The following is a 72089-nucleotide window of genomic DNA, read 5'->3' as shown; positions in this document are numbered from 1 at the left end:
AGTTCAGATGCAAAAGCCTCTAAGTGCCATTTTGAAATTTTCTTCTAGAATGATCATTTTTATAAAGCTTGTATATTTAAGTTCAGTAATTTCACTTAAATGACAATTAATAGGTAATTTGCATTGCCATTTAAGGGAAATTATTGAACTTAAAGGGACTGTGTGTAGGAATTTCTCCCATCTAGTGGTGAAATTGTATTTTGCATTCAAACGAATAATGCTCTCCAGCGCCTCACTTTTTCAAATGCGCGTTGCATCTACGGTAGCCGTTATGTACCAAAAAGCTATGACAGGATGTCTTATAATAGCACTTCGAGTTTTTCTTCGGGTGAACAGGTTTGTTAATTAAAACAAACTGAAACTTGAAACAACGAAAAAAAGAATGTTACAGTTATCAATTACTGACTGTGAAAAACATTAACTATAGTAATTAGTAGTAATGCCTTTTTTATTTGTTATATTTTTTACGTGTACGTGCATTGTTAGATATCATCATCATCAGAGCCTTCTCTAACGTTACTTTACTCAATAGCTGCTATTCATCAAAGAGCCTGTTTAACTTTTAACTATAAATGTTCTACTGTCTATATAATAAAGTACACAACCAAGCAATAAAAAAAAGCTTGTAATTAAGACCGTAACATTGACTTACCTGTCGAGAAGAAATCAGGCAACTTCACCGTCTCTTTTGAAAGCTTTCTCCTGCATTAGCTATCCCGACATTAACCCTTGTTTTTGTAATCTCCAGTCACGTTTCCTTTTACGGTCTATTTTGGACTTTTTCGACGACGAGGACTCCTTATCCTGTGACTCAGCATATGTATGAATGAACGGTGTATAAATAACCGTGCAGTGCATCCTTTTAAACTTGCCGGGGCAGTGACAAGCGCCTCTCTTTGCTCTGCTCCTCCGCTTCTGCTGGCTTCAGTCACGTGACGCTGGTTCTGAACGAAAACGCGTTGTGGAAACGCGTTGGCCAAGTACTTTTTGTTCCTCTCTGCTATTATAGTTTTTCAAGATGGCGGAACTACATGGAAGCCTCCGTGGACTTACCCGTCCCATGTATATAAAGATAATAAATTCTTTGTTTACGAGGATTAGTCTGATCATTGGCATAGGTATTTGTACACCATTGAGGGCATATTTATGAATAAAAATATTGATTTTAGATAATAAAATACCTAAAAAGCTACACATAGTCCCTTTAAATATACAAGCTTGATAAAAATTATCATTCTAGAAGAAAATTTCAGATGGCACTTAGAGGCTTTTGCATCTGAACTCTTCATATATATATATATATATATATATATATATATATATATATATATATATATATATATATATATATATATATATATACCCTTTTTGTCCCTGTTGTAGTTGAAGTTCATGGTAAGCAAAAAACATTTATGCTTATTTCTAAAAAAGTTTCAGTGTGTCTTACATATTGGTCACACCACATGGATTTGACATTAACTTTCATTGTATGGACAAAAAACATCTTTTCAAAATGTTCGTGTACTACTGAAGAAAGAAAGGTTTGGGATGACATGAGCGTAAGTAAATGATGACTCAAAGATCTTGTGAACTCTTCCTTTATAGATGGCTGCACTGGAATCTACATTCATATACATTCAAATAGAGCAATTTTACCATGCTTTTACCATGCTCAGCCAGCTGTCAAGGAGGTTTGGCATGCAACTGACGTACATACATGGCTCTCTCAGGTGGAACTGCTCTCATATCTGAATGAATGACAGGTGCATCTATCACAGAAACTGCAGTTTTGACAAGGAAAAAAAAATACATTTATATTTAATCATTTAGCAGACGCTTTTATTTAATCATTAAACAACTAACAAATGAAAATAACAATATAAAAGCAATCAAATTAACAAAAGGGCAACAATATAAGTGCTGTGACTAGTCCCCTTTTAGTCTAGCACAGTACATGTAGCAAGTTTTTTTGTTGTTGTTGTTGTTGTTTAAGTAATAAAAATAGATCGAATAGAATAGTAAAAGCCTGTTCACACCGGGACGAATTTCGCGCGCGATATTCGCCGACGTTTAACGCCTCGTGACTAAACAAAGGGCGCCAATGTGAGTGTGCACACCGGCGCGAAAACCGCAACGCGTAAAAGCGTCATTTTTAAAAAACGCCTCGGGTTAGTTTTTTTGGTTTGACGCGCCGCGACAAAAACAATCAGACCAATGAGATTGGCGCTTTTGCTCACGTGTCTGGAGCTTCTGAAGTTACAGTAAAACACAACTTGGGGGCGCTCAAACACAAAACGGTCTTGCCGAGCACACATACGTAACGGCGAAGAAGATATACGCTGAGTAGCGTCTAAACACTGCCGGGAAGAAATAAGACGAGGAAGATGCAAGGCAAGATGAATGTAGAGCTGCTGGTCTCGTTGGTGTCGGAACATAAAGAACTATATGACAAATGCGACAGCGACTACAAAAATCTTGATAAAAGAGAACTGTTATGGAGTGGTTTCTGTTTTACATTAAGCGCCATCTAATGTCAGGGGATGAATTTGCATGTTCACTCGGCTCATCGTCAGCGAAAATCACTTGGGTGTGAACACAAAAAACGCGTTGAAAAACGCTGGCGAATAACGCGAGCCGATATTCGTCCCGGTGTGTACGGCCCTTAAGGCTACATTTACACTAGTGCGTTTTTGTTTCAAAACTCATCTAACTTTTACTAGGGTTACGCCTGGTGTGAGTTGCGTCCACACTACTCGAGTTTTTGACCCTCGAAAGACTTTAGGAAATGCTGCAGACCCTGTTTTAGTTTGAAAACTCTAGGGTTTCATTTCAATGTAGACGGACCAAAAGGTTGAGATCAACTACTGTCAAATCATCTGGCTGGAATGAGATGTAGAGTTGTGTGTCATCAGCATAGCAGTGAAAGGAAAAGCCATGTTTCTGAATGACAGATCCTAGTAATGACATGAAGATGGAGAAGAGAAGTGGTCCAAGCACTGAGCCCTGAGACACCCCAGTAGCTAAATGTTGCGACTTAGACACCTCACCCCTCCAAGACACCCTGAAGGAACTACCTGAGAGACTTGAACCACTGGAGTGCAGTTCCTGAGATGCTCATTGTCATGAGAGTTAACTGCATCAAAAGCAGCAGACAGATCCAGCAAGAGGAGTCTTTATGATTTTTTTAGCTGCTCTTGACAGTCTCAGAGCTTCAATACCCAAAAGCAAGGCAGTCTCAGTTGAGTGGCCACTTTTGAAGCCAGACTGGTTGTTGTCCAGGAAGATGTTCTGTGTGAGAAATGTAGAGACTTGGTTGAACAAGACTCTCTCAAGTGTGTTATTAATGTTGTTTTCTAAAAGTGCTGGATTTAGAGAGGGTTTCTTAGGCAGTGGGGTTATCAGAGCCTGATTAAATACTGTGGGAAAGTTACCAGTGTGCAGAGATGTGTTGATGATATGAGTGAGTGCAGGTACAAATAAAAAAAGAAATGGCTTCATAGAGATGAGTGGGGATAGGATCAAGAGGACAGGTCGTAGGGTGATTGGAATGCCTGAGTTTGGAGACTTCTGCCTCCGAGAACGGAGAGAAGGAGGGGAGAGTGTGTTTGTTTGCTGTTGAGATTTGTTTGTGTGGAGAATTGGCTGCTGATGGTTGTTGTTTTATTTATGAAGAATGTGGCAAAGTCATCCGCTGTTATATACACTGCCCAGCCAAATAAAAAAGTCGCTGTTTGGATTACAAATAGACAAATGCTTATGACTCTATGATTGGATCATTATTGCAGTGATTATATAGCATGTTATATGTTTGGCAACAGTTCTTCTAACCATAATTGATGGAGTGTGTAGCTTTCATTTCTTAAACAAGCATGTAGGAAGACACATCATGGCCATATTCCAGGATGACAACGTCAAGATTCATCAAGGTTCATATTGTGAAAGAATGGTTGGGAGGAGCATTAAAGGGTTAGTTCAGCCAAAAATGAAAATTCTGTCAGTAATTACTCACCCTCATGTTGTTCCAACCTCGTCCAAGCGACGAGAATACTTTTTGTGCGCAAAAACAAACAAAAATAACGACTTTATTCCACTTTTCATTTCCTTCTCTCTGGACCTCGAGTTTTTTTTACGTAGTGTAATAGCGCAGCGCGTCTGTGTTGCACGTCACCACGTATCACACATGACCAGAGTCGCCCAATAGTGAGCCTACGTGGTGACGTGCAACACAGACGCGCTACGCTTAAACACTACGTAAAAAGACTCGAGGTCCAGAGAGAAGGAAATGAAAAGTGGAATAAAGTCGTTATTTTTGTTTGTTTTTGCGCACAAAAAGTATTCTCGTCGCTTTAGAAACTTAAGATTGAGCCACTGGAATCACTTGGACTATATTAACAATGTCTTTAATACATTTTCTGGGCCAGCAAGTTAAGGTGTCCATAAGCCTGCAGGAGGAGTGATCCAGCTCTCAGATTTAATCAAAAATATCTTAATTTGTGTTCCGAAGATGAACGAAAGTCTTACGGGGTTGGAACAACATGAGGGTGAGTAATTACTGACAGAATTTTCATTTTTGGGTGAACTAACCCTTTAAGGATCATTTTCACACATGAATCGGCACCTCTGAATCCAGACCTTAAATTCATTGAAAGTCTTTGGGATGTGCTGGAGGAGACTTTACAGAGTGCTCGACAAGATCTTGACCAAAAATGACTGCACCCCTTGATGGAAATAAATGTTGTGATGTTATATAATATATAACAGAGAGATAAATGGTCGCTATCATGTTCTCACTGATATCACATGAGTACTGTTTTCACACCAGTTCAGTGATCCACTCTCAAAACAAAATGATGTCTGCTGCTGTGAATATCACATGTGTAACTTGTATTCAAGAGGGAAGCAAAGGCTCTTTTACAAATTTGTCTGGCCATAGAAGGAGAAAGAGACTTGGGAAATCAATATGAATGGCTTTCCAGGCGACCCACAGGAGCCTTTCACAGTCAGTTCAAGTTAGGCTCTTTGCTTGTTAGTTGTAGATCTTCTAAAGTCTAGATATCCATGAGAGTCATTTCTCCCACTGGATGGTCTCTTAATTACCCTTTAAATGCCCGAAACGATGTGGCAAGAAAAGTTTTGCTCTGTATGGCATCATATGTCCAGAGGGATTACAACATTAATTCAGTTATTAAAACACATGCCAAGTTCTTATATGGTTTTGACTTTTATGCTATTTTAATAATCACTTCTTTTAATAATCACTTCAATAACCAGTAAATTAATTACAGTAAATTACAGTAAAAGTAATTTTCATTACACCTATAATACATGTGAGTGTATCTTTTGTATCATTATTTTAAAAATCTATTCAAATGTTTACAATTATAAAGTTTTTAAAGAGTTTCCATCACATATTTTAAACCTTGCCATGTTGTAACAGTAAAATTATCTGATATTTTAAGTGACTTATTGACCTTGACACACAGGTTTCTACATCTTGATTGCATCACATTTTGCCAACAAAGGTGTGATAAAAATAAAATAAAAAGTGAAGCATTTTTTTAAATAAAAATATTATTTTTCTTTTTTTAATAAATAACAAAATATTCTACCAAACTACTTAATAAGGCTTTCTTTCTCAATATTTATTTTCTTTAAATCATTTTCAATATGATTTCTTCATTATGATATCAAGACAATTGTACCACCTTAACTTAATGACACCAAATACATTTTAATACACACATGATCCAAAACAAGTCATTGTATGTATGTGAATTGCATTTTAATACATTTTGAAATAAATTCATAGATAGAGGATAAAAAATTAGCATCACGTCATGACCCACAAACTGGACCTATAGTCTGTGAGTGAGAGCATAATCAAAACTAGAAGAAAAGGAAGCAGCATTTATCTCCCTTTACCGTATACTTATACGGAGCCCCTAATGGGACATAGTGAAGAAAAAAATATATGAGATGAGAGGAAAAATAAGTCAATGCTTTTCTTTCTCTCTCAAATGTTTTGCGTTCCACCAAGAAACTTTGCGTTCCCTCACAAAAACAAAAACTTTGCTTTCGCTCGCAAAGAGCTCAAAAGGTTTTGCGAGCGAACGCAAAGTTTCTCGAGGAAATGCAAAACATTTGCGAGAGAACGCATAGACTTATTTTTCAGCTCCATGTCCCTTTAGGAGTTAATCAGCCCAGGCTCAAAAACGTACCTGTGGCAACATTTTTGCAAACCATTTCGTGACTGTTTCAAAGTAAAATTTCCAGTGGGTGGCGCTAAAAGCGTGTTTAGTTTTTTCCGGAACAGATAAACTTGAATATGGCAACATTTTATTATGTATGTATTTACGTATCACCTATACTAAACCCTAAACCTACCCAATAGCGTGAACAAATTCAAATGTGGCATAAAAACTCAATTGTAATCATGCCATTTTAGCTTGTTGTTTGAACTCTTGTAGTTGAGCTCTTTTATCGCGACTCGTCTTTCACAGGATTTGTACCTGAGCTCTTTTATCGTGACTCGTCTTTCACAGGATTTGTACCTGAGCTCTTTTATCGTGACTCGTCTTTGAGCTTTCCGCATTGCAGGTACAATTCTGTACCAGTTGAGCTACCGAGCGTTTACAAATCATGCAAGAAGTGTTTTGCGGTCATAACATAATATTGTGCAAGGAGCCGCGTGAAAACAAGTCTTTATTAATCCATAATCTGCCCCGTAATCATAATTGTGTATAAAAACGATTAAAATTGCTTGCTGTTTTACTGCCTCTAGTGTTCATTTCTGTTGGAAACTGCAGTGATATGTACGTATTGGTACGTATTTTGCGTTTTGCAAAAATGTTGCCACTGGTAGCCTACGTTTTTCCAAGGAGCCTGTGTTATTTTTCTGTTTGGGGTGGGTGCAGAAACGCATCGCCTCAGTTTCAATTGATCTCCAGCACTGGCAGAGCATCATTAACCCGCACTGCAGGCAAGCAAATACTGAAGCATATGAAGCTCCAGCAGAAGGACTGCAGCTTAACGTACGCTTAATAAAATGCCAATGCATATCATAGGATCAAATCATAGAACAGTCTTAAAAATGAAAAATAGGATGTGCATTAATGGATTCATTTCCTATAATAATGTCTGTACATTATTTCTCAGTATCATGCCTACATACACTCTTGAAAATAAAGCTTCTTTATAGTGGACAGAAGATCCTTTAGATTATTAAAATGTTCTTTACACTAAGAAAAAAAGAAGAAGGTTATTTTAAGAACTTTTCACTGAGAGGTTATTTGGGGAACCCTCAATTCTATAAGAACTCTAGATAAGAATCTAGAACAAAAGTTCTATGGCATCAATGCAAAAACCTTTTGGAACCTTTATTTTTCAGAGTTTCTGAGTTTCTACACCCTGGTGATTCATTCTGCCTATATGTGCAGGGCAGCTGCAAAGCCTCTTGGGAATGAATGGATGAGTCCAGAGGCAATCAGACGAGGTGATGACAGGAGCACAGGGTCTTCCGGTCAATAAAGCTATTAAACACCCAGCCAGAGCACAATACACATTACACAATGCACATATCAGCTGCACAAGAGCAACAGTGTGAGTTATGCATTATATTTCAGATTTTGTAACAAGTCGCATCAATTATTTCACTTCAAATCTGTCTATGACCTACAAAATACAGCCTGGAGTGACATGCTATTAATAACTTCTTCTGAGCAGGCTAATGTACTTTTAAGTAAAGGATTCCACAACGTATCTGTCAAGGCATTAAATCTAATCCAGATATGAGCCTGCCAGGCAATAATGAAGTGAAAATGAGCTTTCGACAAATAATTGGTCATGTGCTAGCTTACTTTATGCTCCAATCCATCTACTATGTGGCAGCTTTGATGCACTGAATTACAATGGAAGACAGGAGAGGGGTGGGGTGGGGGGCATGCTGGAGGGTGAGAGATTTGGGAAATTTAGGCAAGCCCAAATCCATGGCGACAACATGCAAACACACTCCTACAATAAACCCTTACATTATTAGTGTTAGCATGTAGCTTCATGATCTGATACAAATGGGGCTTGTGATAATGTGATATTTGAGTTTGTCTTTATTCCTAACCCTCGTGATGGAGAATGTTCCAGATTTATTTGTTGCAAAATGCTAAACTAAATAACCACTGACACTATGCAGATTATATATTTTTTAAATGGAAGAATTTATTGCACCTTTAGACAAAGTAGCCTATTAAAAAAATCTAAAAAGTTTGTATATTGTTTTATGTTTTGTATCATATTTGATACATCACGGCTCATAGGCCCAGTATGATAGGGGAGAGTGGGGTGATTTGTGCCAGGGGGGGAAGTTGTTCCACCCTTGTTTCTGGAAAACCATAGAAGAAATTGGTCATGTGACCACATAATTTTGAAAAGCAATCACTTTTACTCGTCCTCCAAAGAAGAGAGACACATGGCATGAGAGTTAAGCATATTTTAGTGCAAAAAACTGTTTTTTCCCTTTCAAAGTAAAATTTCGATGATTAAGGTTTTTTGATTGTAGTGTCTGAACAATTATAGACAAGTTTGAAAACATTTCACACATGTTTTAGTGCTTTAGTAGGCTACACAATGGCCCTCATTTATCAAAAGTGCGTACACCAAATTTCCAGCGTACACCTGGCGTACACCCAAAACCACGGTGACTTTGAGATTTATCAATATGGACGTTGGCGTACGGCACGCTCAAATCCTACGCCAGCTCAGGAGGTGGTGTACGCACGTTTTGAGTGCGGGAATGCGCAGAAAAACAATTCCTAACACCACAAAACGCATTGACATACTAAAAGATATAATATATTATGACCCACTGTAAAAAACAACAACAACATAGTAATTATAAACTTCAGTGTTTATTTTTGTGCAACATGGACTAAAATGTTTAATTTGTGTGAATTTACCAAAGCATTTGAATTGTAGGCATATGTATTCCTTCAGTTGCGAGCCTGTGCGCTTTACCTGACGATTCAAGCCTTGTTTATACTTTCGCCTGGCTCCGCAGCGCGAGTCTCCGCAGAAGGCGCGCGCACCTCCCCAAACGGACGAGGCGTTTATACTCGACGCGCTCGCCGTTGTACTATTCTTTGAAACGATGGTTAGGCCAGGGTTAGGGCCGGCAGGTGTGCACGGACTGGGTTTAGTAATGAAAGGCCCAAAAAAATAATTCAGACTGACAAAATAATAAAAATGCCATTCTTCTTATTTTAAACAATAATAATAATAATAATACAAATAATAATAATAACGACATTCTTCTTCTAAATAACAATAAGCGTCATTAATAATAAATATTATAATAAAAAATAATAATAAAAATCTAGAAATCAATTTTGTTTCTTTCCACTTCCCTGGTTTCACTTTCTCTTTCTCAAAGAAGTTTCTCTTCTTTGCCGTCTTCCGTGTGTCCATGGCGTAAAATGAGGGCGTGGGGGGAGCGGAGACTTGAATATTTAGGGGCGTGTTATTCTACTGACGATCGATTTCAGCCGCGGCATTTATCAAGGGCAGGTATTGCGTACACCAGAATTTCAAACGTATGCACAGCTTCATAAATCAGGCGATGAGAAGAGTGTAAGCATAATCTTACGCCAATATATACGCCCGTTTCTACGCAAGATTGATAAATGAGGGCCAATGAGTCTATACAGTTAGCATAATGTTAGCTCTTAACTGCTGGATCATGCTAGTTTTTCAAACTTGTGGGTTCGGGGTGATTTGTGCCAAAGGGCCTGGGTTAAGCTGTGCCAGATCCAGACCACCTAGACCTACATACTCACAGGGGATAATCTTGAAAAGTGAGGAGATGGGCATGCCTTATCATTGTTTGACTTTTTGTTAATTTAGCTAACACTGATTTCAGTTTTGAGTTTGCACTATGTTATTAAAGAGAAGTTTTATTCAGTTTTTAAGTGGCCTAAGTCACAATAGGATGTTTAGAAATTAGCCTAGTCACTTTATTCTTATATGTTACATAATTGACAGACAGCGCTATGTCAACAGGCATCTAGTGCCAAAGCCTTTTTGCCTGAAATGATTCACAAATATCATATATTGTGTTGCTATGGTGTCTAAATGGTTGCTAGGGCGTAGCTTGATAGCTTTACAATGATCCTGAGAGACTGATTGGTCGTCTGAGTAAAATGAGCCCGTCCCCTTGTCTCTATGACACTGTGATCCAGAGTTGTGTTCAAAACAAAATCCCTATGCAATTGACCATAGTAGGAAAAACGCATGCTATGGTATTCCAGGGTGACAATATCTAAATAAACCTTAAATGAGTAATTTTGTATTGAATTTATCTTGCTTTCATATAGCATTACGGTTCATAACATTAAAATGTTCTGTTTTACTTCAGAAATCACTGGCACAATTTACCCCCAATGTATTACCCCAAAGGCACAACTTCCCCCGCACCAGGGGCAAGTTGTGCCATGAGACCACTTTTTTCCCAAGAGCTATATTTCTAAAACAATTTATTTCAGATCCAAAGTTATTGTTCTCAGGGATGCACCACATCCTGAAATATATGTACATCCTTAAGTTGAAGGCATTACTGCCATGGCCTCACTTTAAAGTCACTTTGAGTAAAAACTGGCACAACTCACCCCACTCTCCCCTATAGTGCGAATATGGAGCTCATACTCTAGGGGGGAAAAAACACCTAAACACCTAGTAACCAGTTTTTCAGCAAAGTTTTGATCATTAAATATGATAGGCTTTATATGGCTAAAATATATGGAGCATAAATTAGGCCTATGTGATATTAAATCCATTCATTGCAGAAGACGAGACACTAATGTGAAAGCATAACTAGATGCATATCCTGACAGTGAGAAACTGGATTCAATATTGAATATAATATCAAAATATTGATAGTCTATCAGTACTGTAGATTGTCATGTTGACTGTGAAGTCATTCATATGCATTAAAAAAAGAGGAGGTGAGCAAGTTCAATTATTAGATCCAAAATTTGCTATGTATTCACACAGAGGCGTCATTTTTTTCATGGAGCACAAACCCCAGTGAAATATTACTAATCAATCCTCGTCTGACATTGGAGATTACCGTATCGAGCTGGGAATCATTTTACCTGATAATATTTCAGCAATCATGTCACGTGTGTTTTCTATCAGATTTTAGCACAAGAAATATGTTTTTATTTTTAATCGTTCAAACGGGTTTGCCAAAAGGTTTGAAATTGTTCGTGATTCGGTTTGATCCAGTGGTTTGATTGGCAGTGGTTTCTCAAATTGAAATAGTAACAGGATATTTTATAAGACAAAACAATAAGAGCTTTATTGTGTGTGCAGCTTGTGAACAACAGTTTATAGACATTTGGTACATTTTATTTGGTACAGAATGCTTTGAAACGTGCTCTAGGCCTTGATTTCCATGAGTTAAATTCCACTTGGATTGCTTTATCAACTAATGCAATGACAATCATGTATTTTTAAATATGCCTCAAAGGTTCAAATACATTTTGGGATTGTATCTATGTCTCTCTCACTCTCTGTGTGTGTGGTATAGGCATTCGATATGTTGCTGGTAGTTTGTAATTCCATTGGTCCTTTTATTTGCTAATGTCTTTTTGCAGTGTAAAACCAACACTTGAGGTGACATGACATTAAATATGAATGGCTTGGTTCAGTTCTCATGGGAATATCCGCAGGGCTTTTCACAGACTTTTGACACATTGCTTTTCTCCACATACCAGAAAAACTGTTATTAAGGATAACATGATAACTATATTCTATCAAGCAGGATGGCGATTCAAAAAACGACTACATCATTGAAATATATTTCAGAGAATGCACGTGTAAAACTTCACAGAGGGCTGGTTGATCATGATTTCACTTGTGTTTAGTTTTATGCTCAGCTCAAACAACATCTGCAAAGTTACAATGCTCAAAGCAAAGGGAGGTATTACCTTTAACAGAAATAGCTTTTTAAGGACTGCAACAAACAACTGACAGGAACTACATGAGTTTCCTCCTGGGTTAGTGACATCGCAAACCCTAAAATTTACATAAACCCCGCCCCCGGGAACACACAACAAAGGGTCCTTGAGAAGAGGAAGAGTTGTTGTTGTAGGCTAGAGCACATTTGTGAGTCTGCTCAAGTTGTCGCATTCGTCTTTTTAAAATGTATTGCAATAGCCTACGTAACACAAATTCAACAGCATGTCACTCTTACAACAGTTCCCACACTAGCGATTTATAGACTATCATGACAGAATATGCTAATCAATGACTTGAAGATAGTTAACAGGAGCTGATGGAATTATTGGTGGCGCCCCCGTGGGCTGTCCCATTGAGGAGAGACCTCCTGTCCCCAAGGGCGGGGCACGATATGGCACCCCAGTCCGGAGCTGTGGAACCTGTATGAGTGGCCGGTCAGTGGAGCCCGCTAGTGAGGTTTGCCACAACTGCATACTAAACACTGTACTCTAAACACTGTACTAAACACAATCACTGAGGCAAGTGCCCCTTCGACTAGGCGCTTATATGCCCATAAGTGGAGTGTTTAAGAAATGGTGTAAAGAGTGAAGTCCCGTGCCAGTCATACTCGCATTTTAAGAGCGACTAGATGATGGTAGCCTGGAAATCCAGACCTAAATCTAAAAGATTAATGGTCTGGCGTCGACTAATGAAAATCGGCCAGCTCGAGGGGCGGCACCAAGCATGCATTTGAAAATCTCATTGGATAACACTACGACCAATCACAACAATAAACTCCATTCGCTCTTAGCTACCAGCGGAGCTAACTGGTAGATTAGACTCTTGCCGTATCCGGTCGGCAAAACAGCAAAAACGTCCTTCTTGCAAAGGAACGATTCGAGCGGCGTCTTCTGTTCCTGTTTTAGATAAAAAGCCAAGTCTAACTCGTTCATTGTAGCAGCCAAAGCCGTTTCAAACAACTGGTGTTCATCCATAGACGTCTTGCAATGTTTACTAATGACTTCGACGTCACAGCGCTGTCGTCATCCGTTTAGCTCGCCTCTGGCCCGCCTGTATCAGGTAACCCGATGTGATTGGTGCAGCTCAGATCGAGGGGCATATTTAATGAGCATCATTACTCCACACCAGAGTAACTCGCTGAGCAAATTCAACTTGTGCTCTCGCGAGAACTCTGGATTACCAGGGTAAGATGATGGCTGGATACCGTCCACACTTAAAGTTTATGTGGCCGTTTTAACCACTGGAGACAGTGGAGTCACGCCTGCTCTCTTTACAGCGCTCTTAATAGCATATTTATAAGCACTATCTGTTGCTTATGTTCACCGTCTGGTATGTATGGTTTTTGCCATGTTATATTGAGATGCATTTTTTGTCACGTCACTAAGCTTGCGCCTTCATCTGACATGAGCTGTTTTAAAGTTTATTGGCCGATGCTCCACCTCAGCGAGTTGGACTTCGCTAATAACACGGCATGATGTTATATGGTCCCCTTAGCGTCAGCTATGACGCAATGTCGAGAGACCGACCTTGAAGGAGAACATCTCTGGTTACTCAACGTAACCCTGGTACCCTGAGAGGAGGGAATGAGACATGCTGCTACATTACGCTCAGCATCTGGGAGCATGGTCACCCATGGTTCTCTCAGTCAAAAGATTCTGAGGCAATGACCTCAGCTGTGGTTTATATAGCGGGAGTTTCCGCCCTTATTTCGCGCGCTTGAACGTCATTCAATAGAATTGTGCAGGTATGACGTCACTTTGTCGGCCAATCGCCAGTTAGCATCACACTGGCTACCTCGACAAAAAGTGAGTTTAATCTCCCCGACTGCCTCTGTAGTCCTATTTAGCCACTTGTTAGCAACCACCTTTTTCAAAACGTGTAACAGCTTGAAAAAAAAACACGTGTGGGGTAATACTGATGTATTTTATGTTGTAGAATAAAATGTGAACCCTTTGACTTTGGGACGAATGAACCGGAATTGCTAAAAGGCTAACTCGTTTGTGTGTTTTGGCCTACAAAGTAATGTTATACCTGCACCACTCTATTGGGCTTCAGTATTCTAGGAAAAAGGGAGTTTCTCCCTTAGCGTCAGTTATGACGCAATGTCTCGTTCCCTCCTCTCAGGGAACCAGGGTCACAATGAGTAACAAGAGACGTTTTACTCCGATATACATCACAATAGGGAAGAAAAGACTCAACTTCCGTTTCATGCCGACTTTGGGCATTCATATATATATATATATAATAAAGGCAGTCCATTGTCAACAGTGTAGTGATGTATGAAGCACTGTTCACAAACACTTTCAAACCAATTTGAAATCCCTTGAACAGCCAAAAAAAAAAAAAAATATGAGTGAAATTTCACCATTTGGACAAACATAAGATTGTGCCGATTCCTTTTGAAATGACTGTTTTTTGTATATAGAGCAACTGTAAATGTGACCACACCTTTACACATTTAATTTATCTTATATTTTATATGAATATAAACTGCATTGCAATTTTAAATTCAGCATGTCATGATAAACTCTTTTCCCCAGTTTGCATACAGCTGCATTGACCATGTGTAATGTATGTACATTTGATCAACTTACTGATACTTCTTGCTACTGAATGAAATAGTAATGTAACATTTCTCATGCTGTCTGCCATTTTTAATTGATTATTTTTTCAGCTTGCTGAACTGCATTCAGGGAATTTCCTGCCTTATAATTGGTCAAACTGTTTCTATACAAGATACTTTCACAATTACCCCTAGAAAAGTAAACAAGTGATCAAATCAAACAAGTATGTGAGTCATTCCACGAAACCGGTACGATTTTTGGATTTTTTACCAATATGTATTACTTTTCTGAACACCCCACAACATTAATTACACATTTAACTAAAAAACATATTTTTCCACCTCAGCCATCAAATCCCTATTATTATTGGTCATTATTTTAAGATATGGGCACTATTAATCTTCAACCCTGTTATGAACACTATGGAAGTTCTCTGAATATGATTATAAAATATATTTGTAATGAAATCAACATTTTCCTATTAATCAGATGTCCCTTACACTAATTCATTAATTGTAAATGTCACATTTACATATAATTTTACAACCTCATCATTTTTTATCTAAGATGTAACTTCAGAATTTGAACTAAAATCAGTATTCTTATGATTGCTCTGAACATTACAGACTAAGTTCAACAAACATTACATTACTTATTCATAAACTTAAAAAAATAATTAATAAAAATGTAGGTGTGACGGTGTTGAGACTAGGGTAACAGGGTTGAAGATGGTAATGGGGTTGAAGAGACAAATACAGCTTAACATATAGTTATTTTTTACTCAAATTTACTAAGATTTTCTATGAGCACTGTATTTCATTATGTAACCAAGAAAAACAACAGATATAAATTGCAATTGCAACTCAACTGCAGGAAAAACAACAACGCAGTATAAATTAGAACATTATAAACTGACTGAATTGGTCATCAAAATAAAACATATAACTTGTGTGCTTTTTTGATGTGTGTTTGTGTGTTTCTTTGCATGTGCGCGCGCTTGGTGGCAAAAAAGTAACGGGGTTGAGATTTTTTGCTTGAAAATGGCCACTGCTCTACATGTAGTGAATAACAGGAGAGCACATAGCATGCATGATATTAAGAAATCATGTATATTGTTGACATAACAAAGATCATTTTCACAAGTAAAAGAATTCTTTATTTGATGTAATGGGGTTGAGTCATTGAGCTTGACAACCACAATATCACGATTCTAAATAACTTATAGTTATAAAAGGTGGCAACTTGCCTGTGTCTGCACAGAATGTTGTTCAGAAGACTTCTATGATGTTACTTCCTGTTATTGATGTCACATAAGGATCTGTTCATTATTTTTATGGGAGAGAATGATGTGTAGCGGGGTTGAGGGATTACTGAGGTACGAAACTAAATGTGATTAATGAATAATCATGAATTTACTTAGAAAAAAAACATTTACCAGCAAATAAGCAGATAGATATTCATGGGAACGGCAAAATGTATGGACTTTTCTAATTTGATTATTCATATCCCAAGTACACTTTCATAGAAGGCCATGAGGGACATGACAAAATAGGTGGTGTCAACTGAAAAAAAACAAAAAAAAAAACAAGATAATTTCTAATATAAATGTCATTATTTTTAAACTTTATTAAAGGAGACTTTTAAGCTTTTAAAAACAGATTGATGACCGAATAGGTAAAATACACTTAAAAAGGTCAGAAGGACTCAAATCATATCGGTTTCGTGGAATGACTCATGTACTTCACGACCATTATGAAGGGAAACAATTATTGTATTTTATAGTATGAATAGGTGTAGTAAGTGTAGTTTAGACACACATTGTCATTGGTTAGCAATGGCACTTCCATTCATAAATCCACATGGGACAGTAAAACATCCACTGGACTAGACGAATCTGTTAGTAGGTCTTCTGGGTACTTTTAATTTACTGTTTGTTAACATACGAATTACACACTGATTTTGCTTTCTCTAGGTTGTTAAATGCACAGCTTTTGCAATTGGTGCCCTTTGACATCTAGTGGTTCACTGCAGTCATTGCACTCAGATAATGTTAGAGGAAAAACAACAAATCCAAATTAAATGAGCACTCTTAAAAGAAACTACCATTTATCACTTTATTGATAACATTGACAAAATACCCCAAGTATTTACACACTACATTGAACATTTTGCAGACAAGAAAGTCACTTGAATCATTTGAGATCTAAAAATGCCATGTTTATTTCAAATCACAGTGTCACCTATACATAAAAAAAATAAAATAAAAAAACCAGAGAGAGAGAGAAAAAAAAAAAGTAACAATTGAAGGTGCAAATAAGAGCTTTCCCAGCATTTGATCATTTGCCTCCGGTTAAAGCTGAAAATGTCCCCACAGGCTCTCCTCACATAAAATTATCAATGTAATCATTCAAAATTACACAAATAATAATATAACCGCACATCACAAACAACCTTTCAACAACGCAGGAAGCTTATGTGGCCGAACGGAAAAATGAAACCTTAAATCTATCCACAAATTGTGCATTTTGAAAGCTGGGAGAATAGAAAAAAAGAAAAGAACTTTAAGTCAACAGCCATACAGAAACACACCACTTTAAATAGTTTTAAAAAGAGTATGTACTGCTACCACTTTGTTTATTGTCGAACTGTGGAAATATTTTGCTTTTGCCAATGCAGTTTAATAGCAAGCTGTAACAGGACCACCAGCAAACCCGGCATTGAGAATTTGGTTGTCTGAAGTCAGAGCTTGCATGCATTGGGCTTGTCTACTGGTGATCAGTGTATAGCAGCCTTGACATCAAGACCTTGAAAAGTTTCTTGACATCAAGACCTCTTAGACTTAAACTAATTGGCAGCGAACAAATAACTTACTGCTCAATTAGGGGGAAACAAGTTCTTTAGTCATCGTCATCATCATCATCATCCTCTTCTTCCTCCTCGTCGTCTTCATCTTCGTCGTCATCATCTTCAACCTTGGGTTTGGATTTGGCAGATGATGCCCCTCCGCTTTTTTCTCCCTTTCTTTTGTAGTCCGCCATATCCTGAGAAAGCAAAATTACGACATGAGAAATTAAGAATTACAACGGTTTAGGAGTTTGGGGTTGGTAAGATTTAGGCTTTTGAAAGAGGTCTCTTATACTCGCCACGGCTGCATTTGATCATATACAGTAAAAACAGCAATATTGTGAAACTACAACAATTTAAAACACATACACACATATACATATCTCAACGACAGGATTATCATTGTTGAAAGCAGTTGTGCCGTTTAATATTAGCGTACACTATCGTTCAGAGGTATGGGGTCTATTTAATAAATCCTTTAATAGCTGTTTAATGTTGATACGTTGAGCAGCAATATTTGAATTAGCATATTAGAATGATTTCTGAAAGATCATGTGACACAGAAGGACTGGAATAATGGATGGCTGATGAAAATTCAGCTTTGCATCACAGGAATAAAATTACATTTAAAAATTTATATATAAAAAAATCTTTCACATTATTACTGTTTATATAGTCATTAGGACTGCCCCTAATAGTCACGCAAGAAGTGGTGAAGTCACAGTTACAGGGACAGATCGTTAACAGCGGGTCCTTGTGGTAATTACACTATTTTGGACAGGAAATCCAAATGTTCGCCCATCGACCTCAAATATGGTTCCTCATTTGAAACATGCAAGTAGCAACTTTACTCGGCTGATCTCTTATGTTGACCTAAATAAATGTGAACTGCTATCTGAACCATATCCAAGTGTTCATGCAAAGTGTGGAAGTGTAGTGCGCTTTACTGCATAACATGGAGGCGCCGGCGTGATCACTTGCATAAGTGGAAAGTTGAAACTTAAAATACACCTAATGAACCAAAACTCAGAATATACTTGCCTCACAGTCTTTAAATATATATCTATAGTAAGTTTGAAATGTCTACTTTTAAATTAACCAATATATACAAATACTTTGATTATGTAACCCATATTAAAGGTCCATTTCTCTCTAAAGGCGCATCCACTACTGTGGAGATGGTGAGCCAGCATTGTCAACATCTTTCAGCCGACACTGCCTCAGAAAACACTAGTTTATTAATAAATTAAAATGTCTCCTTGCTGTTTTCTGACACGTTCATAAATATATATTGTAATATATAGCCTATTATGATTAAGTAATCAAATAAACGTGGAATTAGTCGACTAATGGCTTAAATGAACGGCTACTAATCAACTAGAAAAAAAATCTTTAGTCGGGGCAGCCCCAAGTCATTCATTCTTCAACCACTATTCAAACTGTATAAAGGACAACATTTGAGAGGTCATTCTCCACCTTCTGATACTTGTCCTTCAGCTTGTTGGCCTTGGATAGGAAGGGCTGCTTCTCAGAGTCAGACAGATTGTTCCACATCTCTCCAAGTTTCTTGGCTACATCTCCAATGCCCAGGCTGGGGCACTGAGCCTTGATACCAGGCCTCTGCTCTGAACAGAACAGGAAAAATCCAGACCTGAAAAAGCAGAGAAACAATTATGTAACAACCACAAAGGACCATATTTCTAGAGCTCATTTTAAATAATTCTGGACGGAATAAAGAACAGAAAACATACGCTGGCCGCCTTGGAGCATTAGGATCCTTCTTCTGCTTCTGACCTTTCTTTCCTGGATTGTAGTGCATCATTTCCTGGTCATATCGGACCTTGTCCGTTTTGGCCAGGTCGTCAAATTTAGTCTTTTCTTTTGGTGACATAGTCTGCAACAAATGACAGTTCAAGATCCTAGCGGTAGCCTTTTTATTCATTTTACATTGATTTCTGGAGATAGACACCTACAGATAGGAATAATCTACTTACTTTCCATCTCTCAGAGCACTTCTTGGAAAATTCTGAGAAGTTAACGGAGACACCTGGGTTCTTCTTGTTGTGCTCTTCACGACACGTCTTCACAAAATAGGCATAGGCGGACATCTTGCCCTTGGGCTTCCCTGGTTCACCCTTCGCCATTATTATGAAGTCACTCAAATATCAACAAACCTAAAAGTACACAGATAATTTAAGAAAAAAGCATGCATGTTACTGAGAGAACCACAAACGATTAGGTGCCACAGTTTCAGGGCACATAAAATGCATCTTTTCATTCAACATTGTCCATGGGACATGTCATCCCAAGAGACTATCAGTTTAAGAAACCAGAAAAATCTAAATGAACAATTTAATGGAATTTTGCAGTATTTTTTATTTTATTATTTATCGGTGCACTTTTTTTTTTAACATCAAGTCATGTGGCCTCAATCTTAGGAAGATTGACTGTAACGTCATCCGCAGTGCTTCATGGGAGCGGGCAGGTGCTAAAAAGTTCTTCTGGTGCAGTTTGTTTCGATTATCTGATTGGAGGACTTTTTTAGCAGAATCATGGGTAATGATTGAACTGAATTCATGTGGGCTGATGGCTTCAACAGAAGCATACCATTGATCACCACTCTCACAGCTCACAGTGGGTCTGCCTTTAAAGATTTATAAGTTATTCAACAACAAAAAAATAAAAAGTAACCTTAGGGAGAAAATATATAACTTTTATTCTGAACGCACGTCGCCCGAGGTGCCAGGCCCGTCAAGCACTGTTTATTTTTATACGTTTCATGTTGTGAAATGCAAATTAATGACAGAAACTAAATTTTATTTTTAAATGTAATTGCTGCAAATTATTGATTATTTCCCAAATAAGCGTCATTTAAAAGCGTGACTAATTTAAAGGCGGGCATTGTGTGAAGAGAGCGGATGACTAACCGCGTCTCCTCAATCAGACGCTATTCATTAAAATGGCCTCTATCAGCGGCGAGGAACAATGACTTGCACCCCCCATTTTCACAGGAGACACTTCGAGGTCATGATTTAGCGAGTAACTTGTCGAAGTCGATATTTTAAAAGTCGTCCATTAAACACAAAGTGCCGCGAGGCAAGCTTTTGTAAAGTTTTACCAGCTTCACTCTGCACGCCAAATCACGAATCCTACTACCGTGAAGGTTTAAGACATGATTCATGAATATTAATTACGCACAGTGACGTTCTCCCCGCATGGCTAATTGATTGGTTGCCATGTACACGCAGTTAGGTGGGCGTTGAGGGAATTAACGAATCCTACTATAGTGAAGGCGTTCGTTGTATATTAAGTCAAGTCACGCTGTAGAGATTTTACGTAGCAACGTCATCGAATTAATTAATATTCATGAGCCAACGCTTCACCATAGTAGGATTCGCAAATTCGCGCCCGGCACAAACCCGTTTGCAACAAAGGCAGAGTCAAACCAGCCATGACTGGCATTGGCTGCTGTTAACAGCTCAATGCTCTCTTTAACCAGCAAATATGCGATAATATGAAACTATCACACAGCAAACACAGCCATGATACACGGTGCCCTTCACGACAGACTTTCAGGCCATTTATGAACCCGTGTTTTGTTTGAAGCAAATTTTTATATCGCCAGCCATTTTAAAAGCACGTTCGTCACCCAACTTCGGTTTAACCGACAAAAAAGGTAGTTTTATTGGACCTTAAAGGAAATCAAAATGGTTTAGAAAGAAACAGAATACACACCACCGTTAACATTTCACTGTAAATCAGTTTATACACGAAAAAATGGTTAGTTATACATAAAGTATCGTTGTGTAACAAAAAAGGATTTCAATAATTAAAATAAGATTTTAAAAAGAACATCAGGCAACAATTAATAGTTTAAAATGGAGAGTTTTATAGATACCTTCTTAAATGTTTGTCCTGTCGTCTGTTCTCCACAGTCAGTCACACTAACGGCCTCGCGCTTCCTCTCTATAGAAGACCACACAGCCTCGCGCTAGCTCACTACGAGACCCGCCTGATTGGTTAGTCCCGGCGCGCATTTAAAACAGCCTCCACAACTGTGGATTGGTCAAACGAACTTACATATTCATAAGACGGGCGCCGGCATTGGATAAAAGCCTAAGACACGCCCCATTATTTAAAAACAAGGCGGGAATTGCTGTCAAAACAACAAAAGTTAAAAAGGTCTGTGACAAACCACGTGTAAGTGTGAACTACAGTGCACTATAGAGAAACTGTATTCAGCAATTTAAGTCTGCATGCTATACAGTGTTTAGGGCGTGATAATACTGAGTTGAGGAGTAGAAATTGGGGTAGTTTGGCTGCCATATGAATATGAGGAGGGCCTACATAAAGAGAAAGATGGTAATATAATCAAAATAAAGTAAAGTTACTTTAAAATTAAAGTCAAACTCGAATCCCTGAGTGGATCAAATAATATTATTGCTCCACAACCATGCATCAAGGATATACTTGTTTTTAAAATTAAATGTAGCTTGACAAAGACTGACAATAATTATTTGTTTTATTATAAATATTTAGCTTAAATGGCATTTACATGTACTTCAAACCCATGCTTAAAAAAAAAGGTTTTAATTTTTTTTTAAGTAACTATATTATGTCTAAGTAAATTTGCAGATAGATCAATCATAAATTAGATATAATGGACTACCAAAAGCAGCAGATATAACACCAGTTTTTGTAAGATTTCTTTCTTCATACAACAAAATTCTGTGTTCAACATTAATATACACAATTACAAATGTAAGCTTATAACAAATTAGACATTATAAAAATGTATATAAAACAAAATAAAAAAAATGGTATTACAAATGCATCTAGACAATAAAATATGTATGCATTAGGCAACTTTTAGTAATTCTTATGTCATAATAATATTGAATTGCATTTAATATAATAATAGTTTATCTGAAGGTGGCAGTTTATGTGTAAAATAAATGTGCTGCCACAGAGCAAGTTTATATTATGCATGATTCTGAATTATGTTACATTTTAATTAGTAGTAATTCTTGGAGGCAGTAAAAGAGCAAGAACATTCTTGCCCAAGCCACTGGTATATTCAGGTATGTTTTTGTTCCGGATAACATTTTATTGTTAATTACAAAAATTGATATATATAAAAAAAAAAAAAAACTTTTATGCTTGAAACCCATCCCTTGATGAAGCTCAGATGTTAAAATCATCAACCGAATGTGCAATTTTCATTTTTCATCAAGCGACACAATAAAAATACCCTTCAAAAAGTTATGCATAGAAAACTCATTATATGGAAAATGTTTGTTGAATGTAGTGCTACGGGATTTAGCCTTTGGCTTCATGGCCTTTAGATGGCACTCATGACCAAATGCTCAGACGGTAGTCTGCATGGGTATGCCTTCATGCTCTGAAGAAGAGGAGAAAGAATGTGATGAAGCTGCATCTCGTTTTAGCTCCTCCACTTTCTTCTGCAACTCAGACTTCAGGACCAACAACTCCTTCAGACTCTGATGAACAGGAACCTGACAGACAGACAAGGGGTAAAAAAGAGCCAATAGTTTCACTCAATGTGAAGTTTTTACATTAATTAAAATTCCAATTAAATTACAAGATAATAAACAAATAATACAAATAAAAAGGTCAAATTAAAATGTATATATAAATAAATACAAATAAATGTCAAATGTAAGAATGAATAATGCATCGATAAATAATTGTTAAATTGCCTTTTTATATTTTCTTTATCAAAATGCAAAAAAAGGACTCTGTACTCTATACAAAAAATAGTTATATTTAGTTCAAGCAGGAGATAAAAACAATTGTACAAATGTTTCGTATATATTTTCTTTATCCAATTAAAATTCAGCTGACCTGAGCAACCAAGTTCATTTGTTGCTCCCAAATGTGAAGTATCCACTGGCAGTATTAACTGCATTGTAAATCAAATGGCGAATATGTGTCAAAGTAGCACGTTTATATAGGAAACCAATAGAAAAGATGGTCAAAAAGATACGTTTTGGCATGTATTTAAATAATAAAATAACATTTTAAGGAAATCCTTAGATTTGTCTTAATGCAAGAAACCCTATGAAGCATACTGTATAAAATTTGATATGAAAACTTCTAAAGCCTCTAAATTATTAGAGTTGTCTGATTGATAGTTTGAACTTTTTTTATCAAGTAAAAGGGTATTTCTAAAAAAAGTCCATCTTCAGGTCGTGGTACACGTATTTCTGCTGTGAAATCTTTAATTACTTGTATAGTAAACGTAATAACTTTTATATTGTTAGTAATATTTCAAGATGAACACTCACTGGACTGAAGCAACTTTAGTCCAGATTTACATATCATATTACTAAGACATATTATTGAGTGATCTAGTGTCTACTGATATGTATACGCATTTTATGTACATAGTCTGCAAATTCTTATTTATTTACATTAAAAGCAATCAGAATTCCTTCTTACTTTTTAACCATATAAATATATGGCCACATTTATATAAATATTACACATAAATATCAGCAACTGCACAAAATTGCATATTTTTGCTTAGTTTTGGCCTAAGCAAATACAAATTAGGTGTTTTCTCCCTCTTTGAGCATGATGTATCAAATATGATACACAAAAAACACATGGAATTCTTTAAAAAAATATTTTGTCTAAAGGTTCAATAAACTGTTCCATAAAAAAAAAAAAAAAAAAAATTCTTACTATTATTTCATATGTAAGGCTTTACAGTTCAACAAGTTCACGAAACACATTTTCACCTACTTCCACTGAAACACATGTGGAATGATGAGTTATTAAACATTAGGTCAGCCATCATCTTCCGCATCCCCTGCTCACCTGTGGCCTCATGCGAGGATTCCAGCGCACATAATAACTGACCCAAAGCTCTAGATGTCTCAGGCTGGCTACCGGATATAAAACGTGGTGCTCGTAGTTCACATACAGCGGGTTGGTAAACTCCTCAAGCTGGCTGTTCACATATGACCATAGAGAAACGGTCTTACTGTAAACCTCCTGCACAAACAGAATGGAATGACATGAGGGTGAGTAAATCATGACAGAATTACTTTAAGCCCTTTAGCTCTGTTTACACCTGGTCACTTAAATTACAGTTCACGTTAACCAAAGCAACAGATATGAGCTGCATTTTATTTATCATCAGTGACTTACTTTCAGTTTTATTTAAAGGATTTTACACATCCGCTTGCTGAAGAGGTACTCACATGTTTTTGACAAAACCTTGTGTGTATTTGACAGTTTAAGCGCAATAAGACGTGAAAGAGAACTTGGTTTAATACTCACGGGACTCGCCGTCTGACATCCAGCTTTCTGTGCGCATGCTTCGGATGTGTGTGCTCAGATATCCATATATCAGAAGTTAGGACTGATATGGCTTTAAAACGCATGCAGATAATAAACTTTCATCATGATGAAGAACTGCGGTGTCACATGAGCGTAACCGCGATATAGTTGATAATCAAAACCTGACGCACAAGCTGTAGAGGCTCTGCCCTCTTCTGGAAAGCGGGGTGGGGTGCAGCAGCTCATTTGCATTTAAAGATACATTCAAGAAAACAGCACGTTTTCCCTTCCACTCTAAAATGGTCATTTACAACATGGTATAATATGATCTGTGGAGTATTTTGAGCTTAAACTTCACTTAAATCCGAAAGCATTTCGGAGGGCATTTGCACCTGGTCTTTTCACGATCTGACAGCTATCCAGACACAGAAAACGCATAAAGTGACAAGGTGTAAACAGGCACTTAAACCAAGTGACATTAATGCGCATAACAGTTGCACGCATCTGTTCTTGCCTTCGAGACTCGCTCTTGCTCGCTGTTGTAGAGAAACGTCCCAAACAGGCAGCTGTAGAGGTGATCAAGCACCGTGACCAGAAACAGCTCATTGAATTCAAATGCAGAGGGAAACTATGGAGAGAACAAAAGAGAAAACTTGTAAAAGGCTGATATAATAACGTCGTATCATACATGTTTCATTTTTATTTTATTCTCAGCTCCACTTGCCACTTTTTCCTCACCTGTCGTGTCATTTGCCAGACACAGTCGATGAACTGCACAAAGAGAGGCGAGCGCTCAGAGTTCGCGTGATTCCCATCTCCATGTCCCACACGCTAACAGACAGAAAGACAGACAGTGAGATGTTTGGACACATTCAATGCAGTGTGTTTTTCCTTATATGCAGAATGTTACTGACCGAAGCAAAGCGGTGTCCGAAGCTCAGCCACTCCTTCTCCAGCAGCACCTGGAAGCCCCTGAGCGAGCGGTAGTGCGCGTCCAGCATGAGCATGGCCAGAGAGGTGAGCTGAGCCGTGCGGTCCCAGCCATCGCTGCAGTGCACCACCACTGACGTCTTTCCCGACTCGATTCGGTCTGCGATGCGAACCGCACCTGCTAGCAAGAGCTACAGAGAAAACAGTGAGGTTGTACCTTTAAAGGGGGGGTGAAACACTCAGTTTCAGTCAATCTCATGTTAATCTTGAGTACCTATAGAGTAGTATTGCATCCTTCATATCTCCAAAAAGTCTTTAGTTTTATTATATTTATAAAAGAAAGATAGGCTGTACCGAGTCTTTCCGGAAAAAAACGAGCGGATGGAGGCGTGCCGTGTGGGCGGAGCTAAAGCTGTGCTTACGCGCCGATAGCTAACAACACACAGACATTTGAAGCAGTTTTACTCACCGCCTGCGGTTCCAACGCACGACCGTGAACCTTTATCGTTGGGACTGCTCCATCCTTAAGCATTAGACGATCTGCAAATCCGGCAAATACTTCCCTAAAGCCGAGCACAGCGCTTTGATGGGCGTACTGCTTTCGCTCTCTCGCTCTGGTCTACGTGTGCACGCGCGCCCTTCCGGGAGAAGTGCCCTTAGGACCCGTATAAGGAAATTCCGCCCCATCTGACGTCACACATGCCCATACTCGAAAAAAACTTTCCGAAACTTGTGACAAACCGGAAGGAGCATTTTGCCACAGAAATACTCCATCAAACGTACAACTTTATTTTTGAAACTTTGTTCATGTTTAGCATGGGAATCCAACTCTTTAACAGTGTAAAAAACTCAGTATGCATGAAATAGCATTTCACCCCCCCTTTAAGAAATACTTTTTATTTATTTTTTCACAGAGAAATTATATTGTTGGAATCTCTTTCAGAACAAATTTTTTCCCAGCTGATGAACATTAAAAACATTGACAGCCAATCAGAATCTACCCTGCTCGAGCATTTAAAGTGGCAGACGATATATATGTACAAGTAGCTTGCGCTTATAAACATAACGGTACTTACACGTTACTTAGGTACTTTTTTATTGAGAGTAATGCATGATTTTGAAATAATTTCGAAAATTAAAACCAAACCATTCTCAGTAGTAACTGAGTTATGGTCTGGCAAAGCTTCATTAATAACTCATTTCCAAAGGGGCGTCACCAACGGACGTCGCTCAAATGCCTCTGGGTGCTCGTGTAAAGCCATATGCTGCGTCCCAATTCGCCTAAGTTACACTACACCATAAAAGTATGTACTCTTTTTGTGAAGAAAAGGTATTTACTTTTGAATGTGTAGCAAAAAAGTAGTCAAGCTTTGGGACATACTACTTCGTCATCTTTATCGGACGGATCTGTCGCGTGCATCCTGTCACGTAAACTGCCCTGTCAATCATCTTGTCACAGTTAAAATCCTCTATTAAATCTAATTTAATTTCCTACCGTTTCGGAGAGAAATGTAGTAGCACGTTCAGCTGCCAGTGGGTCTTTCATGGAGACTGTCCTCATGTGTTTGTAATTTGAATATAATAATGCATTTAAAAGTTGATGCGCTTCACCAACGGGACGTCGCTCAGATGCCTCTGGGCGCAATTGGATAGACCTAAAACCAATCAGAGCGATCGTCATCGTGTAAAGCCCGCCTCAACGTTTCCGATTGGTGCCTTGATTTGGATGGATTAGAAATCGGCTTGAATGGGCTCTTTGCCAGACTACTTGCAGAGCAAATCTAAATTTGCCGGAAGTTTGTCTGGATTTTCCCAGGCTATACTTCAACAAGCCTCTCTACAGAATCAGCCAATGAATTGCTTGCTTGTAAATTAAAGTGAAAGAAATATTTTAAAACATACAGAATAGAAACATCAATGAAAAATCCTGAGTATGAAAGTTATGATATAATGACCACTTGACTTGATCAATGGCTTCAAAAACGAACATGGTGTAGTGACATAATCCAGATTCTCACCCTGATGTATTCCAGCCAGTGCGTAGAATCCACGGATGAGAACCAGTGCTGTTGGTCGATGGCAGGATACACCACCTCCTTGAGTTTCCTCAGGGATTCTCTCATCACATGTATGTTGGGGATCTCCAGAAAGTTCAGCTCCACATTGATGTAGAAACTCTCATTCTCATATCCTCCATCTTTGGTCTATAAATGTGGAGCCACATATCAGCCATTCCAGAAAATCTGGTACAGTAGTAGGTTTGTTGCTGGCACAAGATGGTCATCACACATGATGCTGTAATGTTTTGACATAGCCCATCAATCTATGAGCTTTCTATAATTTCTTTCATAGCCTTATTATCATCAATGTGGAAAACAGTAGTGATGCTTAATAATTTTTTTGTTGAAACTGATTTTTTTTTTTTCAGGATTCCTTGAAGAACAGCATTTATTCGAAATATAAATATTTTGTAACATTATAAATGTCTTTACCGTCACTTTTGATCAATTTAACGTGTCCTTCCTGAATAAAAGTGTTGGGGAAATTTACTTTTAATGCGTTACAATATTGTGTTACTCCCTACAAAAGTAACTAATTGCATTACTTAGTTACTTTTTATGGAAAGTAATGTTACATTACTTTTGCGTTAATTTTTCCTCACCTGGGCTAGGCTTGTTTGTTTGCTTTTTAGTAATTGAATTATTTATTTTTTAATAATTGAACATTCCATTATTCAGGGTTTGCGTAATATTCTGAGTTAGCATTTTACAGTTTTTATTCATTTTGAGGACTGCTGAATCTGTTTTTGTGCAAGTGAGATGAGTAAATGCTCACCTTTAGTCTAGAACTACAATAACCATAATGTTTACACACGGCGCACACAACGACTCTGCACTTTAATCACGATTTCTCTCAACATGGGGACAGAACAGATGTCAGGCAATAAATGGAAAAACAAAGTAACTTGCGTTACTTGTTTAAAAAAGTAACTCGATATTTTGTTGTAAATTTCAAAGTAATGCGTTACTTAACAAGTTACTTGTAAAAAGTAATCTGATTACGCAACTCGCATTACCCCCAACACTGGCTGTAGTATTTGTTTTTTAAAACACAGTTTCTTACTTTGTTGGTGTCAGCCACAGTGCATTGGCGAGCATCAAAGATGCAGAGCTTGTGAGACTGAGCGTTGGCGTCGAGTATCGTCTGAAGGTACCGTTCATCCTCCCTGCAGCGGCGGTCTGACGGGCCCACCTGTGGCTGACTGCAGCGCACTATAGCGGCCTGACTCTCAGGGTGAATCCAGGACAGCACCTGAGGGAATGTGATTACGTTTAAGAAGATGGTCACGACAGAACAAATAAAACAGCATTTAATATTTAAAACCATAGTTAAAAACTGCCTCCATAACGTTATGATTGGTTACGGCGATGTTCACGTGATAAATACCGTCTCTCGTTTCCGAGTGTGTTCCGTATTTGCAAATCGGTCTGAATTTATAAATAATGTTGTTTTTGAATGAGATGGCCTATTAAAAAGTAAATATACAACTACAGCCACTTGATATCACAGCTTTATGTGAAAGTGACATGTGAAGGCCAAGTATGGTAACCCATACTCGGAATTTGTCCTATGCATTTAACTCCTCCAAGTTAGAGCACACACATTAGAGGCAGTGAGTAGTGAACACACACACACACACACACACACACACACTGCAAACCATGCCTGTACTGAGAATCAAACCCATTTTTCGTTAACTATAATAGCACTGATGACAATACAGATGCTGCTAGAGGATATTTCAATTGTCCAAACAAAGGCCCGTTGTAAAGTAAAACTTAACTGTTAAACAAGATTAAAAAAATAAATAAATAAAAACTTCTTACAGGGAAACGCCGTTTGGCCCTAAAGGCCGCCACTCTCTTCAGTTCGTCCTCTGTGACGTTTGAAGGCAAGACCAGCAGAGCAGGATACGTGTCACACACCTCATAACTGCTGTTCACTTTACTGATGATCCAGCTCTCGTTTGGAAGACCCTGCCATCACCCACAATATCGACATCAGAACATACTGCAATACCAAAATAATTACACATTTTGCATATGGTGAGTGGTGATGACAGTTCTTACCTGTCTCTTGTACTCAGCGATTGGGTCGTAGATCTTCCAGCCATCTTCTGGAAACTTCTCTCGGTATTTAAAGGCAAAGAGAGGCTGAGGGAAGAGAAGGAATGTGTATCATTAAACACACTGAAACATCGTCAGCTAGTGCGCTATGGTGTGTATAGCACATCTTCACGCAGACACGCATGACATGTGTGGGTGTTTTCAAGAAGTCGTACCAGGTTGTGGGAGAGAGGGAACGCATACTTTGACATTATTTCAAACACCTCCAAATCGCTCTGTCCCTCCTTCTTGTACGCAAACCGGGGGTTTCTCAGGTCCTGTGAAAAGAAATGGTCAATTTTAAAATGTGTGCAAGAGAATCAAAAGCTAAGCTAAGACAGAAAAGTGAAGGGGTCATGTATGGAAGCTTGTTTCCACACAGAATAAAAAATGTAAAAAGGTAATTGCGACTTTTTCTCTCGCAATTGCAACTTTATATCATGCAATTCTGACTTTATATCTCGCTATTGCGAGTTTATATCTCGCAATTCTGACTTTATAACTCGCAATTGTGAGTTTATATCTCACAATTCTGACTTTATAACTCGCTATTGTGAGTTTATATCACACAATTCTGACTTTATAACACGCAATTGTGACTTTATATCATGCAATTCTGAGAAAAAAGTCAGATTTGTGAGATAAATACCTTTATTTTTTATTCAGTGGCGGAAAAAAGCTTCCATAGGCCAAGAGCCAATGAAGGGTGGAAAAAAAAGAAAACTGATTTGTCCTTTGCCTTGCAGACTATCTCAAGTCCTTGAGTGTTGTCTCCGTGACTCTGAACAGCGATAGACTCAAGTCTGCTCACGGCTCCGAGATTCACATCCAGCACAAATGGAGAATCCTTTCGTAAACACAAAAAACAACCTTAATAACCAATCAAAACATTTGTGCTTGTTGAGAACACTCTGGAATAAAAGCACTAATTTAATCAACTGAGACAGTAACTCAACAGAAATTAAAATGTTTTAATGTGTTTGAAACAAGTCTCTTATGCCCACCAAGGCTGCATTTATTTGATCAAAAATACAGTATAACAGAAATATTATTAAAATGTAATTCATTCCTGTGATACAAAGCTACATTTTCTGCATCGTTACTCCAGTCTTCAGTGTCACATGGATATTGGTTTATCGATACTGCAAAAATATTACGTTACCGATAACCGATAATTCTATATATTTGAAAGCCAATAACCGATATATTGGCCGATAAATCTAAATACAAATTCTGATATAATTTTTGAGAGCCGTATTACAAAAACAAAAGTCTCACCATTAAAATCCATGTCCCAAGCACACAATAATTATGTTCTCATTATAATTTTATGTAGCCTAAATGACAGACTTGTTCTATGCATGTTTCACTTAATTGTATTATCCTTTTTTGAAGTGATTCCAATCATATTTCAAGCAATTCAAAACCATCATGGCACACAGTGCATGTCTCAGCTTAAGTAAATAATCCATTAATTATCGGCTTTAATATATCGGCCAATTTTTTTGGGGCCGATAACAATAACATTAAAAATGAACATATATCGGCCGATACCGATATGGTGGGCGATATATCGTGCGTCCTCAGTGGAATGTTCAAGCACAATTTTTTGACCCAGAATACTGACATGAGGCAACATTAATATTCTTTCGATAATGTAAAAATAAGTAGAAGAGTGTGTTTACCCGTGTCAGGCTCTTAAAGTAGAGCTTGTAATCAGTGATGGTGAGAGTCCCTCTCACAACCCCAGAGAATGGACAAATATACATGACGTCTTTGACTGTGAAAACACCATTGCATACAAAGGTTATCTACCATTGATGTGCATATGTGTGGAAGACTAATTCCATCCACTTATCTAACCCATACTAACTAAAAAGGACGACAATAATATTTAAAGCCTTGTCCACTGACCTTGTGACCTAAATGTTAACTTATTATCTCATATTATTTTTAACTTGCTATTCTTCATGATGGTTCTGTACTGTTACATCAGGTAAAAAGATGCTAAACCACAAATGCGCACGTGTTAAGGTCCTTACCAATAGCCTTGATGGTTTCTCCAGGAACACGTGGAGCCTCCTCCATCTGAGCCTGCTTATTTCCTTCTCTGAGTGCCTGGCACACATTGGAACAAACACATTCTTGATATGATTACATGCACATTATTTTCCAATTAAGGTCCATACTCTGAATAAGCTTTTATTCTGATAAGATGTTCTTCAGAAGTTCTGAAAAATTATGATTAATACAGACATATGCCAGCTGTCTTATTTGGATTTCTAGAATCCAGAATGTTGGCTTTTGGCATTTAGGTTAATGCATTTTACATGACACTTACAATATGTAAAACTCAACACCATTTTGCAGGGAATTTCTATTTTCTAAGGTGTTGTGGCTGGTTTAAGTCATAAGAGCAAACCCAGAGCCTAATGTCACTATAACATTATGATCCCTAAATATGGCCCATGTCCCCCCTTCAGTGAAAGTCTATGGCATACAGTAGGTCTTCCAACCTGCTCCTGGAGGCCCACTGCTCTGCAAAGTTTATATCCAACCTGCTTCAGCTTGTGATTTTCATGTACTTCTGAAGAACTTGACGTTGCATTGGTAGCTATACACCAAAAACAACTGCAACATGGGGGGTTTGCAATACAGATGTTGTCTTATTTTCAACACAACAACGCTCGACAAGCACAAATGAGTGTATTTCGAAACAGATATGCAATCGCATTTCATGGGATTTTTTTGCTGAATCTGATCTGGTTTCAATCTCATACGCACAAAAATCTTATTTGGACTGACAGTTTGAAGAGGCTTTACAAAACGCACGCACACACTCACACACGGAGTATGGGCCACAAAAGCACAGTCGTCTGCATACTGCAGGTCCAGGACCTGCTCTCTACAGATTTTTGTGGTTGCGTGTAGCCTCCTAATATTAAAGAGGTTGCCATCTAATCTGAAGTCCATTGCCACACCACTGCTGTTTTTAATCTCGTTGTGCGTACAAGGAAGGGCTCGGACTCTTGTCCACCTATGGTCACCCGAGCAATCACCCCATCATGGAATTGGCGAAGAATGTTAACAAACTTATTGGGACAGCCAAACCTCAGGAGGCCATCCCATAAGAGCTCTCTTTGCACAGTATCGAATGCTTTCGAGAGATTGACAAAGGCCATAAACATGTCCTGATGTTGCTCCCGGCACTTTTCCTGAAGCTGCCGGGCTGTGAAGATCATGTCGATCGTGCTCCTGTTCTTTCTAAACCCACACTGTGATTCTGGCAGCGCTGACTCAGTGATATTGTTAATAAGTCTCTGAAGCAGCACCTTGGCCATGACCTTACCACCAACAGAAAGGAGTGATATGCCCCTACTTTTGCCTTGCCACCCTTGTTCTTATAAATGACTACAATGTTTGCATCTCTCCATTGCTGTGGGATGTTCTCATCAGTCCAGGACTTGGTGGTGTACTGGTAAAGGGTGCGCATACATATGTACCCTCCCTCCTTCAGTAGCTCAGCGGGGATGTTATCAGCGCCAGGGGACTTGTTGCTCTTAAGGGAACGGACAGATGATAGAACCTCCTGGAAGGTTGGTGGTATACTGAGATTGTGGATGAAACCAAATAGAATGTTTGTCCAGGAATTTTCTGATTTGCTGAGCGAAATGTCTACTAAGTATGATCGCTTTTTGCTCTTGGGTGATTTTAATGTGCATATTTGCTGTGGTAAGGACACACTTTCAAGTGAATTCTTAAATCTGATTGAATCGTTTGACTTGGTGCAATGGGTAAATAGCCCTATACTCACAAACTGGGTCATATGTTAGACTTGATTTTAACTTATAATTTGCAAATTGGTGATGTAATGGTTTGTGAGACAAATTTTTCAGATCATATGCCTGTCACTTTAAAGACATTGACTGGCATTCAACCTGTGCTTTTGGATGACTCTGTGTGCTGGTCAAGGAAACTAAGTGATTCTACAAATGTCTAATTCTCTGCGCCGTTTTAAACCAATGGACTTTGTTAAAATCCACCTGTGTTGTTACTTTGGACTGTATTGCTCTGTTAAGACCCTTAAAAAACATAAATCAAAAGTAAATCCCTGGTTAAATGAAATGACTCGTTCCATCAGAAGACAATGTTGGCAGGCAGAGAGAAAATGGAAAAAGAGCAAGCCCACTATGAATACCCCAGAGACTCTTTATTCCAATTCCAGAAAGACGCAAGAGATGCAAAACATATTTACTTTTCTAAAATTATTAAGAATAATGCTGGTAATCAGAAATTCTTGTTTTCGATTATAAATTATTTTATTAATCTGTTAAACAACACACACCAGAAGTCCTCACGGATTTCGTGGGAGGAGTTTTTATATTTTTTCAGTCAAAAGATCATTGATCAGCGTTCCCAGATTCCGTTTGTGGCTTTTGATCCATCAGACACTCCTGCCTACATTGCAGAGTGGAGGGAGTTTCAGCCTATTACTGCATCACTACTACAAGACATTGTGCAAACCCACCCGCTGTATAAACGATATGATGCCTAGTCGGTTGTTAAAGCAGGCTTTCGACTGTGTATCAGTGAGTTTAGCGCATTTGACCAACAAAAGCCTGCTTAGAGGCTCATGCCCACAAGAGTGGCCAAATCTGGCCCCGGATGATATGAAGAATTATAGACCTATCGCACAGCTGCCTTTGGTCTCGAAAATGTTAGAAAAACTAGTTTTCCAACAATTACTTTCATTTTTAAATGAAAATTCTATAGTAGAAACGTTTCAATCCGGTTTTAAAGCAGCCCATAGCACAGAGTTGGCACTGCTGAAAGTCTTAAATGATATTTTTTTTGGCACTAGACAAAGGAGATGCTGTTATTCTGGTGTTGCTGGATTTGAGCGCAGCCCTTGACATGATTGATCATGATATCCTTATGTCTCGCTTTGAACACACAGTAGGTTTAAAGGGTACAGTTTTGAAATGGTTTCAGTCCTTTGTAAGTGATAGATATTTTTCAGTCAATTATGGAAATTCAACCTCCACTAAAAGACGCCTTCCATGGGGTGTACCGCAAGGGTCTATTCTCTCTCCAACACTTTTTTCTTTGTACTTGCTCCCATTGGGTAGCATTTTTAGAAAGCATGGTATCATTCCACTGTTTCGCCGAAGACACTCAATTGTATTTACCACTAAGACACCCGACGAAATCTTTGGATTGTATTTTAGCTTGCCTAAATAATGTTAAAAACTGGATGGCAAAAAATGTCAATGTTAAACGAGGACAAAACAGAGATCATTGTGTTTGGCCAGCCAAATGACCCTACCAAGGTCCTTTTAGATTCGAGCCCATTGGCGCCTTACTGTAAAACGTCGGTATGAAATTTAGGCATCCAAATCGATGATAACCTAAAAACGTAGAAGCAAATCAATTCGGTGGTAGGTGCTTGTTTTTACAATCCTTGTAAAAACTAAACCTTTCTTATCTAATGTAGATTTCGAAAGAGTTATTCATACTTTTGTTCTATCGCGTCTCGATTTTTGTAACTCCCTCTATTGTGGCATCTCTGCGCCGAGGCTGTTAAAGAGGATTACGAAATATGAATCTATTACTCTGGCTCCCTGTTCATCTCCCTGTACTCACTGGCTCCCTGTTCATCTAAGAGTCAAATATAAGATTTTAATGTTTGTATACAAATCTCTAAACAATCAGGCCCCCGTGTACCTTGCAAAACTTTTGATTCCTTATAATCCCCATAGAGCACTGTGTTCAGAAAATCAAATACTTCTTGTCGTACCAAGGACTAAACACCTTCATAAAGGTGATCGCGCTTTCGCTGTTATGGGACCGAGATTATGGAATGAGCTGCCTCTATCTATTAGATCTGCTAAATCTATATCAGTATTCAGGAACTTGCTCAAGGCGCATTTATCATTGACCGCTCATAACAGGTAATCTCAATGTGGTGTCTGTGGTGTGAGATTTGTTACTATGTATGTTTTATATTTTATTCTTTTTTATTTTTATGAGCAACCTTGGTTGCATTTAGCAGTGCTATATAAAGAAAGAAAAAGAGTCCACCACTCATTCTATATGGCCCGTATTTCCTTTTGTACTTTCCTCCGAGCTGCCTGCCAATGCTGTCTAGTCTTAATGGATGAAGGGTTGTCTAAAGTTGCCCGGTGTGCTTTTCGCATATCCTTAAGCAGGTTGTGGATGGTGTCTGAGTTATCGTCAAACTAGTCTTGGTGGTTCTTCCTCTTAAAGTGTGTGTTAAACAAGAAATGGTGTTTTATAAAAATATCTCTCAGATACAGAAATACTCTGTATGTGGTTTCCTTTCCACCACTCCCAAACTTTAAGTTCTCTCTCTGCCTAAAGCAAACAGCTGGTCCAATGTTTGAGGCTGTAAACTAAACGCGGAAGGCAGAGCTGTAATTCACAGCACTGAAGAAAATCTCAGTGAGATTCATATTTTTGGATGCTTTCATTAACTTTGACAGAAGGGAATATGCACTTCACATAGCTAAAACACACTCAGCAAACAGAGTAATGTTCTGGCAACCATGTATAAAACTCTAGCATCTTGATGGTGAATTTAGCACCAGTAACTAGTAAAACTCTGGCCTACATGCATTATCTTTTAAGATCCCATGAACCACAAGTCAATGTTTGGCCCTGAAAAAGCTGTTTATGTGAGCAAACTGCTGTCAGCAAGCAGTAGGAAGTTCAGAGGGATGAGGGTCTGCTCCACCCACAGTGACAGAATTGTTTGGCAGCTTCGTGGACACAGACGAATCAGAGAATTCAGTCATTCTCTTGTGGTCCAGCTGCAGGACAACGACAGCACTGTGGAATTCAACAGGCTTGACCTTCACCAACACAAAAGATCTATGGAGATCTGTTCAGCATTATGCTAATAAAGCCCTAGAAAGATGGCACGGGGTGGTGATATTTCATAATGGCATATGAGCCAAACCATCTGTATTTTCCCCCTCACACATTCAGTTATGTGCTATATCAATAACGGAGAAAAGGCATATAGCAGATTAAAATACAAATCATGCTCTTTCGACAGCATCTGCGGCACAGAAAATAATTTAGACTGGGTAAAAACAAACTGAAGATGTGTTCACTGCAATAAATCTAAAGTGCCTTTGCAGGCAAGCATGAAAATAAATGATATCCAAATATTATAATTAGTGCATTTACATGGACAACAAAATTATGGTAAATATAAAAAAAACAGATCATTATAATAAGCAGGCAATGCAAGAAATCCACATTTACAAGATTTTACGGAAGGCCGGCCGGACAGACAGATATAGACAGACACAGATAGATTGATGGACGGACGGACAGACAGACAGATAGATAGATGGACGGACAGACAGACATATAGATATAGACATGGATGGATGGATGGATGGATGGATGGATGGATGGATGGATGGACAGACTGACCCCCGTCCCGTTCCAGTGCCACTTTCTAACTGACATAACCACACAAGGTAATGATAACATCTGTCTTGTTACTAGCGACAAAAAACTTGCAACAAGAGAAACAGAAGCATGTGTCTTGCACAACACTGTAGCACCTAAAACCATGGTCATGAACAGTCCCAGAGTTCAAAGATGGGGATGGACTCAAATACATGTTTGGGGAAGCTAGTTAATGCATACAAATTCAGGTACTTAAAGGAACACTCCACCATTTTTTGAAATAGGGCTTACCGTATTCACCTTCTTTCCTACATTTAGATAGGTGGGCAAATGCATTTTTGTCTCAGTGCATGGATTGTTTTAGTTTGACAGGGTCGGCTCGAGCTTAGCTTAGCATAATGAATGGAATCCTTTGTTGCCAGCTAGCATGTCCTGAGTAAAAGTGATAAAAAAAAAAAAAAAAAACCTAATTACTTCTTGTGACCTACATATTCACAACGAGTACAAATAGCGATGCAGATTAACACTAGGCGATTTCCTAGGCAGATATTGACTTGGGACTATATTAGGGGAAAGACCAGGCGAAGCACTGCTACTTGGGCACAGAGATATCACGCAACACATGAAATCCCACGACTTCCGTCAAAATACCGGCGTGAATAGTAGCTGGCTATTTTTCCTACAGTACATGAATGGCGATGAACATGGCTGATTTTGTGAGAGACGAAGAGGGTGACTTCTCAGACAGTCAAGAGCCAGAACCATAAGTTACCTCTATGAAACAGAGTTTTCAGAAGATGAGCTGCGTGTTTGGAAATAGAACGACAGGAGGAGGAGGTTGCGATCGCCCAACAGCCTGAGGACGTGAGGATGAGAGCCAACACGAACTGGTGGTGTGAATGTGGGGGAATATTCCAATCTATGCCGACTGAAATAGAGTGTCTGTGCTGTGGCGAGTGGGACAAGTTACTGACATCGATGACCAGGCTCAACGTGTCAGATCAAGATGAGCGTGCCCGCAGTTGTGTCACAGCTACCGAGGATTTCACGGCGTTGCCGTTGATCCATCCTTTAGTACTCGATTTTTTTTCCCGGTGTGATAAAGTGAACTGGGAAAAACGCCCCATGCCGAATGGACCAAATGGACAGCTGTCCACAGAGTAAGTGATATTTTAAACATGACGCATGTATAGATCGACCCATATTATACCTGTATTCACAAGTTGTGGGATTTCATGTGTTGCGTGCTTCCCCCTAATATAGTCCCAAGTCAATATCTGCTTAGGAAATTGCCTAGTGTTAATCTGCATCGCTATTTGTACTCGTTGTGAATACGCAGGCCACAAGAAGTAATTAGGTGTTGTTGTTTTTTTATCACTTTTACTCAGGACATGCTAGCTGGCAACAAAGGATTCCATTCATTATGCTAAGCTAAGCTCAAGCCGACCCTGTCAAACTAAAACAATCCATGCACTGAGACAAAGATGCATTTGCCCACCAATCTAAATGTAGGAAAGAAGGTGAATAAGCCCTATTTCAAAAAACGGTGGAGTGTTCCTTTAACTACTATCTACAGCGTGAATTGGGGGGGGCAAGGTTAATTCATGAGCGGGAGCTTGGAAAAGAGTAAGAAGAGGAAAAATGATTTCATGTTAAATAGCATTTAACCCTAAAATTACATTTGTGTGCTTGTTTATTTTATTTGGATGTAAGTGTCTTGAAACTGTCTATTTCTGTTTGTAAGCAAGTAATCATGTCAAATCATGTCACACACAAACACACACAGAGAAAGACTTGCCGAAGAGGGGGCAGTCTGTTGAGGGTCACTGTCCAAGAGAAATCCTTTAACCTCCACATCACAGTCCTGCACCAAAGAAACACCACAACACCACAGAAAAAACAGAGATCGATGAGGAAAGAGAAAGAAAAAGAGAGCAGTGCATGTAACCACACACCAGAAAGATGCAATCATTTCAGGAAACTATGAGAACTACAAGCTTTCATGCAGGTGTAATAAGGTCAAAAGGGCTCATACACATTTCGTATCGCTTTAGATTTTTCCAGACGTCTTAAATGTTAGTCAAGGTTTCTGCACCAAAAACTCTGAAAAGAACAGTACTTTACTTTTATGTTTCAATACAGGGTATTTTTGCACTAGAGAGAGAAGTTCTGAAATTTACAATTTGTTATCATAGTCAACTTTTTTATTTAAAAAGTTTAATTTGACAAGATTTACATTCATTTGACATGCTATATGACCCCTTTAAATAACCGAAACAGAAGCAGTGTCAAAATCAATCAGAGGTTTTGCATGAAAAACAGAAAAGTAGATCTCAACTCATGAGATTCATCAATGTTTGAAGTTCCATAGCTTTTTTCCCCCATAAATGTATTATAAAATTGGTCCATATGACCTGCGCACTATATTTCAAGTCTTGCTAATCTGTGTGAGGAACAGACCAAAAAGTAAGTTGTTCACATAAAAAACGTTGACAGCCAACCAAGCTCTCCTGGTCATGTTTATGAGGGAATTAGCGATGTCTGATTCATTTGAGTCAGATTTTCCATCTTTTCAGTGAATCAGTTGATCTAGTTCATAAAACTGATCTAAATGATTCACAGATCTGTTGTTGTGTTCAACAGCTTTAAAGGGATAGTTCACTTTGAAATTAAATTTTGGTATGTTTTAGCTTATCTCAAGGGCATCCGAGATGTAGGTGTCTTTTTTTGCACCAGTCTGCGTACACCTCACACACCAGGAAGCGCCCGCGCCCTCAGATCACTTGGACGTGGCTGTGTATAAGAGGTAAAAACGATATAAATACTGTTCGTTTTCTCACACAAACCGCTCGTTTCGTGTCTTAGGCCATCAATGTGTACTTACGATGGGGAATTGTTTAATTTGAACGATGGGGAATTGTTTTAATTTGGACTCTGTGCATGCTCTTTGAGACAGTGACCATAGACCTGCATTATACGACTGACAGACAAGAACGGTTTGACCTAAAAATATCAAAATTGAAACTCCTGCGGAAAAAAAGACACCTACATCTTGGATGCCCTTGAGGTAAGCTAAAACATACCAAAATTTAATTTCAAATTGAACTATCCCTTTAAGTATCTGGTGGTTAACAGAATGCTTTTTCAGCCTGTTCCTCACACAAAGCTCATTTGACGTCAGAAGTAATTACAGCAGAGGTATCTCGGCTGTTTTTATGATTCTTTTATGATTATAGGATATGGCCAGGAAAAAATAACCCTTTGTGTTCCACCGAAAGGTTATTGTAACAAAATGAGGAGTAAATAATTAATTTTTCATATGAAATTTGTTAGAAACAGTGGAGAGTAGACTTGACAAAATAACTTGATCAGCAATGTTCTGATCCACTGTGGTTTCATGACAAAAACAGCAGTTGTCTAAACTGTGCTGACTCTTGCATAAGAGTGTATAAACTAAAAACACTGGGTGGAGATCTCTGGCAATGTGTACAAAAAAAAAAAAACAGAAACCTGTTTTGAGTTAGTGAGCATTTACATGTTTCGTCATATTGTTTGCTTCTGTATGCGGTCTGCTATCTCTACGTATTGCCACACATTGATAAAATATAAGCAAAAAAAAAAACATGAATAAATCAGGGAACATAAGTGTCATGAGTATCTTCAAAACAAAAGAAAGCAGATGTGTTCTTTGTAAAAGTAATGCAACCCAAACCGAAAGAGATCTGTGTTGAGAATTTCTTTAAAAAAAAATAATAATAATTACAAAAATAATATAAACACTAGCACATACACATACCTTGCACTCTCTAGAAATAGTCTCTGAGCTGATGGATCCAGAGATCGGACTTGACATTGTGGCTGCAATCAGTTGTTTGCACCATTCAACATGAGCCCCTGTGGGACTATAATATGAAAGTGTTAGTGAGTTACGCAATACTTCTGACAATAATATAAGTATAAGCGCACTCAGTGAGCATTTGTTTATGTGCAGCTGGCTCTTATTCACCCCAAAAGTTAATCATTCTTAACTATATTGTTGACTCAGACACTGCTGTTGCATCGTTAGTTTGTGTACTTTTATATTCATAGCTGTAAAAATGTCTTGAGCACTGGCTGTAAAGAAATATAATTAGTGTTTTTTTTTTTTTTTTTTACTATTAGTAACTCAGCCAATTACATGGCACGGCTGGTCACGTGATATCAACACGGCGGCGCCCATGAGGGGGCGACCCGCTGCACTGAATAACAAAAGCTTTTTCTAGTAAGACTATGTCTGCAGTTATCATCTCATGTATGCGTGGATCATTTATTAAAAAAATATATATAACCACTTTTCCATGAGTAAAACATTAATTAGCTATAAAAAAGTGCACCTTTAATAAAGAAAAGTCATCAGCGTTGCTCATGCTGATAAACTAGCCTACTTTCTTATCAGCATGTCTGGTTATGAGACAACACCTCATTCAAACAAAGTAAGCCCAAGGATTCTGTTTGCATCAAGTCACTCAGTAACTAAACCGAAGAACGCGGTGAAACACCTGGTTTATGACACCTCGTAATCTCCATAGCGATCACAACCAACGCGACTTGCAAGAACGCATCCACGCCACTGATGGAGTAGATAGGGTGTCATAATATATAAAAAGGGGTGTTATTGGCACTGACCTGTCTGGAGGTTCAGGGTTTGACTGTGGTGCGGTCTGTCGCTTGTCCATCCTCCACTGTAAGCTTACAGAAAGTCAAAACCACGCTATGTTGCATAGCCAAGGCTCATCGTGTGCCATACAACTGATAACGCTAAAACTTTGTGACTCGCAAAGACGCGAAATCCCACTGTCTAGGGATATCGCTCATAAATGTTAATCAGGTCTGTGCTGCGTAAACTTCCAATGGCGATGGCTTGCTCATGAATATTAATTACGTTGCGTCGATATCTTCCAATGGCAAAGACGTATGTCATTAATATTAATGCTCAGCATTCAACGCAGTGTGATTCGTAAACTCGCCTCCCGCACCGCCACGCCAGCGCTAATAAATATCAACAAGACTACGTTACCCAAAATGCAATAGCGTGAGGTAATGTATGGAAAGCGTCTCAAGGATTTAATGCAAAATCCTGGGGGAGTTAGGGGTGAGCACCCATCTGGCTCGGAACAAGTCTTCCTCCAAATCCAAATCCTCTCCAAATCCCAAATCCTGCCTTAGCAGCTATTCACAATTAATGGGGAAAACACAAAGAAAATCTCTTTACAACTATGCCATAATGTAGAATTTATTTTTGAAGTGTTGAATCCTCATTTCCCCTGAAATTATTACACGTTTGTGTTCTATTTTAATATTCCAAGAGCCCTGTTATTCTTACTACCTCATTATAAATGAGCACTGTATCTATGCTTGATCACGTGTAACAAATGCACGTTTTTATATTCAATATTGAAGATAGAATCTGCATACATTACATGGCTTACAAATCTCACATCTGAGTGACTCTACAGACACAAATGGGTCGTTCCTAGGATTCAGTGCCCACTGCCCAGGGAAGAAGTAGTGTATTTAAAGTTCTTTAGTAATGTTTCCAATCAAAATCCAGTTCAAACAAAAGTAACACTAGTAAGTGTTGTGAGAGATAAAATGATCCATCCATACATTTGTTATACCACTTGTCCACCCTGCTAAACAGTTTTTACAATAATTTCATAAAAATGGCACAAAAAAACCTCCATTAATAATTAAGTGACAATGAAAATGTATTGGAGTATCAATGCAACACTTTAAAAAGTAAACAAAAATGCCTTCCAGGCAGTTGTATCTGAAAATGAAAAATGTAAAATGATGCGTCTGTGCGAAAGTAAGTACAATTCAAACATATTATCTGGTCATTTATGAACTGGTGTTTTAAAGGGACATAAGTTGTCTAAAAAAATGTACACAATGCCCATAAATTGTCATAAGTATTTTAAATGTTGCTAATTTAACAGGGTGGATGTTTTTCATCTACCATTCATTGATTTTGTTTAATAAATGGTTCAATTTATGTGCCCAAGCTTGACCAAATACATTTTTCCAATGTTTTACATCACTGTATCATGATTACACACAAAAAATATTTTAAAAACAAAAAATGTATGATGTCCAAAAGGCACCGAATACCAGGACTGACCCAAACACTGTATTTTTGTTTCAATGTTCACTATCACGGATGAGAGGCAGCAGAGGGAAGCAGATGAACTGGGATGTGTACCGTCCACACATCTTTATGGCCCCTGGAATACATTGGTTCACTGAGCCAACGCGGGTTTGAGAGTCTTGTAAGGTATTTCACATTGAGTTCAGTCAAGCAGGCCGCAGTCTCCAGCTCTCTCATCTCTTCACAGGGAACATCCTCAGGACAACGCCATGTCTCCCCAACGTCAACCAGACCTGCACATATACAATGGTTTATATAGACAGTAGACACACAAACCCCAAAGTCACTTAATGTATAGGGCATTGCTAGGGTATGGCTAGACTAGACCAGGGTATTACTTAGAGAATGCTTGTTTGAAGAGTACTCCAATTAATATTCACCTGCTATAACACCACGTCCAAACCTGTCTCCAGATATCAGAAGTTCCTCCGTTTGCTGGGTTGTCATTCCCAGCCTTTCAGTGAGGATGAGTCTCCAGTCCTCGTCTTCCCAGTCCTTCTGAGCGATGTGAACGGCTAGGGTGCAGTTGCGCATCTCGGACAGCAGGGGCCGCCAGCGGCTCTCTATCGTTTTCACGCCATTCAACACAAGGGTAGCGTACGGCTGGCGAAATGACAAACAAGCCACCTCTAAACTCATCCTGAGAATACGCTATTTAACTCTTTATCTACAAATAACACGTTTTAAGTAAGTCGTAAGTACAGCACATTCCCACTAGTAGTACTTTATTTAATAGACATAAGGATAAGACTTGATGGACGACTGGATAAAGCGCTTCCTGTTTTTAAAATGTGCCTCAAAAAAAGACGAGACACTGTTATAAAATAAATAACTCAAGCAAGAAACAGCGCCCACTAGTGCGAGGACTTCTTAAAGGGATAGTTCCAGTTCAACCAAAAAAGAAAATTCTGCTATTATTTACTCACCCTCATGTTGTTCCAAACCTGTATGAGTTTCTGTCTGTTTAACATAAAACATGTATTTTGAAGAATGTTGGTAATCAAATAGTTGACAGTAGGCAGTGACTTCCTACTATGGAAGTCAATGGCTACCATCAACTGTTTGATTACCAACATCATTTAAAATATCTTCTTTTGTTTTCAACAGAAGATATAGATTTGAGACAACGTTAGGGTGAGTAAATTGACACATTTTTCATTTTTGGTTGAACTATCCAACTGAACTAACATGGAGCTACACAAATATACAGTGCAGTGCAGTGCAAGTCACAACAACAGTAAATAAAGTATTCATCAATTTATCCTTGTTGGTTACTTTTATTTAATGTATTTCACAATTTGGGGTTCTGGTGGATTTTCCATGGCTTTCAAGTTTTACAAAATTCTATCATTACAACTGATTTACTGGCCAATGAAAGATGATTCTGAACCACACCAAAACATGTCAAATTATAACTGAGTTTTCCCAAAACAAGGAATACACCAAACTGTCTAACATTAAACAGGACATCTCCTTCGTTTAGTCAGTGACCCATAACAGCTTGTTCCACAAGTTATTTCAAACCTAGTGTAGGTCTAATGTAGGTCTACAGGTCACTTTCTCCCATGGTTGAACCTCAAGCCACCAAATCAGCTCCAATTCCCGAGTCTGGTCCTAAAAGGCTCCGGAGAACTGTGTGTGCATCACTCCATCATGTCTTCCTCTGTTCTTGGAGCTTTTCGGGCCTGATGACACAACCCTTTTAGTGGAGAACTATCGACCTTTGTAGTGTTTCCAGCTTTTGCTGAACATTCTCAGTGTCTCAGTCCCATCAGTAGGTGCTTTCATGCCCCGTGAGTATGTACAGGTTGCTCATGGCAGACGGATCATCCGTAGGAGTACTTTGCAAGATAATATCCCTGCGGTAACATTATATTATTAGTAAATGATTACATTTTTTCTATTACCAAACATATTGCGCAACCACAGTGTGAAAACATACCTAGTTGTTCCCAAAACCTGAAAAACTCGACTTCTGTCTGTGATCTCCTGGGTAACCTGAGATAGAAAGCATAATATTTCATAAATGTTTTCCTTCCTTTCTCATACATCAGTGAATCCATCATTGTTATAGATTTACCTCATTAGTTTGTAAACTCCTTCCTTTCAGACCATGTTTCCAGAAGGCAAGAACACTGTCCTGTAGGCAAACTTCAAAGACAGCCACATTACCACCAGATGCAACAGAAGGAGGTAAACAAGATGGCTGCAGTCTGACAGGACTTACCCAGCGTCTGAATGGAAAACTCAAAAGCGAGCTCAGAGGTCTTCTGATGGCTCGGACATGCCTGCAGATTCACGACCTTCACTGTTTCTGAAACAGAATGGTCTGTCAATGGATTTGGTTCATTGGTTTGTAGGGGTGTGACAATATATCGTGTCACAATATATATATCGCAATACAAAAACGCAACAATATGTACCGTGGATAGTGACTATGTACTGTGTATAGTTTACCCAAAATAAAAATTACTGTGTGAGAAATAAATTCAAGTTTTCAGAGTTTTAGTGTCAGTACTACATTAAACTGCTATATATAATGTTGAATATAATGTATAATAATGCAATCTAGTTACCAGAAAAAAGTGGCCTACATTATTTTAAATATATCTAGTGAGTGACAGAGTGCAAGCATATTCGTCTAAAATAATTCTGTATTTTGAGCTTCAGAATCATGAATATTTGTATTCTGGTGTCACCATTGTCCTGTACATTGGGTTACCAGCACCAAGTCCCAGCCTATTCATTTACACCCACAATTTAATATCAAATTTAGCATTTGAATCAACAGTTCATTTTTTGTTAACCTTTAACTATATGTCTTGGAGTATCGCAATAATATCATACCGTGAGTTCAGTATCGTGATATGTATCGAATCGTGACATGAGGGTAATGTTACACCCCTATTGGTTTGTAAAAGCACAACAATCGTATTGACAATGCACCTATAATGGAAGTCTATGGGGCAAGACACTGCACTGAAATAAATGAGGAATTTCTGAGTTTAAATGAATTTAGATATTTGTGTGTGTGTGTGTGTGTGTGTGTGTATGTGTGAGGGGGTATTTAGGTAGTTGTTAGAAGCCATTACTTTCCAGTGCGATGAGAACCGTGTCCCTGTCGAGTTGAATCACTTGCTTGACCTCCAGAGACTCACCATCTGTGAAGTCACATAACTCCAGTCAAACATAAAACACAATACCAATCACTCTATGCCACTGTGGCAATGTAAATCATGTAGCTTATTGGAACGATTCTTTATATACATAGTCTTAGTTTTGACTTATCCACACCTGGCAGACTTTGTGGAGTGTCATCCAGGTGGATGATGTCAAAATGCATCTGTCCAGTGGTGTCTCTTTGGCTGGGACGGCTCCTCACCCCCACACAGACCTGTGGCAGCTCTTCCATTTCCTGTACGAGCAGCTCAAAGATGGGCAGGGACTCCGGCAGACCGAGAGCAATGTGCTGAGGGAAAGAGAGAGACAGGAAAGTTAAGCAACAGCGCAGATATTTTTACCAACCATCGCTCTTATCTCTCATTTCTCACCTTGAGCTGCATGAACTTCTGCAGAGGTTCATACCACATTAGAAGGATTAAACCAGATGGCACAGCGGCACACAGAAAGACGCTGTCAGTGTAGGGGTTTCGTACTAGAAGCGGAGAAACAAACATTAAGATGTGCATGAAATGCCCAGAGAATGATTCACACACTCCTACAGAGGTCACTGGTCCTCACCCACACTGCATCTTCTACAGCCCTTGGTGTCTGGGATCTTTACTGACATGGCGTACTTCCTGGAGAAAAAAAAGAGAATTACTGCCTAAATTACAGCTAGCTCTATGGCACAATGACAATAGTTAGGGGTAAGGAGTTCCTTGGGCAGCTTCATTCTTTTTTATCCTTCATAAATGTTTGTTAAAAAATATATATATATATATTTCCTCATTTCTTAAATGTGTAATACATTTTATTTTTAATAAATTACACTCTATGCACGTTCAAAAGTCAATATTCAAAAAAGCCGCATTAAATTGATCAGAAAAGACATTTATAATGTTACAAAATATTTGTATTTCAAATAAATGGTGTTCTTTTCATCTTTCATTTCCTCAAAGAACCTTGAAAACGAAGTAAAATGGTTTCCAAAAAAATATTAAGCAGCACAACTGGTTTCAATATTGATAATTCACTCAAATCCAATAATAATTCCCAAATCAGCGTATTAGAAACATTTCAAGGATCATGTGATTGATAATATTTCACAATATTACTGTTTTACTGTATTTTTGATCAAATAAATGCAGCCTAGGTGAGCAGTAGAGACGTCTTTCAAAAACATTTTGTTTTATTTCACTGACCCAAAAACGTCAAAAACTTTTGAACGGCAGTATATATATATACACGCCACACACACACTTTTGAATGTTCATGCAGCTATCTACTATATATATATACACACACACACACACACACACATATATATATATATATATATATATATGTATACACACACACACATATATATATACACACACATACACATACTGTTTCGACCAATTATTGTGCATTATAATAACTCATGTAACCTCATGAACGAACATCATACGGTCTTAAGCATTCACGGATAGATTGACCGATCTGTGACAAACCTTGCGATTATCTTTGTGCTCAAGCGGTGTGCGTTAATGGCCAGATGTCCTTGTCTACGCTGCATATTTCTGCGGTACTCAAAAAGTGCCGGCAGACTATGAGAAGTCAGCTGTGAGGACTTTCCTGTGGACAGAGGAGAGCAGGGAACCAGACAGACAATTAATGAAGACATCAGATCTTTATGGTAGATTGAATAAGGGCATATTAATAACGCTGGACATACCTGAGACGGACATAAGAACGTTGTTCATCACGTACAACCAACTGCACCTCTGAGGAAGCAACTGGAAAAAAAAAATATTACACATTTTCCATGGGATATTTGCTCTAGTAAATTATGGAAGCTTGTTTCCACCTCAGGATTTAAATAATTAAATAAAAAGGTAACTTTATAGTATTATGCAACTTATATCTCACAGTGTGACTGCCTTATTTTGAGCTTTTTCTATATTTTTTACTCTAAGTTGCAAATAATTTAAGCATCTTCAAGTTAACTGAGTAAATAAAGATATCTACCTTCTCCATGCTGTCCTCATGGAGCTCATTGAGGTTGAGGGTGTAGATGCCCTCCTCAGCACCCAGCATAAGGTATTGATCTATGGGTAAATATCAACAGACAGAAACCTTCACAAGTATGTTTTTACACTGTCTTGCCTGAAACTGTGTTATCGTTAGCTAAATCTATTAAAAATGTTTTTGATCATTTAAATGACGCTCAAATAAAAGTATTCGACAAAAAACGTCAAATTAAATTTCAAAATTAGAAATGTTGCCTTCCCAAGTAACTGCGATAAATAAGGCCGCATTTACACAACATGGTTCAAGTGACCCAGTTCCGATTTCTTTCCTCCCATGTGGCACAGATCGGATATGACCCATGAACGTGTAAGTACATGGATTCAGATATTCTCAGATTGGTTTCAGGCCTCATTCATATGTGATAAAAAGTCTGATATGAATCAGATTCGTGCATTTGCATCTGGCGTGTAATCAGTCAATGCGAGTCGTTTGCTGAAAAAGCGATGGTGGCGAATGACGTCAACAACGATCACATGACTCTTTTTAATGGCGCAATGGAGGACGAAGGCCCAACCCAATGTTTTGCTGACCTTTCAAGATGGTGTGGAAAGCAAAAGCTTGTATTATCATGTCATCTGCGTCCATTGCAAATCGCACCATTTTTACTTCCTTTTTCGCCAAAGCTTTTCCAGGTCAGTAAGTGTACCTAGGGTTGTTTCGCCATGTAAATGCAGATATCGGATGTGGGTCACATTTAAAATAAAGTAGGGCTGTCAAAAGATTAATCGCGATTAATCGCATCCAAAATAAAAGTTTGTGTTTACATAATATATGTGTGTGTACTGTGTATAATTATCTTGTATATATATAAATACACACACATGCATGTATATATTTAAGAAATATTTGCATACATATACTGTATATATTTATATATAATTTATATTATATATAAATATAAATTTTTTATATATAAATTACACATTTTTCTTAAATATATACAAGCATGTGTATTTATATATACAAATTTAATTATAAGCAGTACACACACATATATTATTTAAACACAAACTTTTATTTTGGATGCGATTAATCGCGATTAATCTTTTGACAGCCCTAAAATAAAGTCATCAAAAAATCCGATATAGTCAACAAATCAGAATTGGACATCAAGATTGGATCACAATTGGACCTAAATTGAAGTTTAAGGACTAAGACTTGGTTTCACAGACAGGGCTTAGACTAAGCCAGGATTAGGCCTTAGTTTAATAAGGACATTTGTGTCGCTTTTATAAATGTGCCTTAGAAAAAAAACATTACTGGTGTGCATCTTGAGACAAAACAATGACATATTTTAAGATATATCAGTTGCTTTCAGCTCAAACATGCATTTTAGTCTGGATTAAAGTGGTAGTTCGCCCCAAAATGAACATTGTGTCATAATTTACTCACCCTCAAGTTGTTCCAAACCTGTATGAGTTTCTTTCTTCTATTGAACTCAAAATAAGATATTTTGAAGAATGTTGGTAACCAGAGAGTTGACGGTAGCCATTGACTTTCACAGTATTTTTTTTTCCTACTATGAAAGTCAGTGGGGTTTGATTACCAACATTCTTCAAAATATCTTCTTTTGTGTTCAGCAGAAGAAAGAAACTCATACAGGTTTGGAACAACTTGAGGGAGAGTAAATGATGACAAAATGTTCATTTGTGGGTGAACTATCCCTTGTATCCCTATAACTAAGCTATGTCTGTGAAACCAGGGGTAAAATTACTAAAACTGTAATAAAAACGATTTAAAGGCACCATGAAACGGAAGTTGCAATTTTCTCTTTTCAATTTTTAATTTTCTATTTGTGATGTATAAATAACTACTGCTAACTCTGGTCTTACCTCTGGTCTTTGGGAGAACCCATGTAACAGCACAGTGAGTCTTTAATGGACAGCCGTTGAATACTTTGGAGAAGCAGGCCCCCATCTGGAAGACAATTTAAGATTCATTACAGAGCAATACGAATGAAATTAAAACGGGCAATTGAATTAGAAGCACATGATTCTCTGTACTTACGTGTACTTGTGGTGTAGGTGGCAGTCCGTGGACAACGGCTGTCTGGAATCAATGAAAACAGAATAAAGTGTGAGAGACCAATGAAATGTTGGCAATTTATAGACATTTCCACAGATTTTCATCAAGTTGGCCTGTGTAATATTTTCTTAATGTTTTGTTATGAGCCTCTTGATCTACTTACTGCGTCGTCTGGTTTCCTCCTGAGAGTGCTCCATTCTGGGGAGAGAGGGGGGTCAGGTGGGGGGAAGTTATTCCTGGGTCCTCCTGGGTCTGGAGCGACAGAGCTCTCTGCTATCAAACCTGTTCAACACAGCGGCTGCATCAGTGTTTGGCTTTTAGGCTGGTATTATTTGTGTTCCATAAACTATATTATTTTCACTGGAGCGGTGTGGCCTGATGCTTCAAGATCTGGGATGAAAACCAAAAAGGCTGTAGGTTCAAACCCTGTAAGTGCTATGCAGTTGCCAATGTGAGTGGTTTTAAAGGCCCCCTGAAATCAAGCAATAAGCTTTTAGTATGAATATGTTAGCCTTAAGGTTATGAATAAGCTGGTGTGTTCCAAGACAATGACAAAATTCGCATTTAGGAGATATACAGTCTGAACTTACAGTCTCTCACTTCTGCTAAAATGGATTAGGATTTTTATGACATCACCGCGGACTTCAGCTTCTCATCACAACTTCTGTCCAATCAAATGCTCTCTAGAATCTGAAGTGTCCCACCCCCTATGCTATAAATACCACCTGACCAAAGCGACCGTTGACATGTCACAGAGCAAAAAGGTTGGAGATTTGTGTTCGGTTGCTCAAACGCTTGAGTTTTATTCTGTTTTCCAACTGTACGCTGGTTAAGAATGAAATGGCTAGAATTTATTCACACCTCAATTGAATCCAACGTATCATCAGCACTCAGTTTCGCATACGCATTGCAGTCTGTGAGGTAAACTAAACACTATTGGCTATTTGAAAAGGGGGCGGAGGAGCAATTGAATATGTCCCGCCTTAGCTTCCTGTTTCAGTGGAAATTACACCAACGCATCATACAAAGCTGCGCGTTTCCAAGGCACTTCAGTGGGCCTTCAAGTGTGTTTCTGTAGGTGTTGTGAGTGGCCTTAAAGACCCTGATATACTTCAAGCGAAATCGAAGACGAAACTGTGACGTCATTTCGAACAAAATTAGGCGAGTTTGTTTTGGAAGTTTCAATTGGCTTGCCAAAGCAAACTTTCCAGAAAAGGAACGAACTACCATTGGTCCGTAGCGATTACTTAATATGTAGGTGTGGTTCTGAGGCTCCGCCTTCTTTGACGTGGAAATCTTCTCCGGTTTGTTTCTTCTGTTCGGTACATCGCGGTCAGACGAGTAAAAACGTGAATACATTGGAGAGCTACTTTAGAGAAACTGAAGTTGTAATTCTAATCAAAAGAGACACTGACACTGTCCTTTTATGTTAATACGGTAAAGCTGTTTGCTTTAAAGCAATCTATTGTATAAAGTGCTATATAAATAAAAAGTTACGTGACTTGACTTGACCAGAGTGCCGAATTGCAGAGCTTGTGCAAACACATCCAGATTTCTATGATCAGATGCTTACTTAACTACTGTTTTCTCACTGCTGTCATGTTTGATGTGTTTATTTTGTTATTGAAAGAAAATTGCGCAGCACATTCGGTATTTACATATTAATCTAAATGTTCAATAACAGTATATCGCTGCGCACTTTCGAATTCCCTTTAAGCACTAAGAAAAGAACGAAAATGACTTTGCCGTTAGTATATTGGGGCCTTAAAGGGTTAGTTCACCCAAATATTATCCCATAATTTACTCACACTCAAGCCATCCTAGGTGTATGTGACTTTCTTCTTTCATCCAAACACAATTGGAGTTATATTTAAAAATATACTGGCTCTTCCAAGCTTTATAATGGGAGTGAATGGTAACTGAGATTTTGAAGCCCCCCCAAAAAAAGCACATTCATCCATCATAAAAGTAATCCATTCGGCTCCAGGGGGTTAATAAAGGCCTTCTGAAGCGAAGCGATGCGACTTTGTTAAAAAAATATCCATATTTATAACTCTATGAACTATAATCACTGGCTTCCAGTAATGGTCGTACGCGAGTCTAGTTTCAGGCGGAAGAATGACCTCGGATTCGTCATTTTTAGAACGGCGTGTCATGCGCAAAGACGTTGCAAATGACGCAAGGCGCGAGCGCAACGGTCGAACACGTTCGTCTAGCGCGTGTTTCCATAGAAAAATAATGGAAAAGTAGCGCAGTGGAATGGAAAAATGCGTTCTGTGTGGTCATATGTACATACTCTTTAAATTGACTTAACTCACTTTCAGTTGGTGTTGAACAGAGGGAACCCAGACTGGTGGAATGACTGAGGAAGGAGGAGTCTGTGAAGAGGGAGGAGTTTGTGAGGAGTGACAGGTCAGAGAGCGTTGAACCAATCAGCAAAGCTGATTCGCTGAGTACGGCAGGGTTAGTGTCAGGGGCGGGGTTCTTCAGAGGGGTGGAGCCAATGAGAGGCGAGGAGAGGGAACAGAGAGCGGGAGATAATTTCTCTTGATTGACAGGAGGGGGAGAAGAGACCACTCTCTTAACAGTCCCATATTTATCCTCTTCATCCAGTGAGTGCTGTGGATTAAACAGACACGAGTTATGTTATTCTACAAGATATTTGACTTTTACATACTACTTTTATTTCTTTGTTCCCTACCGCAGCTGAAGAGCCCCTCTTTATAGTCAAACTCCTGCAAAAGAGCAAGGAAAAATTGAACATTTCATCATTTTGATTGCAAGTTATATTTCTTATGTTATTTACAATAAAGAGGTTGGAGGGTTGTAGATTTATAGACTTTAGAGGGACAAACAGAACATTTTCTTTACAAAACCGATTGCAGTTCTGACTATTTGTTTTCCCAAATAGTTTTAACATTTTGTTCCAAAACTGAAGCTAACAAAATAATTCTACACTACAAAAAAATAACCTAATTAGCATCTTTGTCTTCTTTTCCAATACAACATATTAACAGATTTAAAACTTTACCAAAGGAAATTTCTCTGATAAGCAAAACTGTAAGTTATAAACAAGGAGGTGACCAAATATTCCCAACAGAAATAAATGTAATAATTATAATTCTCAAACTAGGGGGTATTATGGTTATAGACCTGCTATTTTTTGTTTTGAAAGAAAGTCTCTTAACTTACTTCAGTTTACCCCCCTTTAAAAAATGTGAGTATTATTCTCAGCTGTATAAGCATTTCTAGTATTATTTGCTATGTGTATATGCATATTTATCTGCATATATACGTATATACCTCCACAAACACACATTTCTATTTTCTCTTTGTTATAAAAAGATTGTTTATTGGATAATATTGTATCTGCTTTCTGTTTTCATCCAATAAAAACATTATTTGTAACAAATTGAACAGTAAAGTATCTTGAAGATGTGTATTTTGTGCACAGGATGATTTGCAATTTTTTGAGAAACAAGACAAAAATCTGATTAAGAATGTTTTTTACAGTGTACCTTTATAATGATTTATAGTTTTCTATAGTTTCTATAGTTATAGGTTTATAGTTTTGTATGTGTCAGGATATAAAAAGTCAGTTTACCTTTCCATCAAGGCCTCTTCCACACATTCTAACAAACTCCTGCAAAATAAAAAAGTAAAAAAAAACAATGCAATTCTTAAAACTCGTGCTTCTGAGAAAGACAGTCTTAGATAAATGTAACAATATATTCATCACATTAGACTTTTTTTGTGTGATTGACAGATGTCAAACCCCTCAGCCAATCAATGTTTTAGGATGACCTACATGCGTTAGCACATCAGACTCAACATTTACAACTACCACCATTACTTTAGACTAGCAAGAGTGTATATATATATATATATAAAACCCACGGTGAGTCCTTGTCCGCATTGATAGAGCTCCAGTCATCACACGCCCCCTGATGAAGAACAAGAAACCAATCAGTAATTCAAAAAGCGTGTAGAGTAACATGTACTCTTTTGCATATGACTGAAGCCTTATTTAAAGGGAAATGAAAATTTGTCATCATTTACTCATACCCTCATGTCATTTCTTTCTTCCATGTAACACAAATGTTTTCAAGTTTGATGTTTTGTGTCCATTTTGTTATTGTATGTAAATGAGCAACAGATGACATTGTTCTAAACTTCTCCTTTTGTGTTCCCATCATACAGGTTGGGAACCTATATAATGATGACTGAATTTTCATTTTTAGGTGAACTATCCCTTTAAATACAGTTCAAATTACTTGGACACATTGGACAAAGTAATTCCAATTTCATTCAATTGTTTAATCTCACCAGATCAGGACAGGGATCCGTCTCCTTTCTCATTGGTGGCCCAAACTTCACATGATCAACTGGAAAACAGAGAAAAAAGTGAAGGTCTTGAGCAAAACGGAATCACTTAATTCAACTGTATCATGCTTCCCCTTTCACATACAACCGTGTGGTAGGAGTATAAAGTGTCACTTTCTATGGTATTGTCTGCGTGACTTTCTAACATGCAGATTTGGATGCACACTCATGCATTTATGCACACAGACATGAAGCTAAAGACACTCAGAAACACACACGCGCACACAATACGCCCTTTCATAGCTCTAGAGTGGCTTCTCCGTTACAATAGCTGCTGTTGTCCTGTTAGCCTTGGCTTGTGGCCGTGGCTTGCTGTAATCTACCAAACCACAACAATGAGTCTCACTGACTAATGTCACATTCTTGTTCACTCCTGATTAGCCGGTTAGTACTTGTGAGGTGAGGTCATAACAGTCATATTACTCGACAGTTGAAATGTCATGTTTCAAAAGCACATGCAACTTGAAGTTAAAGGGGTAATATAAAGATAAAGCTTTTGTAATAAAAGAGACCTTATTCCTTGGTCCAAAAAAGACCAACAACTGAAAATGAGCTCCAAAAATGACACATTTTTGTAACATTAAAAGGATATATTGATGATCGTTTATGTTTGGATGCCATGGTAGGGTTTTGTGTGTTTGTGAGTGCTGTTAAAGGGATATTTCACCGCTGGAAAGATGAACGTGTATTTAAATTGAGTCATCTATGTAGTAGAAATGTGAAATTATTTTAGAAGTTGGTGCATTCTAGACTGAGAAAAGTCAGAAAATGTATTTTTGGCTCATGTGGATAAAAGACAACAACTCCCAGAATGCACTTGCCTCGCTGCCCTACGAGGCCACTCCGAAGCCACGCCTACCGGTTACAGAGGGCAGTATCGGAAGAAATGATGCAACTAGGCTACTAGTTGACTCGAAACTTAAAAGACGCCGTTTTATCATGAGGTCCCACCCCCTATGGGCGGGTTCATGTGGAACGAGCTCCTACTACTGGCTGTAGTCTCTAGCCTCTGGCCAAAAAAGCCTCCGATGACACAAAATGAAGATTTTTGCGTCATCTGAGTTTTTTTCCCAGACACACAATACAGAAATCGTCTCAGGGGGACATGAGGGAGGGAAGCACGGTCATTCAAAAATACTACCGGGTTTCTACTGATACAAAGCTTAATGCCAATCTGTGAAGTATCCCTTTAATCATTTCACACGTAAAGTGGGTGGGATTCTCAAAGACACAATTCCAAGAATGGCCACTAAAAGGGATAGTTCACCCAAAATGTTTAATTCTGTCATCATTTACTCACCCTCATGTCGTTCCAAACCCGTAAATGACGATATTTTTAATGAAATCTGAGAGCTTTCTGTCCCTCCATTGACAGTCCATGCAACTACCATTTTGTCGCTTCGAAAAGTTCATAAAGAGATTGTAAAATTAATCCATATGAATTGAGCGGTTTAGTCCAAATTTTCTGAAGAAACACGATCGCTATATATGGCTTTTTTTATTCACATAGAAACATTCATCAACTCACACATCAGCTGTGATAAACGGAAGATCAAGCAATGAGGTTCATTCTCGTGTTACGCAGCACGTTTGAGCTTCAGCAAGAGCCAATGAGGTTCATTCTCGTGTTACGCAGCACGTTTGAGCTTCAGCAAGAGCCAATGAGGTTCATTCTCGTGTTACGCAGCACGTTTGAGCTTCAGCAAGAGCCAATGAGGTTCATTCTCGTGTTACGCATCACGTTTGAGCTTCAGCAAGAGCCAATGAGGTTCATTCTCGTGTTACGCAGCACGTTTGAGCTTCAGCAAGAGCCAATGAGGTTCATTCTCGTGTTACGCATCACGTTTGAGCTTCAGCAAGAGCCAATGAGGTTCATTCTCGTGTTACGCAGCACGTTTGAGCTTCAGCAAGAGCCAATGAGGTTCATTCTCGTGTTACGCAGCACGTTTGAGCTTCAGCAAGAACCAATGAGGTTTGTCTCGTGCGTCAAGCAGGTTCAGTTGAACTTCTGTTTATGTTCGCTGATCAATGTTTAAAAATTGAATAAAAGCCTAAATTCAACCTGTTCATCATATTAAGCAGTCGTGGCTCTTCAGAAAATTTGTACTAAACCGCTCAATTCATATGGATTAGTTTTACGATCTCTTTATGAACTTTTTGAAGTGTCAAAGTGGTAGTTGCGTAGCTGTCAATGGAAATACAGAAAGCTCTCAAGAAAGATCTTCATTTGTGTTTCGAAGATTAAAGAAAGTCTTACAGGTTTGGATTGTCATGATGACAATATTTTTCATTTTTGAGTAAACTAACCCTTTAAAGGGATGGTTTACCCAAATATGAAAATTCTATCATCATTTACTCTCTAACCTCATGTCATTCCAAACCTTTCAGTGGAACGCAAAAGAAGATATTTTAAAGAATGTTGGGAACCAAATAACATTAGAGCTCATTTACTTCAATTGTAGGGACAAAATAACAGAGACATTTCTCAAAGTATCTTCTTTTATGTTTGAAAGAAGACAGAAAGTCATATAGTTTTAGAATGACACGAGGGTAAATAAATGATGACTCAATATTCATTATTGAGAGAACTTCCCTTTAATTCTAAGGGTCAGAAAATGCTCATGAAAAACTAAATTACTTTTTTAGTACAAGAAACTGTGATATTATAAGTAGACCTCAGGTACAAATATACAATTATTTATTTAAAAGTGTATGATATAAACCCATTCGTTTATAAAATGGTTGATTATTAACTGAAGCCGACTATTGAATCAAAGTAAAGACCTTTCTTTTAGATACTCAAAATGTGTTTTTTGAACAAATGTAAATATAAAAATGATCTATCTGCAATCGGATGCAATAACATATTAACTAGTAAAACTAGTTGTGTTACTGGGTATTGAAGTATGAACGGGACTCACATTGCTCCTCAGACAGAGTTCTCTGAACAGGAATTTTCGCTAGAGAATGAATCTTATCAGGTAAGACACTGCAAGTCTGTAAACACACACACAGAAATACAAACACTAACACAAGCTCTATAACCACATCAAGACCTTTTACCTTACAGTAAACAAGCACTGTACAGAGAAGTAATGTTAAAAGTCATATATGTCACATGTCGAGTTACTGTTACTGTCTACGTACAGTTTGAGTTTTAAAGCGTGCCATTTTTGTACCATTTGTGGCACCAAATGGAACAGCAAAAATAATTATTCCTGGGTCAATGACAAATACATTCTCAGAAATGTACTGTTTGTGTTCATATTGGTTTCATTTGTTTTTGAAAAACCTTGATAAAATTAATGTTTTAATTTAATGACCCGAAATTACTTGTAACTATCAAGTAAAAAAACATAATACTGTGCCTTGAACACGTGTATGTTATTTTAGTATCATTGATATATACTATTATAATTTTGATAATATTTTAAATTAGGTTTTTTATATTTTGTTTTCATTTTAATTCAAGTTTTAGTAATTTCAAAAAATGGCTACAGTTTTTTTTAGTAAGAATTAGTTTATAGTTTTAGTTTAATTTGTTTTGTATGGAAGCTTGTTTCAGCCACTGAATAAAAAATAAAAAAGGTAATTGTAACTTTTTATCTCACAATTTTGACTTTTTTTCTCGCAATTGCGAGTTTATATCTCGCGATTCTGAGTTATAAAATATCACGCAATTGCGAGTTATAAAGTCAGAATTGTTTGATATAAAATCAATTCTTTGGACTTTATAACTCTCAATTGCGTGTTTAAAATCTCACAATTCTGAGAAAAGAAGTCAGAATTGTGACATTTTAATTGCAATTACGAGAACAGTCAGAATTGTGAAATTAAAGCCACAATTATCTTTTCACTATCCCCATTATTATTCATTATCTTTCAAGGTACACATTTATATTGTTATCAGTTCTTACTTTCCTTGTGAATCGAACCCACGACCTTGACGTTGCAAGCGCCAACGCTCTACAGTTTAAGCTACAGGATATTCAGAATATACAGAATATTTATACTATTTTTACAAAATTATAATTTTCTAAATTATATTATGTTCATTCTTTTATGTGATCTAGTATCACCCTGACATTTCTAACTTGATGCCCCTCAAAAGTAATTCCAAAATTAAAAAAAATTAAAAAGCGCTTTCAAGTCATTTCATGTATGAATTACTTTAGCATGCATTTTTGAATGAATGAATTAACTAATAGATCTGAGACAAACAATTGAGCATTATGTCATTGACCCTGTTTCCAACATGTTTCCCAAATATGATGTTGGACTGTTCAAGCAAACACAGCATGATAAGCACGACAGTAACAGTGTTTACACATTTAAAAAAGTCAGTCTACTACTGGATCACTTATATTTCTCTCACACTGAACTAGGACTGGTATGGAAGCTTGTTTCCGCCACAGAATAAAACATTTTAAAAGATAATTGCAACTTTATATCTCTCAATTGCGAGTTTACATCTCGCAATTCTGACTTTATTTCTCAAAATTGCGAGATATAAAGTCATAATTGAGTGTTATAAAGTCAGAATTGCGAGATATAAACTTGCAATTGTGAGATATAAACACAATTGCGAGAAATAAACTCTTTGCAGAGTAAATAAATTCACATCTCGCAATTCTGACTTTATAACACACAATTGCCAGTTTATATCTCGCAGTTCTGACATCTTTTCTCAGTCCAATGTCCAATTCTAAGGATAAAAAATACTGACTCGCAATTCTGACTTTATAAAAGGCAATTGTGATTTTATATCATGCAATTCTGACTTTATATCTCCCAATTGCGTGTTATAAAGTCAAAATTGCGAGAAATAAACATGCAATTCTGATAAAAAAAAGTCTGAATTGCGAGATAAAAAGTCGCAATTACCTTTTTTATTTTTTATTCTGTGCCGGAAACAAGCTTCCATAGATTGGAGAAAACACTGCAACACTTTGGCTTTAATCTAAAAAGATTTGGAAAAAACTTTCCCCATTTTAAAAGGAAAATAAATGTATTGCCCTCAATTCACCTCGAGGTCGCTCTCATCCATAGTGTGTGTCTGTTGAAGATCAGGGTTATTGACTGTGTCCAGCAGCTCTATAACCAGGTTACGTGTGAGGAGCTGCGTGACAAAAGCATGCTGAAAAAAAAAAAGAAGAAAAAAGGTCATTCTAACTAATAGAGCCAGTATCAAGCCCTAAAATAAAGACGTGGTTAACAAGTACCTGTAGGAGTTTTTCTGCTGTCGGCCTTTTCCGAGGGTTCTTCGTGAGTGCCATTTTGATGAAATTGTGAAATTCCGTGGACCTAATTATGCAAATAAACTTGCTTTCACTGATTTCGCAAGCTGAATAAAATGCAAAGATGAAATTATACTTTTTATTAAATACCATTTGTTCTTGTCCTTCAGTTTGGGAGGCTGAAAACTGCTCTTGGACATCAGCATCAGAGCTCTGAGGGCATAATAACAAAATAACCTAACGGTCAAAGTCCGACACAATCTCATACAGTAGCAATTCATAAGGATTTTACATTTTGCCAAATTGGTGGCTAATTCGTACAATTTTGTACAATTACAAATTACAAGTTACCCAATTAAAAATGTAATCAGTAGTGTTACTATTTCAATTACTTTATTAAAGTAATGTAACTGATTACATTTGATTACTTTTAGATTACTTTTCAAAATTTCTAACGAATGTTTTCAACTGTTAATCCTTTTCAAAAATGTAAACCAGGCAGGGTTAACCTGCAAATTCAACCATTTATGCAAATTCCAAAAATAGCGCTGCGATTTAGATCCAATCAAAAGCATCAGAATAGCATCGTTTTAATACGGCCTTTAAATGGCAGGAGGCATCGTGCACATCAAAAACAAACAAATTAATATTATTCAACATATCCTAGCTTTTTACAGAAAATATTCAGATGTAGCCCCCTTTGTAATCGTTAACATTTTCATAAGTAACTGTAATTTAATTACACAATTTTTCTCAGTAACTGATTACAGTTACATTTATTTTGTAATTTAATTACGTAACGCCATTACATGTAACTAGTTCCATGCAACAGAGTAGTTGTTACATGTAACCCCAACACTGTTTATTTGTATGTTTTTGTACGATCTGCTTAAGCCTCAGAAGGCCTTCATGATTACTTTTTACTAAAAATCGTAAATTTTCATACGATTCACATCTTGCGAATTCATGTGACACCTCGTTGGGTTGGAAAAGCTGCATCTTTTTTGTTTTGAGTTGTCTGCTAGACAATTTAACATCACTCTTTGCAGCATCAGGTGAAAACATTATTAATCATTGCTGTTTTTGTTGTTGGTTTTTAGAAAAGCAAGTTTCAAGTTTGCCAAAGGGGTCAAAGTTTGCCTGGCTCAAACTGTGTAAACCGATTTGAAGTAAGCAAAACAGTTTTTTTTTCGCACCTTTAACATTGGGGAATGTACTTTGTAGTGTAACTATCACAGGATGTTAAAAGATTTGAAGGGTCTACAAGTGTGTGTGTGTGTGTGTGTTCAAACCTCATAGGGTGTAGGTCAAACATAGGCGGTTGCAGCTCTGCTAGTTCAATAGCTGTGATGCCCACCGCCCAGATATCACACAGCTGGTTATAACCCCCTTTCCTTTCCACTGCCGCAACCTCTGGGGCCATCCTGAGAGAAAGTCATTAAAGTAATATATGAAAGAAGCAAATAACAAATGAGCCAGAAGCAATCGGACATGGGATTTTTAACATGACTCATTATGTGATCAAACTGCTTTAAATTTGACCCAAAAGGGAATTAAATATACAGTAGATAAATAAATCCGAGGTGAAAACTAGAATCCACTCTCTGAATTAAATGCACTACTATTTGATATACTTACAGCATACTGTTTCACAAACTATTTTATTATAGATAATAGAATAATACCACTAAACACAATTCAATATGCATTTTATATTCTATATTCTGATAATTCGTTTTATAAACACTACCGTTCCAAAGTTTGTGGACAATAATTTTTTGTTTTTTAAAGAAATTAATACTTTTATTCAGCGAGGATGCATTAAATTGATCAGAAGTGACAATAAATACTTTTATAATGTTGAAAAGAAAAAAGAAATTAAATAAAGAATCACAGTTTCCACAAAAATATTAAGCAGCAAGACTGTTTTCAGCTGTGATAGTAATAAGAAATGTTTTGGTAGCATTTTATTTTACAGTCCTGTTCATTCTATGAACTTATAGTAATTATAATAACTGTGTAATACTAGGCATTAACCCTAAACCTAACCTTAACCCATATAGTTATCTATTACATGTAAGTGAACGTTCTGTAAATTAAAATGTATACAATGTTTCTTGAGCAGCAAATCAACATATTAGAATGATTTCTGAAGGATCATGTGACTGAAGACTGGAGTAATGATGCTGAAAATTCAGCTTTGCCATCACAGAAATAAATGACATTTTAAAATTAAAGGTGCAGTAAGTGATTATTGAAAAACCCTGTTGAAAGTCAATCAGACCGAGCAGCACAACAAACTTGTAGCCAATCAGCAGTAGGGGGCGTGTCCAATCATGACGGGGGAGGAGAGAGAGGGAGATTTGAAGAAAGACTGTAGAAAGAAAGATGGCTGAGAGACATTACAATGGAGAAAAGGGCAGAGGAATATCACTGGACAAAGAAGGGTTGTGAAAATGGACACCAAGGTTGTGTTGTTTCTTCTCAAGCATGGGTAACATTGCTTTTGAGTGTGTGCTGCTTGTGACTAACAACAAACTCTTCCTGGTATATACTTGTGTATTGTATGTTCACTTTTTGTTCTTTTGTTCTTTTTTTGCTTTGCTTCTGTTATGATAAAGATCTTTTTTTCACTCGCCTTGTGTGTGATTTTGGGGGCGGAGCAATGAAGGGAGAGGTGTGTTTGTTTGGGTTGTTTTCAGATATCAACAGTGTTCAACAATGATTCTCAGAAATCGCTTACTGACCCTTTAAAGTAGTAACAGTAAAAATTCACACTATTACTGTTTTTACTGTACTTTTTACTAATAATAAATGCAGTCTCACCAACGCCAATCTTTTGAACGCTAAACAAAAGAACTGTTTACAAAAGTAGCATATCTACTGGTGACTCACCAGTACGGCGTCCCGATGAAGGACTTTCTCTTAGCAACAGATGCGTTGATCTCAGCTGCCACTCCAAAATCCGCTGATAGACAGACAGAGGGGAGACAAAAGGCCATATTTAAGCGATTTATGGAGTATTAGTTAATATATGCATGTGTGTGTCTGAGACCGGGGTAAGCCCTGACTGACCTAGTTTGACATCTCCTCGCTCTGTCAAAAGAATGTTGGCACCCTGTGGGCAACCAAGAATGACACAATGAGCACATCCACGCTATCAGACCCAAGCTATCATCTCACATGCATCATTGTGCTATAGAGAGATATACAGATATACAGACTCATATACAGATAATGAACTCTACTAACTTTTATCAAACACACTGCATGGCAACATGGTTATAGGCAATAATGGCTTATTGATTTGTAAAATTACTTTTATGTCTCTATGCATTTTTCCCGCATGATGGAGATGATGTAGTCCCTGTAAACAAATACAAAACAATTGTGAAAAATACAGCATAAATGAGTTTAGTTTGATTTTTACTAACCTTTAACCCAGATTAGTAATTAATCCTGGGTAGAAAGGTGTTGAAATTTCACTTTTATTTGCATATTTAGAGGAATGTTTTGAAATTGAAACATTTTGAAAATCAAAATGTATCTTTCGGTGAAACGACAGATTTCTCCAAATCATTTAGTCTGCTTAAACCCCGCCCCTTTCTTACTAATGACCTCAGGCTCGCAATCAGATACTTTATTTAGATTTTCTCCAAATAAACAGAATACATCATACAATTACAATGTACTTATAACCCTTAATATGTTTATGACTTTCATGTCTCTTGTTAATAAAAAAGGCAACAAGTAGGCTTGCAATAAGATCTGCCTCTGTCCAAACAACAACTGATGGATAGAACCATAGATATCATATAAAGGCTAGATGTCTTAAGGCGGAGTCACTTCCGGCATCACCGGCGGCCATCTTACTACAGGGCTCTGTGAATTAAGGTGAGTGATCAGCATGCACACAAATCCTCTTATCTCGGTGAAATCTTGACGGATTTACAAACGGTTTGGTTTCTTACAAACGTCATTACCGTGGCTATAATTCTTTCATATGGAAGTCCATTTGTATAATTTTTCATATGTATGCAGTTTCATAGCTACATCTCTGACGTTTATAACAAACCAAACCGTTTGAAAATCGGTAGAAAATTGAGCAAGTTATGGTTATTTAAAAGTACATGCACCATGTTACGAGTGAGCGAGCACCCTGTCGTAAAATGGGCGCCGTGTGCGGACGTCGACCTCCATTGGCCAGCAGCGCGGACGAGACATCTAGCCTTTATATGATATCTATGGATAGAACCTCATCCCCGCCTTAAGTTTTTACGCGGCTTTACGTCACATTTTGAAGGAAAGATCTGTCCCTACTTCAGTTACATTGCAACTTTTAGACTAGGGACGCACGATACATCGGCCACCATATCGGTGTCAGCCGATATATATACATTTTTTATGTAATCATTATTTTTAATGATGACCATTTTTATTGGGCCGATATATTAAAATAATGGATTATTTCCTTCAGCTGAGACACTTTAGATGTGCACTGTACACCATTATGGTTTTGAATTGCTGGTAATATGATTGGAATCTCTTCAAAAAAGCAAAATACAGTTAAGTGCAACATGTGCAGCTTAAGTCTGTCATATAGGCTACATTAAAATTATAATGAGAACATTATTATAATTGTGTGATTGAGACATGGACATTTAGAAGATTATCAGTAAGCAGACAGTTTTTGGGTCCCATTGACTTCCATAGTATATTTTTTTCCTACTATGGAAGTCAATGGGACCCAAAAACTGTCTGGTTACTGATAATCTTCTAAATATCTTCTTTTCTGTTCAGAAGAAGAAAGAAATTCATACAATTCATACAACTTCTCCTTTAAGATTAATTGGCCAATATATCGGTTATCAGCTTTCAAATATAAGGAATTATCGGTTATCGGTATTGGCCAAAATTTTCATATCTAAATAAGACCAATAACCAATAAATGGCTGATATAAAAATTCTATTCTATTTTTTTTTTTTTGTTGTTGAAATAAAATAAAACAGTAAAAGCTAAAAATCGTAAAAAGCTCAATTTAGACATCATAACATTATAATGTACAGTGTAAAAATATTATTGATTAATATAATTAGATAATATTTTAGATTATATTGCTATTAAAGTTTAAGTAAATATATATCCCTACATATTTAATAATAAGTTAATAACAATGGTTGGGCAAGTATGGGCATGCAACTGGTTTAGAAATGTCGCATTAATATTTAAAGATGGAAGCATTGTTTAGTTAATTGTTTAGATTGATTGTCTGTTGCTAAATAACTCACCAGCAAATTCAAGCACTGTACTGTTTAAACATTTGTCGCTGCTATTTAAGTTTTGCGTTGCTTGCAAAATTGCTGCAGTGTTAAAAGTTTGAAGCATTGCTTGATGCAGGGTTAAGAGTGGATTAAAAGTGTGAAATGCAACAGAGTGTGAAAAGACAACCATAAACAACCTAATGCCAAGACAGATCACTAAAAACATATACCGTGCATAAGTTTAAAATCCCTTCCTATTGCGCCATGAACCTAAAGTGATGAAAAACTTGAAAGTGTACTCACCTGAAGTGTCTCTCTGCTCACATAAGCTATCTGTCTCTCTTTCAGAGGACCAGTGACTGCAGAAACACAATGACTTTATTCAGGCTGATAAATTAATCCTCTTTCAGGCAATATAAATAACAACAGAAACCACTGCAAACGGAATGAGCCTTCATACAAATACGGAAACAACATATAGCAAAGCTTGGTTTTGAAACCATTAAACACAACCACTTCAGCTTTTTGTATCCAATCATTTCAAATAAAAAATCATTTATAGATTAATCGATAAACTACTTGCAGTGCTAATAATGTCCTAGAACATCTATGTACAGTAATTGGAATTATATGCATTCATGTAACACATTAGATAGATGTCAATCTTTGAACTGTACCATGGTAAATGTCCTGCAATGATCCTCCTCCACAGAATTCCATGCAGATCCATAACTTGTTATTTCTGTGGAATATGAAGAAGTTCATCGTTAGATTTACTTCAGTTTCCTATTTATTAGTTTCCTGCGGGACTAACCTGAGGTAGCTGCCGAAATAGGCGACAATGTTTTTATGAGTGCAATCCTTCATCATGGTTATCTCATGTTGAATGCTTGAAATATCATCACCTGACAGAAAAAGAAAAAGAGGACTTGTCTGTAATCTTGAATGATTCTGCTTTGCTATCATGTTTTCAACATTCTACCTCCAAAAAAAAAAAGTGGGATTTACCAGGATTAAAAGATTGATCTGAAATTCAGATGCAGCAGTGAGTAATTCAGTTCAAATTGAATTTACAACCATGATACATGGATCTCTAAAGATTAAAATAGTAAAAGCTGCAGCTTCTGGCCTTTCTAATCCTGTTCGGTTTTAAAATCTGAATATGTGTTAATGTGTTGATATGGATATCTTCAGTTCGGAAGCTCAAAACAAAAAACAGTAAAGAATGAATGTAATATATAATGTTAAGATAATAAGTGTTGGACAATAACAGTAGGTGGCGATTAACAGATATCTGAGATTTTACTTGACTTAAAGAGTCAGTCCACCCAAAAATGTAAATTCTGTCTTTAATTACTCACCCTCTTGTCGTTCCAAACCCGGAAGACTTTCGTTAGATATTTTTGATGAAATCTTAAGAGCTTTCTGTCCCTCCATTGACAGCTACGCAACTACCACTTTCAAGCCCCAGAAAGGGAAAAAAAAATGTAGGTAACTGGTTAAACCACTGGAGTCACGTGGATTACTTTAATGATGTCTTCTTTACCTTTCTGGGCCTTGAAAGTAGTAGTCGCGTAGCTGTCAATGGAGGGAAAGAAAGCTTTCAGATTTCATCCAAAATATCTTCATTTGTGTTTTGAAGATGAATGAAAGTCTTAGGGGTTTGGAATGACATAGGGTGTCAATGACAGAATTAAAATTTTTGGGTGAACTATCCCTTTAATTGACCCTTTGTTAAGCCCCGCCCCCTTAACTTTAGGTCACTCAGAACAGAATTTCCATGATACATGAATTTTGGTGAAACTTGCTCATAAAGGGATAAAAATAGAACGAAAATGTTCAATATGTGTTTTAAAATTATGTGCGACATTGCAAAGAACATTTATCTGGCAAAATCTTTTACCAGTCAAATGTTTCTAACATTTCTACAATGCTTTCACAATGGTATTAGTGACACTACAATGACTTGAATCAATGTGCAACTATGATAAGGGAACTGGCAACAACGTTTTACTGTATTTTTGAGTCATTTCTGTAGTGCAGGGTTTCCCAAACTGGGAAACCTGAAGAGCTAATAGTCATTAAAATGTTTCCTGCTTTGAAAAGTTCATAAGAACTTTGTAATGGATATGGATTGGTACGGAGCCACTAAAGGGAAATGGTGAAGAAAGAAATATGAGATGGGAGGAAAAACTATTTTGGCAATGATTTTGCGTTCTCTCGGAAATGTTTTGTGTTATATTACAGAACGCAAAAGCATTGACTCATTATTTTTCACCACCATGTCCCCTTAGGGGCTCCGTAGATTACTTATAATATGTATTTTTGGGTGAACTATCCCTTTAAATTGTCAAGGGGTACATGAAATAAATAGTGGATAGTTTAAAACTATTTAAACATACAGAAATTCCATAGACTTGCATTAGAAAAAAATGCAAATGTCAAGAAGTAATGAGTTTAAAGAAGGGTTTAGAGAAAGGAAATTTTCCCATTTTAAAATATGTTCGAACAAATTTTGACTAAATAATTGCCTAGAATTTTGTTTCCTAGACTACATTTATTTACATTAGATTGACCACTCAAATATCATCCACATCTACTGAAAAGGCCAAACAATAGTAAACATCACTATATCAATACAATGCAAATAAAGTTTATGACCTACCAGGGTCCAGTTTGACCACTTTAATAGCTGCGATGACTGAAGTCTTAATGCTACGGGCCTATAAGGACAAAGAAACAAAGTTGGTGCTTTATGCAGATGAGTTTAATGTCATTGTGCTTCTACATAAGCAACGCATGTTGACATCAAACCTTTGCATCAGTCAGAATAAGAGGAATTTCCTCCTGTTGTTTTTTTTTTGTAAGGTCGCTTGTGTCAAGCCACCGCAACAACTGTAGTGTCATGTCACTTTCAAGCTCCACATAATTTTTTTGTGGTTGCAGTGGATCATAAAAAGCCAGTGCACAAAGTACCGCAGGTATTTTAATACATTCGCAAATACACACTACCTCTTTGGCATTTGACTGGGTATCAGTTCCAGATTTTAAAGGCCTTAATATTTTAACATGAAATAAATGTGATTGTCTCATTCACTACATCACAAGAAACAGACAGTTGATGGACCCCATTGACTTCTATAGAAGAATACTATGAAAGTAAATGGGGTCCAAAAACTATTTGGTTACCAACATTCTTCAAAATATCTTCTTTTGTGTTCAGCAGAATAAAGAAACTCATACAGGTTGGGAACAACATGAGGGTGAGTATATGATGGCAGAATTTAAATTTTTGAGTGAACTATCCCTTTAAAAAATGCGACAACAGCAAGTCAAAACATCTGCCACCACTGAAAACCATCATACGTTTTGTAAGGAACATAATGTGCCGGTGTGGTCTACGCAAGACTGAAAAATGAAGCTGCCTGCCTGTAACCATGGTAACCAGCAGCCAATAGTGGATCAGCAGACACTGGAAAGGTGAAGTAGAGAAGAAAAAAAGTAGCAGCGCTCATTTCCTGTTTTCTTTCCTGCTGAACTCGATCACATCCTGTAATGTGACTTTCTCCGTTATCAAGGCTATGATTCATGTTTGTTCAGGCATATAAATGGACACTCAATTCCACCCAAATGGGGCACAAGGTCACTGGACAATTTAGCATGGCAAAAAGTGCATAAAGAGTTTGCAAATTTTTTCACTATTTGCTTCCTCATATGCAAAAAGAAAATGTTTTTCACTGCCTGTTATTTCTGTTGCACGCTATGCCACCATAACCAGTTCAATGCATAGAATGGAAACCATTTCATTTTTTCCACAGTGCATGCAGAATCGCATGTTTTTTTATGGTGTTTAAACGTGCCAGAGCCACATGGGCGTTGCTGAACATCAAAGTCAATGAAGTGTGAAAGTGTGTAACATGGTCAGACACTTAGTACACACATCACTCGTACGGTGAAATTGGTAGTTAATACTAGTTCCTTCAACACATTAAGGGGATAGTTCACCTAGAAATGAAAATGATGTCATAATTTAGGCTACTCATCTTCAAGCTGTTCCAAAGCTGAATTTCTTTCTTCTGTTGAACACAAAAGAAGATATTTTGAAGAATGTCTGTAATCAAACAGTTTTTGGACCCCATTGGCCTCCATAGTATGAAAAATGGAAGTCACTATGGAAGTCAATGGGGTCCAAAAACCGACATTCTTCAAAATATCTTCTTTTGTGTTCAGCAGAAGAAAGAAACTCATTGATGAACAACTTGAGGGTGAGTAAATGATGACAAATTTTTCATTTTTGGATGAACTAGGCCCTATCCCTTTAATGCACATGCTATAATATATAATATATATCATTTCACTGTCTAGGTTAACTGCAGACCCGATATTGTCCGGCTATGAGTAACCCACTTCTAGCCAAAATAACCTTGAATTTGGTAGCATGTCGTTTTTCGCCAAAATAACTTGCGAAATGTGTGATATTTCATCATGTAAGCAAAGTCAACAGTGATTACAAGGTGTTTGGTTTAATTTCTTTGACACATTATCTAATTGATGACTAGTCCATTCTTGTGCTATGGTTAGACGTCTATTAAATCTGACTTTCTGACAGCACAAATTTGCCTTGTTTTAGCCTAGACGTCAGGGTTGAGTTTGGACGGCTATTAGATGTCTTTTAAATGCAAAATTGAGATTTTGCAGCAAGACATGATTGAAAAACTCATCCCTTTTACCATGGTTAACATAGTTTAGCCAAAATGCCATGCAAGCTACAACTAACCCAGCACGTTCTCAGAACTTTGCAAGGTTCTCTCAAAGTTATGAGCAAACGTTCTTCCAGTAACGAGAATGTTCGTTCAAAGTTATCTGGTCTTAATAATTAGTTCTTAAAACTTGCACAAAAACATGCATGTTCATGGTACGTTTTTTTCTGAAGAGATTAGTTGGACGTTTGTCTTATTTTTTTAAATGTTACTAATGAAATGTTCAAAGAACATCCCATAACGTTTTCATAACTCAATGGGAACGTTAGCAAAACGTTCTTAGAACATATTTTTGTAAGCTGTGGAATCTGTGGTAACTTGACATATTAGCCATTGTTGTAATGAGAAAGAAAGAAAGAAAGAAAGAAAGAAAGAAAGAAAGAAAGAAAGAAAGAAAGAAAGAAAGAAAGAAAGAAAGAAAGAAAGAAAGAAAGAAAGAAAGAAAGAAAGAAAGAAAGAAAGGTCTGGTTGTGAAATTTTGGTTATTGTATTTTTGCATCATATAGGCACAAACACAAGCCTTATTTGCACGAAATGTTTACGGAAATCGTTTTTCTAAGACACTTTTGTCCTACCTTGAACACATCTCCATATGTCCCGCTGCCTATGCGGTGTATCAGCTCATAGTCATCGAGCGGATCCGTGTGCGATACGCCGATCGCGTCCATAGCAGCGCGGCATTGGATTCGTTTTCTCACGGTAGTGAATCAGCGGATGATACTCATCCAAATGCCACAACCACCACTTCCTCAACATCCGCGTAACAAGTGCACTAGAGTGATCATGGCAGCGATGACAAACGCATCTCTCTGTCTGTCTGCGCGCTGAAGACAGGGGGCGTTCACACAAGACGCGTTCACAAGAGCGCAACAGTGGCGCAGAACGCTTATTGAACAGGTTATTATAATAAACCAAATTAAACAATATGGGTCATTCTGATCTGCTTTAAATTAATTTAGGGAAGAAAAAAGATGCACATGAGTCACATTTTTTTTTCATATTGTTCTTTTTTTTTTTTTTTGTGAGATTGTAGGCCTATAGATTTGTACTCATTGTGTAGGCTACATGGTTTAATAAAAAATTGCTCGCTAATAGAGGAAAAATATCGCCAGTGTCTCAAGCCGTGTTCTTTTTAAAGGTAGAGTTCACCCACCCAATTTACTCACCCTCATTTTGTTCCAAACCGGTATGAATTTCTTTCTTCTGCTGAACACAAAATACATTTTCTATAGATCTACTATAAGTCAATGGGGCCCATTGCTTGGTTACCCATATTCTTCAAAATACCTTCGTGTTCAGCAGAAGAAAAAAAATAAAATAATAATAGTCTTGGAACAACGTGAGGCTGAGTAAATGATGACATCATTTTCGGTAGCACTTTATTTTACAGTCCTGTTCCCCATGTAGGCTACATACTATGCAGCCTACTAGAATTGAAAACGAGTCTACTCAACCTCGTCTTCGTCCGGTAGAGAAGATAGAGAATGTGATTTCATGTTGAATCGTCGCTCTGTTGAGAATATTTAGTGTGTTTGTTCACCATGAACATACTCTGAGTTGACTAATTAGGCTACTCTCACACACTTTAATAAAAAATAAAATAAAAAAAAACAGAGAAAAACGTTGACAACAAAGATGTTGATCCAGGAACATGTTGCACTTGGTGAAATCAGATAGAAGGAAGGAGTTGTAGAAGTTGAGAGAGCCACTGGCATTGAGTGAGCAGCGCCCTCTACTGT

General features: G+C 37.6%; 4 protein-coding genes across 7 annotated transcripts; all 4 read right to left on the bottom strand.

Annotated features, from left to right (window-relative positions):
* Window positions 1–16667: 16667 nt before the first annotated feature.
* hmgb3b (high mobility group box 3b) lies at window positions 16668–21637 on the bottom strand. Of its 2 annotated transcripts, XM_081391395.1 has the most exons (6): window positions 21313–21637; window positions 19409–19588; window positions 19166–19308; window positions 18891–19065; window positions 17442–17611; window positions 16668–17102 (listed from the first exon to the last, which is right to left on the bottom strand). In XM_081391395.1, the coding sequence occupies exons 2-5, from the start codon at window positions 19556–19558 to the stop codon at window positions 17468–17470; spliced, it is 612 nt and encodes a 203-aa protein (XP_081247521.1). In that variant the 5' UTR covers window positions 19559–19588; window positions 21313–21637; the 3' UTR covers window positions 16668–17102; window positions 17442–17467. The 2 variants fall into 2 exon arrangements, with proteins under 2 accessions (XP_081247521.1, XP_081247520.1); XM_081391394.1 differs by having other exon boundaries at window positions 16668–17611; window positions 21313–21473.
* A 281-nt stretch (window positions 21638–21918) lies between these two features.
* On the bottom strand, window positions 21919–42099 carry mtmr1b (myotubularin related protein 1b). Of its 2 annotated transcripts, XM_081391319.1 has the most exons (16): window positions 41927–42067; window positions 41058–41163; window positions 39060–39125; window positions 31861–31936; window positions 31504–31598; window positions 30558–30665; window positions 29995–30096; window positions 29783–29866; window positions 29540–29689; window positions 28776–28964; window positions 27671–27856; window positions 25637–25843; window positions 25461–25553; window positions 25237–25350; window positions 24258–24434; window positions 21919–22930 (listed from the first exon to the last, which is right to left on the bottom strand). In XM_081391319.1, exons 1-16 carry the CDS (start codon window positions 41974–41976, stop codon window positions 22781–22783), a joined length of 1953 nt encoding a protein of 650 aa, XP_081247445.1. In that variant the 5' UTR covers window positions 41977–42067; the 3' UTR covers window positions 21919–22780. The 2 variants fall into 2 exon arrangements, with proteins under 2 accessions (XP_081247445.1, XP_081247446.1); XM_081391320.1 differs by lacking the exon at window positions 39060–39125 and having other exon boundaries at window positions 41927–42099.
* LOC308705978 (protein EOLA1) lies at window positions 41927–45057 on the bottom strand. Its single transcript, XM_081391321.1, has 2 exons — window positions 43829–45057; window positions 41927–43681 (listed from the first exon to the last, which is right to left on the bottom strand). The coding sequence occupies exons 1-2, from the start codon at window positions 44085–44087 to the stop codon at window positions 43455–43457; spliced, it is 486 nt and encodes a 161-aa protein (XP_081247447.1). The 5' UTR covers window positions 44088–45057; the 3' UTR covers window positions 41927–43454.
* Window positions 44709–71176, bottom strand: map4k6 (mitogen-activated protein kinase kinase kinase kinase 6). 2 transcript variants are annotated; one of them, XM_081391317.1, is made up of 32 exons: window positions 70926–71176; window positions 68256–68313; window positions 66405–66495; window positions 66268–66332; window positions 65894–65949; window positions 63648–63695; window positions 63404–63446; window positions 63224–63296; window positions 61621–61752; window positions 60479–60541; window positions 60314–60395; window positions 60118–60228; window positions 58013–58088; window positions 55035–55093; window positions 54606–54652; window positions 54313–54351; window positions 53410–53443; window positions 53027–53327; window positions 50872–50990; window positions 50691–50732; window positions 50516–50600; window positions 48621–48700; window positions 48328–48388; window positions 48104–48227; window positions 47190–47248; window positions 47000–47103; window positions 46743–46917; window positions 46541–46609; window positions 45676–45762; window positions 45529–45599; window positions 45391–45446; window positions 44709–45307 (listed from the first exon to the last, which is right to left on the bottom strand). In XM_081391317.1, exons 1-32 carry the CDS (start codon window positions 71016–71018, stop codon window positions 45220–45222), a joined length of 2691 nt encoding a protein of 896 aa, XP_081247443.1. In that variant the 5' UTR covers window positions 71019–71176; the 3' UTR covers window positions 44709–45219. The 2 variants fall into 2 exon arrangements, with proteins under 2 accessions (XP_081247443.1, XP_081247444.1); XM_081391318.1 differs by lacking the exons at window positions 68256–68313; window positions 70926–71176 and adding an exon at window positions 66952–67168.
* Window positions 71177–72089: the final 913 nt, after the last annotated feature.

The sequence above is a fragment of the Scardinius erythrophthalmus genome, assembly GCF_964197995.2.
Source record: "Scardinius erythrophthalmus genome assembly, chromosome: 17".
Taxonomy (NCBI): Eukaryota; Metazoa; Chordata; class Actinopteri; order Cypriniformes; family Leuciscidae; genus Scardinius; species Scardinius erythrophthalmus.
The sequence above is the reverse complement of the archived record's forward strand: the minus strand, read 5'-3'. Positions and strand labels throughout refer to the sequence as shown.

Coding starts and splice junctions, on each gene's coding strand:
- hmgb3b (XM_081391395.1), bottom strand. CDS start 19,558: ATGGCGAAGGGTGAACCAGGGAAGCCCAAGGGCAAGATGTCCGCCTAT. Junction 19,309..19,408: donor AGTGCTCTGAGAGATGGAAA/GTAAGTAGATTA, acceptor CATTTGTTGCAG/ACTATGTCACCAAAAGAAAA. Junction 19,066..19,165: donor AATGCTCCAAGGCGGCCAGC/GTATGTTTTCTG, acceptor CTGCTTTTTCAG/GTCTGGATTTTTCCTGTTCT.
- mtmr1b (XM_081391319.1), bottom strand. CDS start 41,976: ATGGACAAGCGACAGACCGCACCACAGTCAAACCCTGAACCTCCAGAC. Junction 25,844..27,670: donor ACTGGCTGGAATACATCAGG/GTGAGAATCTGG, acceptor TTTTCTCTGTAG/CTCTTGCTAGCAGGTGCGGT. Junction 25,554..25,636: donor TCGGACACCGCTTTGCTTCG/GTCAGTAACATT, acceptor TCTGTCTGTTAG/CGTGTGGGACATGGAGATGG.
- LOC308705978 (XM_081391321.1), bottom strand. CDS start 44,087: ATGAGTTTAGAGGTGGCTTGTTTGTCATTTCGCCAGCCGTACGCTACC. Junction 43,682..43,828: donor TGGACGTGGTGTTATAGCAG/GTGAATATTAAT, acceptor GTATATGTGCAG/GTCTGGTTGACGTTGGGGAG.
- map4k6 (XM_081391317.1), bottom strand. CDS start 71,018: ATGGACGCGATCGGCGTATCGCACACGGATCCGCTCGATGACTATGAG. Junction 63,297..63,403: donor GCGAGGAGATGTCAAACTAG/GTCAGTCAGGGC, acceptor TCTGTCTATCAG/CGGATTTTGGAGTGGCAGCT. Junction 45,600..45,675: donor GTTTTCCATTCAGACGCTGG/GTAAGTCCTGTC, acceptor CTGTCTTTGAAG/TTTGCCTACAGGACAGTGTT.